Here is a 72,089-nt window from a genome sequence, read left to right as displayed (position 1 = left end):
TCTTTCCAAAGTTTCCTTGAAAACATTTCTTCTGACCAAACAATGCTGGAGCCCTTTCTCTCACATGGGCGCAGAGGATTCCTGAGCTGTGTCCTCATGGACCGGCTCTCCTTCAGGCTCCTCCCCGGGCAGTTAGAGCAGAAGCCCTGCGCTTCCACGGAGACCTGCCTGCTCTGCAGCTCTGCAACCTCTGGCTTTTAAACGCTTTAGCTCTTTAACATTATAATCAGCAGTGAGAGTGTCATTGCATTTAGATCTCCTGAGCGGGTGGGACCACGACTTGGTAATTGGTTCAGTTAAGAGAAAACAAAAGCAAACGAGCAACTAGTGTCTCTCAGATGTTAGCAAAGAGGTGTCTTCAACATACAGAAAGTTTATTTTCTGTAACTCAATTATGAAGGAGCTTCCTTTGTCCAAGTTTAATTCCAGCACGCTTTAACCTCCCCCCCTGAGATGGATGAGAGCCTCAGTGCGTTGCGCGCGCGCACGCACACACACGCGCACACACACACAAACACGCACGCACACACACACACACATACCCGCCAAGGCTAACTGGTGGAGAGGGGAGAGTAGGGTTGAAGGTTAATGCACACCCCAAGAAGGACCACATGCGGGCACGTTTTGCCAGGAGTTCTTCCAATTTTAGTTGAAGGGAACGAGAAGGAAAATCCAGCAGGCAGGTTTGAATGTTTTTATAAAACTCAAGTTAGAAATTATTATTTTTTTTTTTCCGGTACGCGGGCCTCTCACTGTTGTGGCCTCTCCCGTTGCGGAACGCAGGCTCCGGACGCGCAGGCTCAGTGGCCATGGCTCACGGGCCCAGCCGCTCCGCGGCATGTGGGATCTTCCCGGACCGGGGCATGAACCCATGTCCCCTGCATCGGCAGGCGGACTCTCAACCACTGCGCCACCAGAGAAGCCCTCCATATATATTTTGAAGGTAGAATCAGTAGGGTTTCATGAAAGATTCCTGAAAGATTGGATGTGGTGATGAGGGAGAAAAAGGACTCAAGAATGACTTCAATTTTTTTAACCTGACCTAAAGGATACAGTTGAACCAAACGATGAGCTAAAATTGGGAGTGGCCACCGACTGTGGTGGGATTCCACGTCGATGATTATGGCCACTAGCAAAACCTCAGCATATTTGCTGAACTTCAGACTTACCTATGGTCCAAAAACATAGTTTTGAATTATGGCCATTTCAGTGCAGAAGTACTTGGAGGGAAGGAGATTTTGATGTCATTTTTCTTATTCTGAGAAGTCCCATTTTGTTGTGCCATTGTTTGTCACCCGGGTGCCTGGGGCTCAGTAGTGACTATCACAGCAGTCTTCCAGGGGTAATTCTTGGGCATGTGGTTATCAGTTAGAGGACAACTGAATGTGTACTGAGTTTCAGTTGAATACCTAGCACTAAACTGTAGGAACTCTCTGCATGCTGTAGCTAGTAGAAAAACAGAAGTATGTTCAATGGTAATAGCAGTTCTTGAATTTATAGTGCCATATTATAATTTTAAGAGGTAAAGTTATATTTAATTCTGTCTGGATAAGAAAGCAGTACTTTAGCGGTGGATATAACTATGGAAGTGTTTAAGGTAGGGACAAAGCTATTGAATTTCCATAAACTGTTAAAGTGATTCCTGAGTTGTTATTCCGTAAGCCACCAAGAAAATGATAAGGCATTTTACCAACAGTTTAAACTTTGGTACATTATGGTCCTCATTTTTTTTTTCTGTTTAAAACTTACTTGCAATTATTTTTCTCCCTTAGACCATAAAAGTTCCTCCCAACAACACATGGGGAGTTTTCCAGAATTTTCTGCATAGCTTGCCCAGTCCTTGGCCAGTTTTTAAATATCTCTAGATACCAAAGAGTCTCTTTTTGAAGATCACATATACAAAAATGTTCTGCAGGGCAACAAAGATATTCTTATGCAAAATATCAATAATCATTCAGTAAGTTATGATTTATTTATTCACTATACACACACACACACACACTGACCACTTAATATAAAACAGATATTGTGCTTGACTCAAAGGATGTCCCCAATCAGCTAATAAATAAAATGTCAATAAATAAAGTTTGAAAAATCCAATAATAAAAGAATGGCACAATGGTAACCCAGAATAAGGCATGATCAGGTATTTCTGGAAAATTGGGGAAAGTGATCACTGAGGTGGGTCTTCCATGTAGAATAAGGGATTTCCATACATTTCTGCTGGAAGACAGCACATGGAATAAGCACATGGAAACAGAGGGTGGCAGGAGATGCATGGTTTATTTGAAGAATTGAGAAAATTGTATATAATTGAAGGAAAATAAGAGAAGTTCCTAAAAGTATAGAGAGTATTATGGGTTGAACTGTATCCCCTAAAAATTCATATTTTGAACTCCTAACTCCAGTACCTCAGCAGGTGACCTTATTTGGAAATAGGGTCGTTGCAGATGTGATTAGTTAAGATGAAGCCATTAGGGTGGGCCCTAATCCCATAAGACTGGTGTCCTTATAAAAAGGAGAACTTTGGACATAAAGAGAGACATTCACACAGAGAGAATGCCAGGGAGAATGTTCAGGAAACTATAGCAGAACACCGTGGACTGGATGCTTGTAGACAACAAAAATTTATTCCTCGTGGCTCTGAAATCTGGTAAGTCCAAGACAAAGGAGCCCACTACACCATGTCAATAAATATTCTTTTCTACATATATATAAAGCATGTGAGCGCCACGAGTACAGGGCAAGGTGGGAGAAGCCCTGCAGAGAACAGAGATTGCTTAGAATTATGAGTCCCTTTGAAACCCGCAAAGCTAAGGAAACCCAGGCTTCCTTATGTCCTTCTCTAGGCAGAGATTTGAAAGCAGTAGGGGAACCCTAAGACTTCAACCTTGAGCTGCCCTGGGCAGAGACTGAGTCTGTTTCACCTACTCTGTGTCCGTACAGTTCTGGCACATGGTTCAGTGCCCAGCAGACACTTGCTGCAGGAGAAAGGGGATTCCATGAGCTACATGAGGAGCCCCACCTGCTCGTGAAGAGCAGTGGAGATGGATCTCTGAGGACCGGGAATAAGCTGAGAGAGGGTAATATAGCTGTTTTCTGAACAAGGGAGTTCGTGTTCAGTCTCTGAGAGGGTGGAAGAGCTTAAAATGGGATTCAGTTTTCTCTCGAGAACTTTCAGAGACTGAAGGAAGAATTTGATTATGACGATCACTTAAAATGGAAAAATAATACTGAAAGATCACTGACAACGTATTCCTCTGCAGTAGGACAGACAACTGAGAGTGTACCCTATGTCTTAGCTCAAGAATAACTAAATCCTTAGACCCCCCTTTTGCTATGGTTACAAACTAATTAAGAGATTCTTTTACTAGAACTGAAGACAAAAGTAATATCCAGAAAAATTCAATTGTATTTTAATTCCCATGTCTGTTTTCTGCAGTACCGTTGGAAAATATGGTAAGTAGTTATTATGAAAAGGAGAAACGGCCATATTTATTTGACCTACTGCTGTATATACAAAGGATACCCTCTCTCAGGCACAGACTTGGACAGTCTTCCTAATGCTTGTGCAAAGTAGGACAGCAGACTTCTCATTGTGGCATTTTATTTTGATGGACAGAGGGAGAAAGGACTGGGGGATGTGTCCTCATCTGACACAGTTACACAATCCCTGGACAGTTCCTCTAGTCATTCCTTTGTGACAGCCCTGATGGAGTCTGACCCCCACTGCACTCAGAGATGGTTTCCTTCATTTTTTGTTTTATATCCCAGTGTATATCAGAGTGCCTGTCATGTAATGAATGCTTGCTAATGAATGATAAAATAATGCCTAGGGCCTCCCTGGTGGCGCAGTGGTTGAGAGTCCGCCTGCCGATGCAGGGGATACGGGTTCGTGCCCCGGTCTGGGAGGATCCCATATGCCGCGGAGCGGCTGGGCCCGTGAGCCATGGCCGCTGGGCCTGCGCATCCGGAGCCTGTGCTCCGCAACGGGGGAGGCCACAACAGTGAGAGGCCCGCATACCGCAAAAAAAAAAAAAAAAAAAAAAAAAAAAATAATGCCTAAATTCACCAAAAATTCTGGTCCTTTTCTTGAGTTGCAATAATAGCAATGCTCAAAAACCAGTTAGACATATACACATATAGATAAATGCTTCAGATATATAATACCCTATGAGTGTTGACCACAGGTCAGCCAGGTGGTCATGCCAAGTCATTTTAATTATCAAATCCTTAGTTTCCTCAACTAATGGGAGAACTGGACAAAAAGACTGTAACTTACTTAAGCTCCAAAAAGCTCAATGATAACATTCTCTCACTCCAGTTTGGACTTAGATTTGAAAGGATTTTAATCACCCTTCCCTTGTTCCTAATCTCCAGACTATTTTTCAAGAGTCTCCGAGCACTGGTTTAAGGAAAATGATTTTTCTTTTTGAAGCATTTAGTGAAAAACATTGTGTTCCTTTCTAATGGTATGAAGCAAAGTAAAAACAAAACTAAAATGCTCAAAAATATACATATATATTCCTACTAAGGTAAATTAAGCAAATAAAATAAAAACAATGACACAAACTGGAATGTGAGAAGAGTAATAAAAATGTATTGTAGAAAGAACGCAGACTTTGAAGCTAGGCAGAGCTAGGTTTGGATCCCAACACCAGTCACGTAGGAGTGCTTCATCTTTGGCAAGTTACCTGTTTCCTCAAAGGTTTGTGATAAGAATAAAGATACCACATTTAGAGTACCTGGTACTTAGTAAGTACTAAATAAATGAGAATTTTTGATATTATTATGATTCTGGTCAAGATATATCTAAGCCTGAAAATAGAAATGGATTTAGAATTTCTATCCAGGTGGGGCTGGAAGGGAGGATAACAAATTCTAGACCTGTTTAGTGCCTAAACAGCAGTTTAACCTTAGACAAAATTAAGTAATGTTTTTAGGTCTCTCTTTACTCAACAGTAAAATGGTTGTAATGGAAAGGGAAGTGATGTGTTAGATATTCTCAAAAGCCCTCTTTGTTGCTATATAGTATATTTAGACTTACATGTAGCCTAATATGGAAACTGGATAAAGAACACTGGCCCAGGGACTTCCCTGGTGGCATAGTGGTTAAGACTCTGTGTGCTTCCAACGCTGGGGGTCCCGGTTCAATCCCTGGTCAGGGAACTAGATCCCGCATGCCACAACTAAAGATCCCTCATGCTACAACTAAGACCTGGTGCAGCCAAATAATAGAATAAATAAAAATAAATAAATACTTAAAGAACGCTGGCCCAGACGTCAGAGGACCAATGTTGGATGGTGCATTAGTGTTACATCTTCTTGCACATACTACTGCAGTTAACATGCTCTTATGTTTCCCTCAGCATCTGTGGGACCCAGACGAGGCTTTTGCTTTGGCTTATTCCTAGGCCACTGACCTGATAGTTGGGCTGTGTTTGCTACCTGAAAGCTGGAGTGTTGTTGTCTTTGAAACCAGTCGATACAGTTTCAGAACTTTTTTATTGGGCTGGTACCACCTGCCAAGATGGAGAATAGGAGTAGATTTATCATCCTGCCTGAAACAATAAAAATAAAATGGACAAAATATACGAGACAACAGTGTTCAAGGTACTGGCCACCAGGCACTGAAGGAGAGTGCTCCCTACCATGGGAAATGAGCGCAGTGAGCACTAACGAAGCCCAGGTTATGAATGTGAGAGAGCTCACAGGCTCTGACACAGGACAGGGGAGTCAGGTGGAGCCTGACAGATTCTCTGAGTTGAGGAGACGGAGCTGAAAATTTGGGGAGAAAAAGGCAGCGAGAGCTGACAGGACTGAGTACAGAAGAGGAGGGGCCAGTGGAGGGACAGAGAACTCTAGACAGCTCCCTAAGTATTCAACAGAGCACTGATCAACACTCATGCAAGAGGAAAAACCCTGAGGCTGAGGAAAAAACCAGCTGAAAGGATTACAGGGACTAGTAAGTAGCCAGCATCTCCTAGGCATAGGAATAGTGCCTGCCCAGGAATCACACTGGAAAGGCTCATAATTCACAGGATGTTGGGTAAAGTACTTACAGGGTTCTGATTCTGGAGCGGGGAATAATGAGCCCTACACTAAATATTACTCTAGTTTGCCTAACACACTTTTAGACGGTGACTGTTGTTCTCCAGGGAAACACCACAGGAAAAACTGTCGCCTCTCTCATCCCAGCTGCTTCCCTGCAGGAGATGCTGTGGGAGCCTAGACCTCCACCTGCCAGGCTGTAATGAAGCTCCCTCTCCACCAGACTGGGTCAGAGAAACAGAAGACATAAAGATGAACCGTATGGAAATTCTGTTCCTAAAAATTACAACTAAAATGAAAATCTCAAATGGGTGAGTTTGAGGGCAAAATGGAAAGGGATGAAGAGAGAATCAATGAACTGGAGATAAAATAATAAAAATTACCATATATGAACAACAGAAAGAAAATAGATTTTAAAAAAAAGGAACTGAGCCTTTGGGATATGTGGGACTATAACCAAAGATGTTAACATTTCTGTCATCAGAGTCTCAGAATGAGAAAAAAAAGTGGGACTTAAAGTGTACTTGAAGAAATAATGGCTAAAAATGTCCCAAATTTGGCCAAAAAACCCCATAAATTTAGATACTAAAGTAAATTAGTAAACCCTAAAAATATAACGCCCCCAAATCCCATGCCAAGAAACATCAGAGTAAAAATTCTGAAAACTAAAGACAAAACAACAACAAAAATACACAAAAGCAAGATGTGTCATATATAAGGGAAATCAATTTGAATGATGGAATTCTCAGTGAAACCATGGAGCCCAGAGGAAGTAGAATAATATTTTTTCAGTGTTAAAAGAAAAGAACTGTCAACCCAGAACGCTATATCCAGCAAATATCCTTCAAAAATTAAGGGGATTTAAGATATTTTCGGAGGAATTTGTTGCTAGTAGACCCACACTAAAAGAACGGTTGAAGGAATTTCTCTAAAACAGAAATGAAATGATAAAAGAAGGAATATTGAGTCATCAAGAAGGAAGAAAATTTGGAAAAAGTAAAAATAAGAAGAGACTTTTCTTGTTTTGAGTTCTCTAAATTGTGTTTGACAGTTTTAGCAGCAATTATAACACTATCTAATGTAGCTCTCAATATATATACAAGAAATATTTAAGACAATTATATTATAAATGGGGAAGGGACGTAAATAGAGAGAAGGTTTCTATGCTTTATTCAAATAGGTAAAATATCAACACCAAAAAGCTTTGATAAGTTATGAATATATATATAATGTATACCTAGGGAAACCACTAAAAAATCTATTTGAAGAGATGTACTCAGAAGTACTATAGATAAAATGGAATGCTAGAAAAAGTGTTCATGTAACTCAGGAAAAAATGGAAATAAAACAGAGAAAGTACAAACACAGAAGAAACAGAAAATGAAAAGCAAAGCAGCAGGCTTAACTCTTAACATTTCAATAATTACATGAAATAAAAATGGCCTAGATGAACCAATTAAAAGAGAGATATTGTCAGAGTGGATAAGAAGAACATGACCCAACTAAATGCTGTCTATAAGAAAGTCACTTTGAATAGAATTCTATAAATGGGCTGAAAGTAAAAAGATGGAAAAAAGCTTACAATGCAAACACTAATTAAAAAAGAAATCATAATAGCTACATTAATATCACATCACATTTATAGACATCAGAGCAAAGAAAATTACCAAGGATAGAGAGGGACATAGTATAATGATAAAAGTGCCAACCCGGGGCTTCCCTGGTGGCGCAGAGGTTGAGAATCTGCCTGCCAATGCAGGGGACATGGGTTCGAGCCCTGGTCTGGGAAGATCCCACATGCCGCGGAGCAACTAGGCCCGTGAGCCACAATTACTGAGCCTGCGCATCTGGAGCCTGTGCTCTGCAACAAGAGAGGCCGTGATAGTGAGAGGCCCCGCACACTGCAATGAAGAGTGGCCCCCACTTGCCACAACTAGAGAAAGCCCTCGCATAGAAATGAAGACCCAACACAGCCATAAATAAATAAATAAATTAATTAAATTAAAAAAAAAGTGCCAACCCACCAGAGAAACATTGCAACCCCAAAGATATATGCATCCCAACAACAGAACTGCAAGATATGTGAAGCACAAACTGAAAAACTAAAAGGAGAAATAGACAAAACCACAATTACAGAGACCTCAACACCCCTCTCTAAACAACTAAAAGAATAATCAGACATAAATCAGCAAGAGTATAGAACTCAACAACACCATCCAAAAACAGAAGGTAGTCAGCATTTATAGAGCAACAGCATAATACACATTCTTTCAAGGACCCACAGAACATAAACTAAGAAATTAAAAGCTACCAACCTAGAATCTGCTGGTACTCAGCAGAAATATATTTTAAAAGCAAAGTCAAAATAGAGACATTTCAGATCTACAAAATCTGAAAGAAGTCATCACCAGGAAAATTGCACTACAAGAAAGAACTTAATACCAGCAACCCTTCAATACCAGAAGTATTAAAAGAAATATTTCAGGTAGAAGGAAAATAATACCAGATGAGAGGATAAACAGTACAAGGAGTGGCAACTACACTGAGTAACAAATATTTTCTCCTATAATTTCAATCTATTTCAAAGATAATTGTTTAAACAAAAGCAATAATGCATTATGGGGCTTATAACATACATAACAGTAAAATGTAGGACTACAGTAGCACAAAAGCTCAAAAGGAAGAAATAGAAGTACATTCTTGTAAGAGTCTTGTACAATGAAGAGGTATAATATTACTGAAGGGTGACTCTGGTAAAATGTATACCACCAGCTGGTAAACTACATCTCACAGATCAATCTGGCTTACAGCCTGTTTTTGCATGGTCTGTAAGCTAGGAATGATTTTACATTTTTTAAAATTACAGAAAAATGAATATGTAACAAAGACCATATGTGGCCCACAAGTCTAGTAGAAATGCTAATGCAATCACTAAGATAACAATGTGAAGTTGTAACTAATGAAGCAACAAAGGAGAGACAATGGAATCAAGAAGAATACTCAATGTAAAAGAAGTCTTTTAAAAAAAGAAGAGAAAGGGAACAAACAATAAATTGGGACAAATTGAAAACTAATAGTAAGATGATAGTTTTAAACCTAACCATACAGATAATCACATTGACAGTAAATGGTTTAAACACCCTAATTAAAGGACAAAGATTGTCAGATAAGAGGAGACACAACTACAATATATGTTCCCTATTAGAAGTGAAATTTATACATAAAAATACAAAAAGTCAAGATTGGTCTCAACAAGGAGAGGGTTAGAGGGAAAAATACAAAAAGTTAAAATTATGGTATAAGATATACCATGTTAAAATTATTCAAGAAAAGCTGGGGTAACTGTATTAATATCAGACAACATAGATTTCAAACAAACTTACTAGGAAAAATGGGGAAACTTACATATTAATAAAAAGGTCACCTCCTTAGGAGGATATGATAACCTTACATATTTATGCAACTAATAATAGAGCTTCAAAATAAATGAAGCAAAAGCTGACATAACTTTCAGGAGAAATAGGAAAAATCCACAATTATAGTCTGAGATTTTATCACCATTCTCTCAATAATTGATAAAACAAATAAGCACAAAATCAGTAAAAATATAGAAGACTTCAACAATACTTTCAAACAATTGGACTTTACTACTACTTATACAACATTCCATCCCATGACTGCAGAATACACATTCTTTTCAAGTGCACCCAGAACATTTTCCAAGGTAGTTAATTATCTGTGCCATAAAACAAGTGCCAGTACACTTAGAAAGATTCAAGTTATACTAAGTATGTACTCTTTCCAGGATGGGATTAAGTTAGAAATCAGTAACAGAAAGGTTTCTGGAAAATGCCCAAGTACTTGGAAAATAAACAGTTCATTTCTAAATAACATATAGGTCAAAGAAGATATCAAAAGGGAAATTAAAAACTATTTTTGAACTGAATGAAAATGAAAACATAAGATATAAAAATCGGTGGGCAGTGCTAAATAGTAAATGCTCAGTGGGAAACTGGTAATGTTAAAGCCTATAATATAAAAGAAAAAAAAAGATTTCAAATCAATGACCTTAGATTTTGCCTTCAGAAACTAGAAAAAAAAAAAGAGCAGATAATATCCGAAGTAAGCAGAATAGAGGAAATAATAAAGAATAGAGTGGGGATTAAAAAGAAAAAAAAACCCCAGAAAAATAATAGAGAAAATCAATGAAATCAAAAGCTAGTTCTTTGAGATCAATAAAATTCATAAACCTTTACCCAGAAATATCAGGAAAAGAGAGAAGAAAGAAATTACCAATATCATCAATAAAAGAGTTAACATCAATACATATTCTACATTTATTAAAATAAGTAATTATCATGAAGAATTGTATGGCAATCATTTGGATAGATGAAATCGACATGCCCTTAAAAGACACAAATTTGCAAGCTTACTCATACAGAGATAACCTGAATAGTCCTACATCTATTAAAGAAACTGAATGTGGTAAAAGCCTTTCCACAGGAAACCTCGGGGCCCAGATGGCTTTACTGATGAATTCTATCAGACATTTAAGGAAGAAATAATAGATTCCATGTATGGGGTTAATAGATACAAACTATAAAATAGATAAGCAACAAGGATTTACTGTGTAACACAGGGAATTATATTCAATATCTTGTAATAACCCATAATAGAATATCCTCTGAAAAAATATCTATAACTGAATCACTTTGCTATAATCTGAAATTAACACAATATTGTAAATCAACTATAGTTTTCTAAAAAAAGAAAGAATATCAATTTTACATAAACTTTTCCAGACAATTGAAGAGAAGGGAGTACTTACCAATTCATTTTATGTGGCCAGCACTATCCTTATACTAAATCCTGACAAAGACATTATAAGAAAACAACAGACCAATATATTTCATGAATGTAGATGCAAAATTTATAAATGAAATTTTAGTAAATTGAATTCAACAATGTATAAAACAGGTTGGGTTAACATTCTAAAGTATCAGCCAACATAATTCACCATATTAACAAACCTTATGGACCTCTCAATAGATGCAGCAAAAACATTTGAGAGAACCCAGCAGCCATCATGATACAAATTCTCAACCAACTAGGAAGAGAAGGGAACTGCCTCAACCTGATAAAAAAAAATCTACAAAAAAAAAAAATTTACATCTCTACACCTCACAACATACTTAATGGTGAATGACAGAGTGCTATTTCCCTATGATCAGGAATAAAACAGATACTGAAGGGAGGGGAGGGAGCAGGAGAGAATTGAAAAGGAAGGAGGAAGAAACAAAGAAAAGAGAAAGAAAGGAAAGAAGGAAGGCAGGCAAACATCCACATTAGAGAGGAAGAAGTAAAATTATCTTTATTTGAAGATGGCATGGTTGTGTACATAGAAAACGTGATGAAATCTGCAAAAAAGCTCCTAGAACTAATAAGTAGGTTTAGTAAAGTTGAAGGATCCAAGGGCGATATGCCCAGATAAACTGTATTTATATGTACTAAGAATGAACATTTGGACATTGAAAGAAAAAAAATACCACAATATCATGAAATATGAAATGCTTAGTGATAAATCTGACAAAATACGTGCAAGATCTGTACACTTAAAAAACACAGTGTTGCTGAGAGAAACTAAAGAAGACCTAAATAAATGGAGATGCATACCATGTTCACGTACCTGAAGAGTCAGTACTTGTAAGATGTTAGTACTCTCCACATTGATTTGGAGGTTCAGTGCAATCCCAATTAAATATCAGCAGATGTTTTGTAGAAAATAAGCTGAATCTAAAATTGGTAGGGAAGTGGAAAGACCTAGAATAGACAAAATAATTTTGGAAAAAGAACAAATTTGGAAGATCAACACTATCTAAATGTATTATAAACTACAGTAATCAAGACCATGTGGTATTGGCATCAAGGTAGACAAATAGATCAATGGAATAGAACAGGGAGCCCAGAAATAGATCTACACATGTTGACAACTGATTTTTGACCAAAGTGGTAATGCTGCCAAATGCAGAAATGATAACGTTTTCAACAAAGACATCCTCAAGAAAAAAAAAAAAAAACCCGAAATCATACCTCACACCACTTACAAAAATTAACTCAAAATGAACCATAAATCTAAATGTAAACCTAAAGTGATAAATTTCTAGAACAAAATAAAGAAACATCCTTGTGACTTTAGGCTGGGCAAAGATTTCATGGATATAATACCAGAAGCATGCGTCATGAAAGAGTAAGTTGATAAATTGGACGTCATCAAATTTAAGAACTTGTACTCCTCAAAACAAATACTGCTAAGGTAATGGAAAAGCTAGACCAGACTGGGAGAAATCATTTGCAAGTTATAAATGTGATAAAAGATTTATATACAGCATATAGAGAAGAAGTCTAAAACTTCATAGTTCAAAGCAAACAGCCCAATAAAGAAGGGCCAAAATATTTGAACAGATACTTTAACAAAGACGATATACTTCAACAAAGAAGGTTGCAAATGAACACGTGAAAAGATGCTCAATGGTATTAGTCATCAAGGAAAAGCAAACTAAAGCCACAATTAAACACATCACACTTTTATTAGAATGACTAATATGAATAAGTATGGTTGAGGATGTTGAGGAACAAGAACTTTCATACGATGCTGGTAAGATGTACAACCATTTTGGAAAAGAGTTTGGCAGTTTATCAAGCAGTTGAAAATACACATAATCATATGATCCAGGCATTTTACTCCTAGGTTACCCAAGGGAAATGTAAACATATGCCCACACGAAAACTTGTAGAAGAATTTTCATAACAAGTTTATATGTAATAGCCAAAAACTGGAACCAACCCAGATGCCCACTGACAGAGGAATAGATAACCAGATTGTGGCATATCCGTACAATGAAATATTCATTAATACAAGTAATAAACTGTTAATGCATGCAACAACATGAATGAATCTCAAAATCATTATGCTGAGGGTGGAAAAACCAGACAAAGGGTGCTCTGGGAGAGTCAGGGAGGGGTATTATGGGGAGAAATTACAAAAGGCACAAGGAAACTTTTGGGGGGTGATGTGTATACTCATTATATTGACTGTGGCAATAATTCATGACATATATATACACATGTGTGTGTATACATGTGTGTGTATTTATATACACACATGTCAAAACAAATTGTATACTTTAAATATGTGCAATTTATTATATATCAGTTATATCTCATTAAAGTTGTTTTATAAGCATTTTTCAAATAACTTAGTTGTTGAATTTAACTTTATTTTCCTAGCATTCTTGACAAGGTCAGATGAATTCAATAATGCCCATTGAAAGCCTGCAGTGTCTCAGACAAAATAAAATGCAGCAGATATAACCCTCCTCTGGCGGGGGGACCCTATTTCTGAGTATTTCAAACTGTATTTGAATTTTACAAAAAACAATAATAACAGCTTATATGTGTTGAAAAGTCATCATATACTAGGAATAGAAGAATTTTTGAAGAGCTAACTTTTTAAATCCTTGCAATAATCCTATGAAGACGGTCCTTCCATTATCCCCATGTTACCATGAATAAGCTTTCTCAAGGTCACAAATTCTAATGTGAAGACTTAGCTACAAAGCCTGGCTCCGCACATCCAGCAGGACCACTGCTCAGGCTTTTAAGATCCCAAGACTGTGACATCACACCTCACTTCTTGGATCACCTCCCTCTTGCTAAGTGTCTCCTTCCCCTTGTCTCTCTAGAATGTTGTGTTTCATGCTTCTTTGCCTTGTAATGTAGTTTCTTTTTTGTAGGAATAAGGCCTTTTTTATCACTACTGAATCTGAAAAATGTGAAACCATCTTTTGCTTCTAAAAGCTAGGAAACAGTTCTTAAACTGTGATGGAAGCATTTCCATGCCCATAGTTTGATATACAGTAGGAATCTGTGGGCCCTGATGGACAGCTGGGAGGGGCCCACACCATCACAGGTTCTAGCAAGTGCAGCCTAGCATCTATTTTGTCAAGCCTTGTCAAGGAATAAAGAATTCCATAAGGACGGGATACCAAGAAAATGGAGGACTACTTTTCTCAGAGTTCAGAATTTGTTATGTTTCCCCAGGCTCTCATAGCTGGATAATAAGTACAGACAGAATCAGAACCCTGATTTCTTATAGGAAAAAAAAAATTAAAAGAAAAAACCTGTTTGAGTCATATTTGAAACAAAACATAAATGAATAATCTCTTAGGATCCTTCCAGCAATAAGCAAAGGAATGCAGCCCCCAAGATGTGCGTCAGTGTGAGTTGCTATGATCACGCATGGTCTCCCATTTGCTGCAAGAGCAGTTTAATGGCTCTGTTGTTTTACCCCTGCTGTTTTTCACATTAACTAGAAATCTGGTCTTTAGACATTGAACAAGTTGAGGCCATCTAATTTCTTCTATGTTAGTAGAAATTCATGCTTTGGTGAGTCAAGGTTAGCAGAAGAAATGCTTTATGCAAATTGGACATGTGAAAACTTGGATACATTCTTGTTCATTTGAAGGGTTCATTGGAAACATTTCCTAACCCAATGTTCTTACAATAATATTTTTAAAGAATGAATTACATCTTTGATGAAAAGGACAGTGAATATTTTTCTTTACTACTTGCTTAAATTACTTATTAATATTAGACTTTATGAATTTAAATTGTACTTCCTGGTTCTTTATTTCAATAATAATTATTTTGTTAACAAGCATGTTAGCTTCCTGGAGTCATTTAAAATAAGTATTATTAAATATGAGTGTACAGAGGCATGCAGAGGAAATTGCTATACAAAATACAGAGTATTTAATAACTATAAAAACTAATTTCTTATAAATGAATGTGATTTGTGGGCAAAGTAAAAGAAAAATCATTAAAGTACATTTAAAAAATCTACCCTGGTAATTCTGAATCAGATGCAGAAGCTATTACTAACAAATATTAATGCCTATGTACAAACATAAGGAAATTGCAAAATCACTGTATCATTTGAATATGCTTTGGGGTATTCTTGCCTTTGTTTTCTCTACTATTTCAAGTGATAATCATTTGAAAAGGACTGGTTCTTCCCTAAATATAAGTGAAAGTGAAAGGCATCACTTTGTTTTGTAGTTTCAGAAGTTCCATTCACTGTCAACAAAGTTAATGACTTCACATAGAGTATCCTGTACTCATTCATTCTGCTTTATTAACTCTCATTAGAAAGTGACATGGTGAATATGCCAGATGCCTAATAAAATTCCTGAGGCTTGCTAGGCACCCAAATATTTTTATAGTAACTAAATGCATGGTTATGAGTAAACTTTCTTCTTTCATAAAGACCTAAAATATTAAAGACATGAATGGACTTTTACATCTTCTTTACACATTGTGAAGATCCAACTTTATAGTTTTGTGAAAGAATAAATTAACTTTTTAACTAATTTAAGTTTATTGCATTTTAGAAGGTTGCAAAACCTATTTGCCTGGCCAGGGAGGGGCTATTGCAATTTGCAAATCTCTTTCCAAGTCTTAGTAGCAATTAAGAATTTTGTTTTTCATGTGCATGCTGAGATGGGGAAAGACAATGATAAAACTCTTGGATATGCAGTAAAGCAGAGTCTTTGAACAGGAAAGCACACACATAAATGTATATATATATAGACCTTTGTTAACCTGCCAGAAGATCCTGTGCTCTGCTGGCCATGCGTTACCTCTGTATTCATTGATGCTAGATGAAAAAGGACTAGACTAAGAATAAATCTCAAAGAGATAAAGATCTGTCAGTCATTTTTCTTCTTGCTTGTTAGACTTTCCTTGCTTGTGATATAAGCCATACATTTTATTCTAGGGGTGGAAGGATGGTTTAATGTTAGAAAAGCTTGGTTCTTCAACACATTTATAGATTAAAGTTGGAAAACATTTCAATGGATCCAGAAGAAGTATTCGACAACATTCATAATCTATTCATGATTTAAACATCTCTAAGCAAGAAGGAAATATAAGGAAATTTCCTTAATCTGATAAAAGCTATCTACCAGTAAACATTAGTCCCAGTGGTGACAAATTAGAAACACTCCCTTTAAAATTAGGAGCAGGACGATTATGAACTATCACCTCTTACATGGTGCATTGTACTTGAGGTGTTAGCCTGTGCAGTTTTGACTTAGGGATGAACAAACCTAACAATGGAATGGAAATGGGAGCCTAACCCAGGACCTATGCATGTGTGGAAGCTGCGTTTTAATCGAGGGCCTTGTGGATGTTCTACTAAATGGCTCCAGGACAGTTGGTTATTCCATATAGAAAATATTAAATAGAATTTCTACCTTATGGTGTTCACTAAAGTCAAATTCAGATGGATTAAGGGCAAACATAAAAGGTAAAATTGTAAAGCTACTCACTGAAGGGAAGGGAAGGCTTTCCTAATCAAGAAACACAGAAAGTGATAAATTTCACTGAAAAATCACAAATAAACAAGTTGAAATAAAGCCAAAATAAAAAGAACAATGCATACAAACAAGAATTTCACAGAAGTGGAAACTGAAATGGAAAGGAAACCAATAAGAAGATACCCATTCTCATTATCATCAGAGAAATTCAAAATGAAATCACAGGCATTTACATCCAATAGACTGACAAAAATGAAGGCATCTTGTAATACCAAATGTTGGTCAGGAAGTAGAGAAACAGGCACACCATAAACAAGGGTATAAATCGATACAGCCACTTTGGAAAACGGTTTGCCTTGTCAAGCAAAATTGTCTCATCAATTATACTCCTAGAGATGTTCAGGGTGGCACCGACGGTAGTGGTAGTGGGGGGAAGTGGAGAGAGAGAAACACACCGACTCTCTATCACATAATAGAAGAACACGTTTAGAGAATAGAATATTATAAATTGGTGAAATTAAAGAGTAACTTTTTCACAATACAACCTGGATGAACTTTAGAAACACGTTATTCAGAGAAAGGTAATTGATGAAGGAGCACACACAGTGACATCATTTTAGAGAGCTCAAACATAACAACATTAATCAATATATTTTTGGAACATATTATATGCATGTATATATGTATATATAAACACACGAATGTGACAAAATGTTTTTAAAAAGGCAAAGAGACAATAATAAAAAAATGTAAGGTGGTGGTTATTTCTGAAGAGGGTAGACAGGAGAGAAGACAGCCTGATGCAGTGGCACATGATCATCAGGGGAACGCAAATAGCAGTTTTCCAAGCCTCTCCATGGACCACTGAAAATGTCTGGCATGCAGAATGGGGGAAAATATTTGCAAATAATATATTTGATAAGGGATTAATATAAAAAATATAAAGAACTTCTCCAACTCACAAACAAAACACAAACAACCCGATTGAGAAATAGACAAAGGACTATACTTGAATTAAAAAAGAAATAGGCAGCAAAACCAAACAAAGAATGTCCAAACTCCCCCGACACACACACACAAATAATCAAGAGACTTTAATAGACACTTCTCCAAAGCAGATATACAAATGGCCAGTAAACACACGAAAAGATGTTTAACACCACTCATCATCTGGGCAATGCAAATCAAAACCACAATGAGATGCCCGCTCACACTCATTAGGATGGCTACTATCAAAAAAAATAGAAATTAACAAGTGTTGTCAAGGGTGTGGACCAACTGGGACACTTATGCCCTGCTGGTGATTGTGTAAAATGGTGCAGCTGCTACAGAGAACAGTACAACCATTCCTCAAAAACTTAAACCAAGTGTTAACATATGATCTAGAAGTTCCACTTCCAGGTATATACCCAAAAGAACTGAAAGCAGGAACTCAAACAGATATTTCTATACCAACATTTATAGCAGCGTTATTCACAAGAGCCAAAAAGTGGAAACAACCCAAATATCCATTGACAGATGAATGAATAAACGAAGTGTGGCCTATACATACAATAGAATATTATACAGCCTTAAAAAGAAATGAAATTCTGACACGTGACACAACATGGATGAATCCTGAAGATATTATGCTAAAGTGAAATAAGCCAGCTCCCAAAAGAACAGATATTGTGTGATTCCACTTACATGAGGCACACAGAGTAGTCAAAATCATAGAGACAGAAAATAGAATGGTGGTTGCCAGGGGCTGGGAGAAAGGAATCAGGGGTGGGGTTATTGCTTAATGCGTGTAGAGTTTCAGTTTGGGAAGATGAAAAAGTTCTGAAGGTTGATGGTGGTGATGGTTGCACAACAATGTGAATGCACTTAACTCTACTGAACTGTATACCTAAGGGTTGTTAAAATGGTAAATTTTATATTAGGTGTATTTTACTATAATAAAAAATCTTTCGTAGATACAAGTTCCCCAGTGATTTCAATTCACAGCAGTTTTGAGAACTACTGGGTTGGAATAAATGGCCTTTACAGTTCAGAATAAATAAATTTGGCATTTTATGCCATCTGCAGCTACATGAATGGACCTAGAGACTGTCATACTAGGCGAAGTAAGTCAGCAAGGGAAAGACAAATACCATAAGATATTACTTATATGCGGAATCTAAAATATGACACAAATGAACTTATCTACGAAACAGAAACAGACTCACAGACCTAGGGAACAGACTGGTGGTTGCCAAGGTGGGCAGGAGGTGGGGGAGGGATGAACTGGGAGTTTGGGATTAGCAGATGCAAACTAGTATATATAGAATGGATAAACAATGAGGTTGTATTTTATAGCACAGGGAACTATATTCAATATCTTGTGATAAACCATAATGGAAAAGAATATGAAAAAGAATGTATATGTATGTATAACTGAATCACTTTGCTATACAGCAGAAATTAAAACAACATTGTAAATCAACTATACTTCAGTAAAAATAAATACATAAAAATAAATTTCGCATTTTTAGTCTCCTAAAAAGTAGACTTTTATCAGGAAATTTATCTTGAAAATCTTTTGTTAGCTAAAAACAAAACATATTTGTTTTATTGGATGGGATCAGAGACCCTTAGGAAGACATACACATACGAACAGAGGCAAGACAAAAAGGTCTTCAGGACCACACACACAGACACACACAAACACACTCTGTAACTGAGTACTTCTGGACTAACTGCAGGGCATACGTAAGTGATCCTCACTTGTCAATATGGAAACTGATTGTTTCAAATTAGCCAAACAGCTTCTGCAAGGGGCACTTGGCTGAATTCCCAAACATAAGCTTTAGTATCTTAGTCTTAATTTTCTTGAAAATTACATTAGACCCTTCATCATGACTCAGTGTTTTTATAAAAACCTCCTCTTAAACCCTGAAATTCATGTTTCATATAACAGGGAAGATGTGGGTCATGCCTTTTATAAGTTTTCTGCTTCTATGGGAGAAACTAACTCAGCTTGATGTCCTGCATCAGGGGAAAGGCACGTGACTTAGCAGAACATGAACCAGATTGGGAGAAAATAGACATGGGTTCTCCTTCTGAGTCTGCCATCAGCTTCTGGGTAAACCTGGGCCTGTCACTGAAGCTCCCTTGTCCTTAGTTTTCTCATCTGTCCAAAAAAAGGGTGATGCTAGTGGACTATTTCCCAAACTCCAGTTGTCCGAGTCCCGATCACCTTCATGATTTTTGCCAGAGACACATTCTATCTGCAGTATTATTTACTTAAAAACTTTCTTTATATTGATCCACTGTGCATTAGTCTATTTTTAATAAAATTTTAATGGTTTCTATAAATATATAATCAGTATAATATCTTATAAATAGATAGGAACTGCAAAATAAATATTTTCAAGCAGGCAGTGTCAATAAATTCTAGTCAGATTCTCTTGTCTGACAAAAGCTCTGAGCAGAAAACTTTATTTCTTTTTATGAAAAAGAGAAATTACAAATTTCGGAGCTATGTTAAGGACAGGCTAGCACAAGTACATTTTTTCTTTTATCTTAGGAGGATGATTAAATGAGAATTGCAAAGGGAATTATTTTTTTTCTCCCTTTGGGAGTCAAGTAAGTTTAAAATAGCAGTTCATGTTTCATGCTTTGGGGAACACTGTACTGGATGGTGATTAAGGGTTTGTCCAACTCTGATGTTCCATCATCACTCTGTGATGCAGGGTCAGGAGAAAGAAATAAAGAGAATGAAGTATCCTCACAGGACAGGAAGGATCTGCCCTCACCCCATCACCATTACCTATTGTTTATGATTCAAGCAGAGACAACAAGTTTAGTAATTTAGAAAGAGAGAGATTATGTAGCTATGCAAGAGATATGTTAAGTCTCGGACAGAAAAAAGATTCTGAGAAGCAGAAGGCATATTGAGCAGTGGTAAATGGTATATGGATTTAGGCCATCTTCATGGTGGTCTACAGCTGATGCATTGTTCATGAGGCTGGCTGAATTAATACATGTTTTGTGGCTGTCTGAAGTCTCTCTTGTTTAGGAGAAGAGACTTTTTCTTTATTTCACACTCTATTGATCTCTCAAAGGTAAGACATCAAAGTCATTTACACAACTAAATGGGCAGCAGTTGCCATCTTACAATATTCTTCGGAGGTTATAAATGTAATGCACTGGCTATTAAACCTGCCAAATTTCCACTCACCCATCTCTCAGCCCTCTGTCATGGGACTGGAAAAGTCAAGCTTTCTCAGGCTGGTGCTGTTTCGTGTAAAGCCCCTATTCATGCTGTTCTATACTTACTGCCTTCTGGAAACTGCAACCTGTTTGTAGATCTGCATGAAATAACAAGCTGATTTCGTTATCAGGCATCATCTTAAGGAAATCTCATTATTTACCTTATTTAAACCATAAAATGTATATTTGATTTCAACCTGACCTTTCTTATCTATGAGTAAAACTAAGGGGATATCTGTCATGGAAAGTAATTCTGCCTTTATTAAATGACAATAAACATTGCAACTGTTCACTTCTCTCATCTGAGGCTCTGGTCTGGATATTGCTCAGGATGAAAAAAATCAATCATGTATCTTAAAAATTCTGTGGGCAGACCTGCTATTTTCCAGGTATAATATCTATGTTGTTTAGCATTTTCTGGAAATCAAAATGCTCCAAAGGAGATGGATTTTAGAATTATTTGTTTCAACTTAAAATCTGTACTACCAGAGTGATCTTTCTTTTAGACTTGAACATCAGCCTCACCTTATTTTGACTCTCAATAGTTTGTTTTCTCAAATGCTAAGTATGATCTGGTTATGTAAAATTTCAAATAAAAAAGGCACTGAGTGAAAGGGGGTATAAGGAACTGATGGAGAAATATGACCTGGAAAAATTAATAAATGGAAGGAAAATAAAAGAGAAATATATTACCCATGGGGGGAAAATCTTAGAGAAAGATATGACTCTCTCTCTCTATTTATATATATATATATATAATTTATATATATATAATATATATATATAATATATATATAATATTTATATATATATAATATATATATATATATACCTGTTTTCTAAAGGGATTAGTGGCTTTTGCTTGAACCACTATTTTAACTGATCGCCACTCCACGACACAGCTGGGAGAATGAGTAGTAATGGTGAGAAAGGCTAGGCAGAGAGACCAAGTTATCCATGCATAAGGTCAGTGCTGCTTTCTTTTTTGAACCCAACTCATTCAACTGTTGTAACAATCAAATAGTATAATGTGCATGAAAGTATTTTGTAAACTCTAAATATGGTATGATTTCTTCTTTTGTTATTATTCCCCAAATTATGGAATTTGGTTCATCTACTAAGCATGGAAAGGACTCCTTTGGTTGTTGAGAGGTAGGCAACTCGAGCCCTGCAGACAGTCTTAGACCTTAGTTTCTACTTAATTAACAGACCTCCTGTTAAATATGACCCAGGCATCTGCCTTAGATTATCTAGTAAATAGAAAACGTCTGACTCTACCCGTAGCATCCAACAGATGAGACATGGGGATTACCAGGAGACTTAGGAAATCAGGAGCTTGGAAACCACTGGAGTAGGCCATGAAAAGATCTCTAGGAACACAGAAAACAATATTAAGCTGCTATAGCTTAGTTTTACTAACTAGAAAATCAAGAAGCTGGAAACAAGTGAGATGCGTCCTCCTCATAACCTTATTTAAGTGAATCCAAGACATCCATCCCTCAGTGTTTATATCATCTTGATGATGATATACTTATTCATAAGTGTGTTAAATGACATGACCAGTAAATTTCAAATTATCAGAGTAAATGAAAAATGTCCTTTCAGTTATAGTAACTTTGACTCAATTTTCTTTTGTTTTTTTAGATTTACTAATTTATTTTCAAAAATCAGTAAGCATCCCTCACATATCATTGGTATAATTTAAAATTTTAATGAGTAATGTGTTTTCTTTGGGCACATGTAAATAGTCTGCATAATTTCCAATTAGACTTGAATTTATAATGTTTATGGATGTTTGCAGAATGTAAACTAATTAACAGAGTCGCTCAAGTTGTACCAGATTAGAAATGATACCTTCAAAACTTTTTGAGCTTTCATAAAAGTACTCTTTCCTACCTAATTAAAAAAATTACATAGATCTGTAACTTTCTATATTAGATAATGTGATATTAGACAATTGAGATCAATCTTTCCCTGTAAAACCCATTGAAAAATAGGAATAAAATACCTATTTTAAAATTTTCATAGAAACATTGAATATATGATAAAAGAAGGGATTACAAAAGAGAGGGGGGAAAAGAAAGTGGAATAAAATAGAATGCAGAGAGATAAAGGTGCACAAAATCTTTAGCCCTGAGGGCATTTCAAATGGGGGTAGGGATTAGTAGAACATTTACCAGCTTAAAGTATAGCAGGACAGAAAACAGAGTGGACAGGGTAAGAGAAGACTTTCCCTACAGTAATATAAGATCCTAAAGTGTTATTCCCCAGGAGTAAGGTGAACCAGAAGTGGACAGACCACAGGAATTACAGCCAAGGTCAAATCTATCATTCTCAAGCCTTCAGCCTGGTTTATAGTGGACCAAATCTCCAGGCAAAAAGCAAATACAAATCTTTTCTGGAGAAAAAATATCATCATTTGAAAGCTCAAATTGTTTCCATAAATTATATTTCAAATATTCTCTTCAAGGTAACAATAATAAGGCACAAGAGGAAAATCCATGAGTGAGAAAGAGCAGAAACAGAAAAGGACTTGATAATCTTGAAGAACTGAGATTACTAGATTCAGACTGCAAAATACCTATGCTGATTTTGTACAAGGAAACAAAACACAAGCTGCAAGATATTTGCAGAGAAAAGAAAGTGATAAAGAGGAACACGATAGATTAGAAAAAGAATAAAGTGGAACTGTTAGAAAAAATTCAAGGGGAAACTTCAGCTTCTGCTCAAGATGTAGTAACAGAGACTGGATTTACCCTCTTACCTTAAACAACAAGAGATGAAATATATTAAAACATTCAGTGTGGGGTATGTTTAAGAGACTGGACACAGCTGAAGAGAGAGTTAGTGAGATGGAAGGTAAGTGTGAATGAACTCTCCAAGGTTCAATAAGGAGAAATGAAATGATATGACACAGAAAAGAAGGTAAGACATGTATGTAAGAGAAGGATATGTTTACTCAGAATCCCGGAAGGAGAGGAGAGAGAAAATAAATTACAAGAATTCCTTTTACACTTCTGTCAAAATCAGTTGATCATACTTGTGTGGGGCTATTTCTTGTTTCTTTTGTTTCATTGATCCATGTGTCTTTCCCTCCACCTACATTGTCTTAATTACTGTACCTATATATTTGACCTTTAATCAGGGTCTTCCTACTTCACTCATCTTTTTCAAGATTAGCTTTAGCTATTCTAAGACCTGTTCCTTTCATATAAATTTTATGTTAAACTTATCTGTGACTACAAAAAAATCCTTGCTGGATTTTTGAAAGGAATGACACTAAGCCTACAGATCAATTTGAGGAGAATTTACATCTTTACTATGTTGAGTCTTCTTATTCATGAACATAATGTGTCTCTTCATTTGTTTAGATCTGCTTCGATTTCTTTCATCAGTTCTGTGGTTTTCATCACACAAAACAGTGCATCCTATACATGTTTTATCAGATTTACAACAAAGTGTTTCATTTTCTTTGGCGTGATTGTAAATGGTATTATGTTTTAATTTTGGTTTCCACATGTTCATTGTTGTATACAGAAATGCAGTTGCTTTTTGTGTGTTGATCTTAAATCCTGCAAACTTATTAAACTCACTTATCAGTTCTGGAAGTGTTTCTTTAAATGTAGATTCCTTGAAATTTTCTATATAGACAATTGTGCAGTTGGTAAATAGGGTTAGTTTTATTTCTTCCATTCCAATTGGTAGGACTTTATTTTTTTTTTCTTGCCTTACTATAGTGACTAGGATTTCCAGTATTGTTCTGAATAAGAGTGGTGAAAACAGACAACCTTACTTTCTTCTGGCATTAGAGGAAAACATTCACTCTATTATCAAGTGTGATGTTAGCTGTAGGTTTTTTGTAGATGTTCTTTATCAAGTTGATGAAGTGCCCTCTATTCCTTTATTAATGAGTGGTTTTATCATTAATGAAAATCGGATTTTGTCAAATGTTTTTTCTATAATGATATTTTCTATAATGACATTTTTCTATGTCAAATGATACGATCATGTGATTTTTCTTTTTTAGCTTGTTGTTACGGTGTATTACATTGATTGTGGTGTGTAATTCTTTTATGCACTGCTGAATGCAATTTGCTAATATTTGTTGAGGACTTTTATATCTAAATTTATGAGAAATATGGGTCTGTAGTTTCCTTTTTTGGTGTGATCTTTGTCAAGTTTTGGTATTGGGATAATAAATACTAGCCTCTAAAATGAGTTGGGAAGTGTTTCGTCCTTTTCTATTTTCTGCCACTCTATTTGTAAGAGCTTTTGTAAATTTGGTGTTAATTCTTCATGGGATTGCCAACTAGCTATTTTTGACGCTGCTTTTTTCAGTCTCCTGATGATGGATGGATGGATGTGGAGGTCTAACTGAACATATTCCTTGCTTACACCAGGGGTGGGGTGTGGAGGGTACCCTAACTTGCACCACCAAATGCAGGACTGTATGTACCCACAAATGTAGTATCGTACCGAATAGTCTCTCTGCCCTAAACGTCCTCTGTCCCTGCCTATTCTTTGCTCCCTTCCTCCTAACTCCCAGCAGCCAGTGATCTTTTACTGTCTCCATAGTTTTGCCGTTACTAGTCTCTAAGAAATTTAAAGACACAGTCTAAGGACTCAAGAAGTACTGCAAGACTGTCACAAAGGGAGTGGTTTAGCTCTTCTCTAAAGCCAGTAGCATCATAGAAAACAGCCCCAGACCTCCATCTTCATCTGTGAAGGACCATCCATGGACGGGATCGCCATCCACAGGGGTTCAGGCTCTTTCTCCTGCTAAGTGATTCAAACGCCTAGTCTTTTGTTTAATCCCTCTTTTTATTGGATCTCAGAGAAATTGAGTCAGTTAACCAACTCTCTTCTGACACTTGGTGCTCCAAGTCCCCTGAAATGAGATGTTTCATGTCAAAAATGACCTCACAGCCAGCTCTCTCTGAGGCAGGAAGGTTTCAAGGAAAAAGAAAGAGATGTGAGGGAGTCTCAGTTGACTATCTGTTGACTTTCCAGGAGGGTCAGGCTACGTGCTAGGCTTTCCTGTGGTGCAAGCTCTGTACTGGAGTTCCACACACCAAATTTCTGCAATGAGGCTGCATCTTTGCATCCCGCTGGGCTATGCACTAGAGGAAGAAGAGTGAAGCAGCCTCTGTGGTCAGGAGCTGTCCTAACCTTCCCTGCAGGACCCAACTCAGTGTGACCCTTCACAGCCACCCCAAGGCTGCAGGGTGGCTCTCCTTCTCCATCTTGTGCAAACTCCCTTTACATCAGCTGCCTTTGGAAGGGAGGCCTTCTTCCCAGGGATCAAATCTTAGAAGTCTTCTAAAGCCTGGAATTTGAGACTGGCTTCTTTCACTTAGCTTAGTGCTTTTGAGAGTCATCCAAGTTGTGGGGTTCAGTAGTTCACTCCTTTTAATTACTGAGCACTGTTCAATTGTACGGATGTACCACAGTTTGTTTATCCATTCCCCGTTGAAAGACATTTCGGTTGTGTCTGGTTTGAGCAATTATGAATAGAACAGCAATGGACATTCACACACAGTTTTTGTGTGAACCTGTTTGCATCTCTCTAGGGTAGATACCTACCAGTGGGATTGCTGGGTCCTACGGTGTACAGGAAAACTTCACTTCTCCTCCTGTGTTTTTCCTTCACTACTGACACAAAACACTTCACTTCTCAGTCTTCTGGCCACAAAATGTGGGCATGGGGCTTTCCCCACCAAGTAATTCTGAGACACCAGCTGAGCATCCTACAATTTAACTCAGTTCCTACATAACCTGCCTGAAGATAGTGTCAGATGCCAGCGGTTAAGGGCTCAGTCCCACAAGACAGCCTCTTCCCCCATTTCAGGTGCCAACTACAAATCTGGGTTGTTTCCTGTGCTTCTGATCAATGGACTACACATAGGAGGTTCCCAGGGTCCTCTCCTTGGGTTCCATCAATTGGCTAGAGAGGCTCACGGAATTCAGGAAGATTGTTTACTTACTGTTTACTGGTTTATTATGAAAGGATATGATAGAAGGTACAGATAACAGCCAGATGGAAGAGAGGCAGAGGGCAAGGTATATGGGAAGGGGTGTGGAACCTCCAAGCTCACCCTGAGCCCACCATTCTCCCAGCACCTCCACGAGTTCAATCTGGACGCTTCCCAAACCCCATAGGATTGGGACTTTTATGGAGGCTTCATCGCATAGCTATGATCAATTACTAATTCCATTTCCAGCCCCTCTTCCCTCTCTGAAGGATGGGAGGTGGGGCTGAAAATTCCACCCTTCTAATCCTGTCGTGGTCTTTCTGGTGATCATCTCCCATCCAGAAGCCCACCCAGAGTCACCTCATTAGAACAGAAAACACTCCCTTCACTCAGGAGATTACAAGGGTCTTAGGAGCTCCATACAAGAAACTAGGGGCAGGGATCAATATATATATTTTCTATTATGTCACGTAAGATAACTGTGAGGAGAGAGCACAAGGAAGTCCTTTGTGTGATGGAAGTGTTCTGCATCCTGGTCTTGGTGGTGGTTACACAAATACATAACTGTTTTAAAACTCATAGAGCTAAGGGCTTCCCTGGTGGCGCAGTGGTTGAGAGTCCGCCTGCCAATGCAGGGGACACGGGTTCATGCCCCGGTCCGGGAAGATCCCACATGCCGCGGAGCAGCTGGGTCCGTGAGCCATGGCTGCTGAGCTTGCACGTCCGGAGCCTGTGCTCCGCAATGGGAGAGGCCACAACAGTGAGATGCCTGCATACCTCAAAAAAAAAAAAAAAAAACAAACCTCATAGAGCTAGACACAAAAGAATCAACTTAACCGTGTGTAAATCTAAAAATAATAATAAAAGTGTTCCCATATTGGCATTAAAAAAAAAAGCCAGGAATTTAGAGTTTTTGTCTATCTTTTCACTCATACAGAGAGTTTCTGCGTAGAAAGAGTACAAACCATTGATGTAAATGCAAGTGGTCAATCCAGTGCTTCTAAAAGAAGCTCAAAAACTTTCTGCAGAGAAGGTAGGAGGTGTGGCGGACCAGTTCTGGGTGGGAGGGGAAGGATGTGACCATCTTGACTTTTATGCCTTTCCATCAGAGGTTTATGTCAGGGCTGGATTTGCGTGTGCAGTGCCTACATTTTTTATTAAATAGGATCATCACATGTGGGCAGGAGAGATGCACTTCCTTACATGTTTGCAAGAAAAGAACAGCTGGCAGCACAGGGCTCTGCTATTTAATTTAACAAGTATTTCTGACGTGTGCTGCATTAGTTTCCTGTGTCTATTGTAAGAAAGTAGCACAAACTTGTAAATGGAACTTTATTCTCTCACAATTCTGGAGTCCAGCCGTCCAAAATCAGTGTCACTGGGCCACCATCAAGGTGCTGGCAGAACCGTCCGGCCTCCCGAGACTCCAGGGAAGAGTCCAGCATTCCATGGCTTGTGGCTGCATCACTCCAATCTGTTTCATGTCACGTGGCCTTTTCCATTGCAAATCTTTCTCTGCCTCCCCTTTCTTTTCTTTTAATTTTTATTGGAGTATAGTTGCTTTACAATGTTGTGTTAGTTTCTGCTGTACAGCAAAGTGAATCAGGTATACGTGTACATATATCCCCTCCTTTTTGAATTTTCTTCCCATTTAGGTCACCACAGAGCGCTGAGTAGAGTTCCCTGTGCTATACAGTAAGTTCTCATTAGTTATCTATTGATATTTTATACATAGTACTCTGTATATGTCAATACCAATCTCTCAATCCATCCCACCTCTCCTTTCCCCCCTTGGCATCTGTACATTTGTTTTCTATGTCTATGTCTCTATTTCTGGTTTGCAAACAGGTTCATCTGTACCATTTTTCTAGATTCCACATATATGTGTTAATATACGATATTTGTTTTTCTCTTTCTAACTTACTTCACTCTGTATGACACTGTCTAGTTCCATCCATGTCTCTGCAAATGGCATAATTTCATTCCTTTTTATGGCTGAGTAATATTCCACCATCTATATATATATACCACATCTTATTCTTATAAAGATGTATCCCATTTAGGGCCTGTCTGGATAATCCAGGATAATCTCTCCATCTCAAGATCCTCAAGTTAATCGCATCTGCAAAGTCCTTTTTTTTGGCCAGTTTCTCCTCAAAATGCAAGCGTTTATTTTTCACTCCTGCTTCATTGCTATTGGTCTATTAACAATTGAAATGCAGTTTCATGCCATTTTTCAACTTAACTGAAACAGTATTTGAAGTTTCTTAATGTCTTTTCAAAAGCCCCAAGTTAATATAGCTCTTGTATCATTTATTGCATCTGAGAAAGAAAACTCTGCACAGAAAAAGGTCAGGTTTTCTTTTCCCCCTGAGACTGAGCCTTGCTATTAAATCAAATATTTTTCTACATTCAGGACCTGAGCAGAGCCTGCATATATGAGTCACTATCAGAGCTGGAACCATGGGTCACAAGAACACACTGGCAGGGAAATCCATCACCTAAAGAAAGTAATACCGTATGTGGCTGTTAATATATAAACACATATATGAAAGGAAGATAATTAAAGGAGAGTCATTGTTTCCACCGGCAGACAGGCCCCGTCTGTTTCTCCTGCCTTCTGACACAGGCTGCAAGCCCCCTCCTTCCCTTACGCGAGGTTCTTTGAGAGCCAAGCTTGTCAGAAGCCTCTCCTGGCCTCCCACTGCTCTCTGAGCACCTCTCCTGCTTTTTAAGGCAGAGAGAGGCTGGCTGTAAATCCTGAGTCGTCATCTCTAAGGCCGTGTCTGTGAGCTCTCGCCCCTTTTAGTATTCGGCACGATCATTGCCAAGGTCACTATTATTGCGAAACAATCGGGGCTCGCTCATGTCAGGCACGTGCACATAAAATGTGCAGTGTCTCTCCCAACCCTGACGCCCAGAGAAACCGCTTTACAGGACAGGATGGCAAGCAGCTGGGAAGGAGAAGTCTGAGGCCTGGGAGAGCCTATTTCCCTGTGTGGTCTGACCGATGACAAGGTTTCTTCCTTTAGTCACTTCTGTAAACGTCCTCTTTAAAGTCTGATTCATTTCACTTGCATCCAGAAATTACACTGCAGAAGGTATTACTAATTACTCATTCCGTTCATACGTTGAGTGCCTCTGGGAAATTTTTAATATAAATGTTGTCATTATAAAATAGAAAACAGAAACCTTGTAAACAAGCTATGCATTGCCGCCACCTCGCTGGGTGACCCTAGAGTCATTCATCCTCTCTGGGCATTGGATTTCTGGGGATATCTAATTCAATGGTCTCTAATCACCTGCTTCCTGCTCTAAGCACGGGGTTCCACGTCATGCAAGCAAATGTCCTGCCCTTCCTCATACGGTTTTAAGATGCTTACCTTTGTTATCAGATACCACTGAACATAAGAATGTAGCCTCCATCAGGAAAGTCCCGCCGGCCCTCGTTCCCCGGGGTCTCAGCCTGGCAGCCTCCTGAGCCCTCACCTCCCTGCACAGGGCTGTCCTTTTCCGGTGCTTCAGGACCAGCTGGGCATCTTTCCTCTAAGTCTTCTTCTACCCCCAGCCCAGCACACGTGGTCCCACCACGAATGCCCCCTCCGTGTCCTCTGAGGAATTATGGCTGAGTATGTACCTCGCCTGGAAGTTCCCGAGAGCGGGGACCGGACTTTGTTCCTCCTCGTGGGTCCCTGCAGTGCCCAGCACGACGCCGGGCTCACCATAGACTTGTGAACGAAGGGTGAATATCAACGTGTCGCCACACTCCTGCCCTCTCCTGCAGCTGGACACTGCCGTTCTTAGGCAAACCCCTGGACCTTTAGTCACTAGGCAAAACTGCCATAAAATATTTCCTTTAAAAAAAAAATTCTTTGCCCAAAGGCTGGTCCTAATAGCACCAGAGTCCGTTTTCCTTACCTAATTCTCACTGCTGCCCTCTGTGTTATCTGAGATGGTGTGTCTCGAGCTAGGAGAGGTGAGGGATGTCTTGGAGTCTAGAGCTCTAGTGCTCAAGCTTCTGCAAGCGACTCTGACTTCAGAGATGGGAAAGCGCCCACCTAGGAAAGAATCCCTCGCTATTAAGTCAGAGGCATGCTGTCCTCTGCAGCAGCTACTCTCTCCCTTAAGGATAGTGGTCTCTGCCCTGCATCTTGGCACCCATGGGGGAGAGGAATTCCGGTCGCACAGTGAGACGGCTGGTGCCTGGACATGCCCTTACTGTCTCTGAAAGCCGTTCACTCACTCCTGTGGTGTCACATAGGTGACTGGGAGCTGGCCTTATTCTAGGGTTTCAGATACAGCAGGGAGCAAAGCAAGACATCTCTGTCCTCACGGCCCTTACATTCCAGGGAGGAAAAGCCAGGCAGTAAGCAAAATAAATGAGAAAGCATGTAGTCTATTGGGCAGATAAAATGGATGGGGGAAGATGGTCAGGAAGACCCCAGTAGGAAGGCAACGTTTCAGCAGGGGACCAAACTTACTGAGGGAGGGAGAGAGAGCGAGCCAGGAGATTGTCTGGGAAAAGCCTTTCTGGCAGAGGGAGAAGCAGGTGCACATGGCATGACAGAGCATGCCTAGAACAGTCAGGAATAGCAGGGCCCAGAGCGGCTGGAAGGAATGAGGGGCGGGGGGACATGGGCAATGAGGGGCCAGGTCCTGAGGGCCTTTAGGTCAAGGCAGGGACTTTGGCTCTTTTCTAAGTGAACGGGAGCGCTGCTGGAAAGTTTTGAGCCAGCAAGAGTTGCTTCGCGTTTTCATAGGTTAATTTAAACTTGGGTATTAACAACAGACTGCCGACCTTGAAGGCAAAGTGGAAAGACAGGTGAGGAGGCTTCTGGGTAATCGGAGAGAAGCACGGCTTGGAGCAGCGGTGGCAGTGGAGGTGCTGAGACGTTCTTAGGTTCTGGATGGCTGTGGAGGTGGAAGGGAGAGAATTTGTGGATAAATTAGGTACGAGACATGAAGAAAGTCAAAGATTATTCCAAACTTTTAGACCTGAGCAAGCCGAGCGACCATTAACTGAGAGGCCAAGCGTTACCACAGCATCAGGTTCTTGGGGGAGTTACGGGTAGACGACAGGAAGAAGGAAGCAAGATGTGGCCACCCGTCCACTAGGCCATCAGGTGAGCACTTGGATACACAAGTGTGGAATATACCGTACTTCCCTGTCCCGTGGTCAGAACATTCCCGACTCAAGCAGCTGGCAGGGGTGGGCCGCGCCATCCCAATGTGGTCCCAGCAGGGCAGGCAGGAGGCAAGCTGCCATTTTCACAATGACTCTTCCCCTCCAGTGGTGAGCCTCAGCCTTTAAAAGATTAAAGAAATCTTTGCTAAGTTTGCATTAAAATATTCGGAAAAGAAGAATTTGGATGTTGCAGAGAAAGAGACCGTTGAGATCTTGAACGTGACCCCACGTGCACAGGCACCACCTCAGGGAGATTCATCAGCTGAAGGGGATCCGATGGAAGAGTCTTCACTCAATCCCAGAAAACCAAGCAGGCCCGTTCCTGCACAGACCCGAGGCCCGACCTCCCGGTCAGTTTCCTATGCTCTGAGTTTGTAATTTCAACAGACTTTGAAACGTCAATGGATATTTTGCCCTGTTTTGTTGTTGTTTCGCTTCCTGCTTTAAAATGTGCACTTTGGTTTCAAGACAGCATGGATCAGGTTGCTCCGTAATTTCATTTCACACGCATTTTCCATTAGCTTCACGCCAGCTAGCTGCTCTGCTGGAGCAGAGGAAGTTAATGTGATAATATCGTGGACGAGAAGGAGGAAGCCTGGGTAGCCTGAGCTCACCCATAACCTGTGTCCTCGATATATGGTTACATCAGGGAAAGAAGAATGTGCTGGCTTCTGTCTGCTGAGTTATTCCCTTCTGAAGTATGGACAAGGGAGAAGTGGCCTCTGGAACGTTGTGAGTGGGCTGATGGTGGTAGCTCATCTTTAGTAGATATTTCTGAGATTTTTTGGGGGGTGCAGAAGTTTCTCATCATTACTCCATCCTTTAGCATTCTGGGTTTTTTGTTTTTTTTAATTGGAAATTGCTTTTAGGAGATACATGAGTTTTGTATTACTGCCAATACCAAATTAGCAGAAACCGAGTGGCTGAAAACAACTCACATTTATTATCTTACAGATTTGCAGGTCAGAAGTCCATAATGAGGCTCACTGGGCTAAAATCAAGGGATCAGCAGGGCTGTGTTTAGGGAGGCTCTAGGGGAGAATTCCTGTCCTCTGGGTTATGGGTTGATTGTGTACCTCCTGCCCCGCCCCCCGCCAAAAAGAAGAAAATGGTGTGTTGAAGGGCTAACTGCCAGTTCCTCAGAAAGTGACCTTATTTGGGAAGAGAATGTTAGTAGTTGAGGATCCAGTTCCGATGAGGTCATCGGATGGGCCCTAATCCAATATGACTGTGTCCTTATAAAAAGGAAATCTGGATATAGACACACACACAGGGTGAAGCCACGTGAAGACTGGAGTTATGCTTCCCCAAGCCAGGGGACAATCAGAAGCAGTAGAGAGGCCTGGGACAGAGCCTTCCCTAGTGCCGTTGCAGGGACATGGCCCTGCCTGCTTCTTTATCTCAGACTTCTGGCCTCCAGAACATGGAGATAATACATTTCTGTTGTTTAAGACTTCAATTTGTGGTGCTTTGTCATGGCAGCCCTAGCACACTACGCATTTATCTTTGCTGGCTCTAGAGGCTGTCCACAGCCCTTGCTTGTGCCCTTTCCTCTGTCTGCAAAGCCAGAGATGTTGCATCTCTCTGACCTTTTGTCCATAGTCACACCTCTCTCTGCCCACAGCCAGGAAAGCCTCCCCAATTTTGAGTTGTGGGATTCCCTGGCGCCCACCTGGATAACGCAGGGTAATCTCCCCATCTCAAGGTCCTCAACTTAATGCTAGTTGCAAAGACCCTTTTGCCACATAAGTACCATATTCAGAGGTTCTAGGGGTTAGGGCATGGGCATCTTCATACAGGGTGGGGCATTATTCTGACTCCTATGGAAGAATATCAGTTTCTGAAGTATCACAATGAGATAGATTAGAACATATTTTTCTCTGTGGGAGCTTGCTGAAGGTGGAGGTTGAGCATCTGAGGAATGGGCCAGGGGGGTGTGGATTCACAGAGGAAGCTCCAGGAGACATGGCCAGGGCAGAAGGCACAGTGGAAGGAGCACATGTCCAGGTGCGTGGAGAGCTGCAAGGTATATTCAGAGTGAGAACATGAATGTTCTGCCAGGTACAGCTGTGTGACTTTGAGGCTGTCATTTATCCTCTCGGCACCTCAGTTTTCTAGTTTGTAACAAAGGATCTCTACTTTGCAGAGCTGTAGCAAGAAGCCAATGAGATCAGAAGAAATGGACGTTTATGAGGTATGTCTTTATGAGGCATGTGTCAAGTTCAGTAAACTGTAAAGTCCTCCAACAGTGATGGTACCATTGCCTCCTGATCCCCAGGGGAAATGGGAACATCAAAGGAGAGGAGAGATGCTCAGAAAGATACTGACCTCTCCTCTTTCACAAGTTTGCTTAGAGCCAGTTACGGCCTTGAGACCCATTCTAGGATAAAAGGGAGAAGGAGAAAGGGAATTAAACCCTGAACACCCACCATGGGCCATATGGGAACACCTTGCCCTATGGGAACACCTTGCCCCTATGTTCACATACACTCTTGACACCAGCTCTCTGCTCTGGTGGTCTCTGCCCATTTCTTTTGTTTTGTTTTTTTGTTTGTTTGTTTGCGGTACGCGGGCCTCTCACTGCTGTGGCCTCTCCCGTTGCGGAGCACAGGCTCCGGACACGCAGGTTCAGCGGCCATGGCTCACGGGCCCAGCCGCTCCGAGGCATGTGGAATCCTCCCAGACTGGGGCACGAACCCGTGTCCCCTGCATCGACAGGCGGACTCTCAACCACTGTGCCACCAGGGAAGCCCATCTACCCATTTCTAAGTGAGGAGCAAAGGTTGAAGCGCTAAGTGGTAGCACCGGGTTCCCACCCAGCCCACTGGACTCCTAAGCCTCTCCACCTCACCCCATGGACAATGCAGGATAATCTCCCACCTCAAGGGTAGAAGCAAAGTTAGAAGCCAAGGACCCAAAGAACTACCCTGTCCACTAGACACTGACTGTGATCTCATTTCATAGGAGCCAGAGGTGCGTTTGTTGTGATGCTCATTATTGGGTCTTAAGTGTCTAAAAATAGTGTGTAATTCCGTGTAAGTGACAAATTCTCATTTTCAATGTTTCCACAGTGTTCCTACAAGATTAGAGGGCTCAATGTTTTCAGACAGACAAATCTGCCCACAACAAAAAGAACACTCTCTAAAACATTTGCCAAAAACAAAACAAATTTCAAGGATAATGTGCAGAGTCTGATGAACACTTTTTTTCCTATTCCTTTCATAATTAAAAGGAAAATTTTAAGCTCAGGCCAGGCTGTGGAAATGTACCTAATGAAAATTCTGTTGGACCAATTCCATTTTCTTGGTCTGTTGCAAAACAAAGTATTAAATTTAAGTGCCAACAGTACATCTTCCTGGCGATATCGTATCTTGTCTTCCTTGAAAATTAAGGTGATTATTTGCTTATGAAACAGTTTATTTCTGCAGTTGATCAACCATGGTCTGGAAAGCCTTGGACCCTGAACCATCTATTCACCTTTACAAAAGCTTATTTATTTTAGCTGAGACAAGGTTATTCTCAATTACATATTTTTCATGAATGATTCTGGTCTCTAAAGGTTTTGGGACGTCGCCAATGAACAATTTCTTCTTCACTTCTCTGGTTACCGTTGTCTGTGTCCTGAACACCAGCCCAAACGAGCTCTCCTTCTTCTCATTTCATTGCCTGCCTCCCCCCATTCCCCACGTAGAGACACCCCTGCCACCCAGTCTGCTGAAATCACTTCCAAATGCAGGATGTTTTACTCAGTCTCTCTCTTTAGAGTGTCCCCCCTCCCCCCCCCGCCGCCCCGCCGGGGTCCTAATCCCATGGTCACTCATTTTGGAGAGACTCTTCTTTAAAAAGATAATGTTGTCTGTCTCTACTCACATCCAATCCATCACCAGGTTGTCCCAATTTACCATCTAAGTGTTTCTCTAACCCCACCCCGGCTCCATCCCTCCCACCACTGCCATAATTTCTCAGCTGAACAATTGCAATTTCCCCTCATCTGTCTTCTCTTTTGGCATTATGATCTTTTCAAATTCATCTCCACTCCGTTCCCAGGGTTATTGTCCAAAGCAGAAATCGGGCTAATATCATTCGGTTGTTAAGTCTCTTTGGTCTACCTGTCACTCAGAGAGTAATTCTTTAAACTGTTTGAACCTTAATGGATTCTGTGGAGAAACCTCTTGGGATAGTGAAGAATCAGGGTTTGGGGTGGCTCCTGGGGGCTGCTGATGCCCCAGCTTCCATGAAGTCTTTCCTCCTTTAACTTAAAAAGTCCTCTTTTTCTATTTTGTGACTTGGATCTACGATTTCCTTGAAGATAAATGGTTACATGGCTTAAAACAGCTTGAGATCCTGGCCTAAAGCACATACCCTCAGTGGCCCAGAACCTGTCCCAGGCTGACTCACTCACCTGCTTTGCCCACTGGTAACACTCATGAAAGTGGTAAGGATTCCCTGGGCATACTGTGTCGTTTTGTGCCTCTTGGTCTTTGTGCTGGTCCCTAGATCCCTGGCCTTCCCTCCATCTTTCAGTCCTCCCAGAAGCATCAGCTCAGGTACATCCTTTTCAGGCAGGCTTACTAAAAGTCCTAAGCTGTGTAAGTACTGTTGGCGTTTGCTTCTTCATTTCTGCTGGGTAGCATGCTTTGTAATTTTTGATTGGATGCTAGACGTGTATTAAACTTTGTAAATGCTCTGAAATGTGTTTTATTCCTTCTGAAATGGTTAAGTTTTGTTCTGGAAGGTAGATAAAGAGCAAGCAGACTACCTAGTTTTAGGTTTGTTAGGGCTGGTCTATTTCTGTGGCCCTTCTGTGATTTCAGCTGAGAGCCTGAGGTGTTTACCAAGGTTGTTCCATAACCGACAGAACTGCACCACTGTCTTCCAGCACCTTGCAGCTGCTGAAGTATCTGCTCAGTACTTTTTAGTCTCAATTGCTACTTTCTGTAGGATTTCTTGTAGCTTTAAACTGAACAGTTTAGGAGCTGGCTAACACCTTAGAAGAGATTGTACACAGATTTTACAGCTTACTTTCCTGGGGTTCCTTCTTTTCCTGGACTTGGCCCATCAAGACCCAGCTTCTTTGACAGTCCTGAATCCAACCTCTCTCTCCTCAACCTAGTAGGACTGCAAATTCCTGCTGGCATTCTTCCACTGCCCTGTAAATTAACAAGTACCCTCAAGGGGCGGGGGGGGGGGAAACAGGATGAATGGAGCTCACTTCATATTTACCTTCTCTCAGGGACCATGGCATTTTGAGTCCTGGCTACCTTGATGGCTCTTGATGCTTTTAGACAGCAATCATGATTTTATCCATTCTATACAATTTTTGTAATTGTTTCCTGTAGGAAGTCTATCCAATACAGGCTACTTCATCATGATCAGACAAGGAAGTGTGTATGTTTAGTTTTGGCTTGCATATTATTTAATATATTAATTCACATTAGCATATGAGTTGTTATACATTTTACATATCATATTACCTCTGGTTATAGGCATAAAAGCTGCCATTTGAGTGTACAAACAAAAATGTGAGAAAAAGAGCCCAGTTACTAGAATTAGAAGTCAGTGAGTTCAAGGTTTTTAAAATTCCACCTTACACAGAGGAGGATGGACCTCAACACCAATGTGAGGACTGAACCAACAGGTGGAAGAGAAACTACCTCAGGCATTTGAATTCATACCAGACTAACACACACACACACACACCCCACTTCTCCAAGGTAGTGAAACTTCTAATTTGTTTACCACATTTTCATAGTTTATTTGGCCCATTCTTTCTTATTTTCTTATTTTCTTATTTTTTACAATGATGTTTTTCAGACTTTCAATTTCCTTTTTACATTGTGGAAAATGGATTTGTATGTACTATTTTGGAAAGACTCCAAATGCTGAGGAAAATTAAGATAAGTTGTATTTCTTTGCTGTTTGTTTACAAATCTTCACTATTCATCACTCAGGTATATTATAGTATCTTGACAGCATTATGTCTTTATAAAATTAAGTTAATTATCATCCAGATAATTAACCAGATAAATCAAGTTAATTATCAATCCACCTTATATTATTAAAACTCTATATCTAGTTTACTTCCCACGATTCCTTTAGAACCTACTGGACCTTTTGAGTTTTATCATAATTGGTGGCTAAGAAACACAGAAAGATGCCAAGAAGGTCAGTCAGTTCCCAAACCTTGAAGCCCAGGACCCTAGACCCATTCCATTCTGGAAAACAATTATTAATAAAACACACAAAAGAGAAAGTCACACAATGCTTATAACTTGCATTATCCCTGTCTGAGGCACAACTGCTAAATTTCTCAATGAAGAGACAAAACCTCCCTGTCAGTGCCCAAGATAAAGGGGCATCATTTACTGTATGTCTTCCCCTTTTCAGTATTTTTTCGACTGTACCCTGCAAATAAGATCATAATCTGAGCCACAGTTTTATTGTTGTTGGTTTTATTCCAAAAGAAAAGAAGACAAGGATTTTGATGATAAAACAAAGGTTATAGAACAATAGTTTAACTATAATGGATTTTTCTGACAATTATCCAACACATCGTATAAATTGCAAAACTAACAGCTTTCTTGAGGGGGCTGGGAGGAAGGGAAACATGAATCTTAAAAGGTAGAAGAGGTGGTTAAGAATCTGCCTGCCAATGCAGGGGACACGGGTTCGAGCCCTGGTCCGGGAAGATCCCGCATGCTGCTGAGCAATTAAGCCCACGAGCCACAACTACTGAGCCCATGAGCCACAACTACTGAAGCCCGCGTGCCTAGAGCCCGTGTTCCGCAACAAGAGAAGCCACCGCGATGAGAAGCCCGCGCACCGCAACGAAGAGTAGCCCCCGCTTGCTGCAACTAGAGAAAGCCCGCGTGCAGCAACGAAGACCCAATGCAGCCAAAAATAAATAAATAAAATAAATTTATTTTTTAAAAAAGGTAGAAGAAAGTATTGTTTATATGCAAATGAGAGAAACCTCCAGACAGAGAACATCACTGGAGTGATCAGGCTAGGTCCTTCATAATTTAAGATAAAAAACTGTTTAAGAAAATAATTTAAGCAACTTTATATTCTCATTCTTTGGATGCTCTGGTCTTTTACAAACCCAAGACATATTAGAGTTGAAGTCTTTTTTCTAAAAAAAAGGAACAAAAATTTAATCTGTCAGCAGTAGACAATGCCAGTTTAAAAGAAAAAAGAGAGAGAGAGAGAGAGAAAGGAGAACCGGGAAAATTGGATTATGGCAATTATTCACTGTTTGCTTTCATACTGCTGTGCCTTTCTAAAATTATCGCTGCACCCTTGCTTTCCTTTGTGGTGTCAGATGTGCTGGGGCACCCTGGCGTCTGCTGGCTTCCTCTGAGTCCCCAGCCCCAGACACACTTCCTGGCCTCTGAGATAATGAGTATCTTCTTCTTCCACCTGGTTTCCATGCAAAAATGAACCTATTCTCCACCCCTGCATGGTTTCTCACCCACCTTTCCTAATTGCAAAGAATAAGAAAACTCACCTAGGCCCGGGCAACTCTTCGGTTTTCCTTCTCGGTATTCTTCCACATGAAAATTAGAGGATTTGCTTTTTCCAAAAAGATTCTGTAAGAGCGTGTTTTGCATAAAATTTGCCTTAATTTCCAAATACAGTAATAAAATCTTTCAAAATGTGTAACTGTCCTATTGAGGGAAATACGATACGGAACAAAGGTTTTTACTAAAAAGCTTTGGCAGGAAGGATACATCCAGCACATCTAACACAGGGTTTCGCACGTACGATCCCAGGCAGTTGCGAGGCTCAAGAGCCCTAGAGTCTAGCCAGGTTCCATCCGTGGCGCTGTGGTCTTGTGGCCCTGCAGGCGCCCCCATACTCTGGGGACAGTCGTAATGACGCCAAAAGAATGTGCTCGTGAATCTTAATAGTAATAGCAATATCAGGGCTTCCCTGGTGGCGCAGTGGTCGAGAGTCCGCCTGCCGATGCAGGGGACGCGGGTTCGCGCCCCGGTCCGGGAAGATCCCACATGCTGCGGAGCGGCTGGGCCCGTGAGCCATGGCCGCTGAGCCTGTGCGTCCGGAGCCTGTGCTCCGCAACGGGAGAGGCCACAGCAGTGAGAGGCCTGCGTACTGGAAAAAAAAAAAGTAATAGCTATATCCTATATTTCGTTTAAGGCTTTTCAATGTAAAAAAGATTTTTACATATACATGATAGTTTAACTTTCAGAACCAATATACAGTTGCTATCATCATCAGGTATATGATCAAAGGAGCATCACTGGATGCTGGTGGTCCTGATGCTTAGTGTGGGTCAGGCCCTGTATGAAGCACTTCCATGCAGGGGTTCTGCACCCTGGAAGCCCCCCAGGAGGGAGGCTCTGGCGTCACCTCAGCCTGCAGCCAAGGAAGGAGCTCAGGGACACAGTCCAGACTCACTTGAAGTCACACAGGTGGCGAGTGCACGTTTTCCTTCACTTGGTTTCAGTTCCCCAGTGGCGTAGAGGGCAAAGTTGGGGCATCGAATCAGAAAAGTTCTGAAATTGAATTTGAACCTCTGTGTCACAACTGTCGAAGTTTATGGTCCTGAGCAAGTTATGCAAATTCTCTCAACTTCAGTTGTCTGTAAAAATGAAGACGATATAACCTCCTCCCCCTCTTTTTGTGAAGTCTAAGTAAAATTATATCATTCTTTGCATAAATAAATAGGTAAATAAATAAAGTTCTTTGCACAGTGCCTTTTAGACATACTAGTAGCTAACGTTTATGGAGATTCTACTACGTACTTTAAAGTCATCTTGTCTTTTAATCTTCATAATTCCCTCAGGAGGCATTCTATTATTGCTCTGAGTTTACAAATATGACCCGCATTCCCCAGACAAGAACACTGAGACACAGAGAGGAAGTAACTTGCTCACACAGCTTCTACGTGGAGGAGGTAGAGTTTGAATGCTGGTAATTTTCAATGCCCATGGGCTACACCACCTCCGTTCTGCAGGTCTGTGTGCAGGCTGGTCTGGTGGCCAAGCCCAGCTCTGGCTCTCAGGACCTGCAAATCCAAGGGCAAGCTCCCTTGACCAGCTGAAGCTCAGAGTACACCTCTGGAAACAGAAGAAAATGATAGAACCCATCTCAGGGGTCACGGGGAGTTAACTGCAACGATGCACGTAATACACTCTCAGTAAGCGTTAAAGACAATTAGAGAGACTGTCAGTAACAAACATTCAATAAAAGACAGGAATCGTTCTGGCTGTTACTATTCTACATCTCAAAGTTAAGAGATGCTCCTCCAGGTAGCCCTGCACTGTTTGAAAAACAACTGGAGTGAAATGGCATTTTTTACGAATTGGAAACAATCACACATAGTACACAAGTAAACAGTATTCAATAGATTTTTAAGCAGTGGGCACGGTGGTATAATGAAAATTTGCATTAAAAGTTGGCATATATATCTTGAACTCTTTTATTCAAAATGATTCTTAAGATATTTTATATTAATACGTACAAGTAATACGCAAGACATATATATATATATATATATATATATATACTCATAAAATATTCAAACAATATAAAAACACATGGAGTAAAAGGCGACAGTCTCCTTAAGCCGTCTTCTCTTCCACCCTTCCCTAAAGATCAGCACTGTTCATCAGAGAGTATATGATTAAACATAATTTGGGGGAAAGTGGAACACTATTCTTTATAGCTGCAAAAGTTTTGCAGAACTTGAAAAATGATTACTCAAGTGTAGCTAGTTAATTTTTCCAGACACTGTGACATACAGCCTCCTAGTGAGTTAAAGAAACAGCAGAAGCAGTTAGAGATTTCATTTTTCTGAAGGATGTACAAAAAAGTTACATTCAGGTTTCTTATTAAAAGTAATTCCACAAGCATTCAGGAAGGCCTCACTACAGTTCAAACTTAATCAGTGTTGTTTCAAACGAAATCCTTTTCTAAGTTCCCTAAGTTAGGCCATTTCTCTAACACTAGAGCGAAATGTCAAGATAAAATCAGCACGGATCAAGGTTGGAACCATACGTCCTCATGCTTGCCCTCCACACAATCCCATGCGGACGGGCCTCACAGAGTCAGTAGGGGCTACACTCTGAGCAAAGCGCAGACACAGTAAGCATGGTGGGCGCCTTAGAAGTGGGAAGACACAGCGGTGGCAGGAAGGAATTTTCTGTGCCCCTCACCTCTTTTTCTTTCCCTTCTCTAGTGAGAAGGGAGTCTTTGGAATACAGAATGCAGAAGGAGTGGCTTTGTTGGTAAATTAAGCATTGGAGTTATGCTCTGAGAGGTAAACAATCTCAGCAGAAGACAGGCTTCTACTTGTTCATATCTGGGATCTGCCATGCTGGAGAATGTAAAGGATGCACTGAGAATTCATGCAACTATCTCCACAGTCAAAGAGACTTGAGGACTGTCCAGAGCCCTGTGGGGCTGGATCTGAGACCCTGGAGGAGAGGGCTGAGCCATGAAGTGAGGGTAAGCCAATAAATGTGAGTGGAGGAGGAGGAAAGTGGAGAGACAAGGGACCACCCGAGTGATGAGAGGCATCGCGGGACATAGAGAGAAGCCCCCGCTCCATCCTCTGGGCTTGGAGTACTCAGGGTCAGCTCGTCTTCTCTTGGGAGTGGACCTGGCCTGTGCGAGCAGACAAATCTACAGCTGTTTGGATAAATGGTAGCTCTACAAGGATGGTTTATGTTAAAAAAAAAACCTCGATACTCACGGAAAATGAACCGTGTTTAAGGTACAGAACCCAATGCTCAGTAAACGGCAAATGCATGTTCATCACAAATATCACTTAAATAGGAACGGCATCCTAGAGTGTGGACACAAACGCGGTCTTTTTCCTCTTGGGAATAGAGTGAGGGCGTTTACTGAGACCCTGTGTGTGAGGACGAGTTAACCTAGCAAGCCTGCCCACGATCCTTTGAAAGGCCCACTGGCAAAGCTGGTCCTTGCCTGGCGTCTGGGACCCTGGGTATCAGGAGTGTTGTCATCATTCCCTAAATGACAACAGGAGAGGCTCAGTGAGAACCACTGAACTGTTTACCCGAAAACATTGTTTACGCTGAACACTCACTTTCCTTCTGGGAGTCCTGATTTGGGTGTATTCTAAGCAGGGGAGAATCCATGACGCCAGCCCCTGATAAAAGCCCTGGGCCTGAGTCTCTGATGAGCCTCCCTGGTTGGCAGTGTTTCACACAAGCTGTCACACCTCATTTCTGATTGCAGCGCACGTAGAGCAGCCTGTGTGACGCCGCTGGGAGAGGAAGCTGCACCTGGTCTCCCCCTGACTCAACCCAGGTGCATTTCCCTTTGATGGTGTTGCTTTGTATTCTTCCACTGGAATCAGTCTCAGTCATGATACAACTGTCTGCCGAGTCCCATGGGCACCGCCTCATCAATAGTCAAACCGGGGACGTGGTCCTGGGGCCCTTGCCCCACAGTGACATCAGCATCCTTGGGAGCTAGTATTACCTCCTGCAAGAAGTGGCATTTCATATAAGAGAAAAACGTTTCCTGAGGCAGATTGGCCTTGCCACCTCACCCCCTTCCTCCTAAGAGGATGCATCTCCAGCTGTAACAGGCCCTATAAAGACCGTTTCCATAGGCGTGACTGGACTAAAGGTGAACATCTGACCCTAGCTGCGATCATCAGATTTCCTTCCTCCAAATTTGCATGACAGCGGTCAGAGACAGACTCAGCTACTGAAGGATATCCCAGGATCCTAAGGACCGTTTTCTTTCTGCCTACCTTTCCTCTGCCTGATCAACTCATTCAGTTTGTGTCTTTTCCTCAGGAAGGTCTTAAGTTCCCCTGCTTCACAGACCATCTCACCCTGTATTTTCCCTTCTTTATTATTGCTCTCATATCACTGAACTTGCCTTATCAAAATCTCTCTGTCCTCTTGACTGGAAGACAGAAAGAGTCCAGGTCCAGGTTGTTTGCCCTGTACCTTTAGGTCACATTAGGAGCTAAGTAAATATTTGTGAAACAGATTATTGAATAATGCCTGTCCTCTGGGCCGGTCCTCAGTGAAACACTTGCAAGGTCTTTTTTGTTACAAGTAAAAATCCCAAGATTGATTCACCTCCGTAGTGAATCTCTTACATCTGTGCATTTTGGTGTACAGGGATTTTTTTTTTTAAAGGTCAGACTGAAAGTGTAAGTTGTTTTTTCAGAAAAAAAGTGAGCCGCGATCTGGCTCCATGTAGCTTGTAAAATATTTTAGCTGACACTCTAGGTAAAGCCAGCATAAAATATTTTAGCTGACACTCTAGGTAAACCCAACATTGGGGATTTTCAACTTTGTGAAGTATAGCTAATAACTTTTGAAAAGTGTGGAAAAATCATATTAGAGAATGAATAGGTCTAACATTTAAAGTGAGAGAGTTAGCTTTCAGTAGGTTTAAGTTCATAAACTAAAGAATCTGGAGTTCTCTTACATGCCTCTGATGATTGCAGTGGAATGGCAATCAACTGGGTCCAATGAGCCAGGCTCCATCTTGAAATTTATCATAAAAATGGGTCTAAGTATTTTACTCATAAATATGAGTGTAGTGTGGTGTCAAGGGCTGGAGACCAGGCAATGCAGGAGCATGCTTTGACATCAGGGCCTCACTTATTCCCATTAGATGAGTCGTACTTTCAATCTCTTGGAAATCCAAAGCCTGGGCTTCCAACTCATCACTCAGAGGAGTGGACCAATTTTATGATCTAAGAGTTTCATTATAAACCTTTAAGCTGTAATTCTGTTTGTACCCCTGTTAGATTGATTATTTTAGCTCCCTTTCACAGCTTCATTTTTTTCACTGGACAACATTTATTTCTGTTATGACCAGGTGCTTCTCTGGACACTGGAAACACAGCCATAAACAAGACGAATACTTTCTGAACATGATGAGGCTCACTCTCTAGTAGAAAAGACAGGAGCAGAAACAGGAGAAGAAGGATGAATTTATAACAAAAATAAAATAGTGTGACATGAACAAGTTAGGACTTCTAAGATCACAGTTGACAAAACACCAACTCCGTCCTATGTGTAAAGAATTGCAGCAGTGGAGCCAAGGTCCATCTCAGTGTTGCTGTGTCCACCTCTTAATATGATATTTCTAATGTGGTTTTATGGCTTTTACAGTAATGGAGAACAGCAAATTATGCTTCAACCACAGGCAAAATTAAGTTAACTCATGCTGTGATTGTTCATCTTAAGCAGTTGCTTAAATATTAATTGATGGCAAGGGATCAGGGAGCAGCGTCATGTTGCCAGACTTCAGGGAGAACGGCCAGTAACTCAGTAGCAATTTGCCATCTAATGTAATTAAGTTTGATTTTCTATTCTAGAACTCTCACCCAGTAATGCCTTCCTTTGCCGCACTTAATGATTTGTGTCTGAGAAACCCTGTATATCATTTTGGGGAGCTTACTGTGTTATTATTTCATTAAGTTTATTGACATAAACTTTCCCCAATAATGAATGCAATCAGTTATAATTATGTAGAATTGTTTCCTATAGAATTTCAAAATTTTAGCTCGCATTAATTTACACAATCAGCATGTCAACGATTAGATCATACAATGCTTTATTTTCTCTGAAATAAAATTTTCATAAGAATGAAAGGAAGAGACTGACCTAAGTTAGTTTTTTCTTTATTATAGAGTTGTTTCAAAAATGCCTTCCCAGATTCAAAATTCTTATTTTATTTTCCTTACTATATCATGGGAGTAAGAATAAGAAACAGTACGGATCATTTTAGCTCCCATCCTTCACTTTATGCCGGTAAACCTCCCCTTACATGGCTTGACTTGGTCATAATCTTTATAACAGAAGAGTGAAAAAGAGGTGACCCCCCCATTTCTTAATTATATTTGTCTCCTATAACAGTTACCAACCTTGTAACTTGTATCAACACCATTTTCTGCTCAAATCCACCCTACTGTTCCAGTGCCCTTTGGAACTTGGAAGTATTTGGGGTACATTTTTCAGAAATTCTTTCCCTAGAGTAAGAACAGAATTCCCATCTTCCGGGTGGAAATATTGGAACTCTCTTTGATTCCTCCCCTCCTTTGCTCTTTAGTCGCCATGTCTTATTTCGTCCAGAGCTTTTCTCAGGTGCTTTCTCCCTCTGCTCTCAGTGTCCCCACTGCTCCCGCAGCCTACCCCACACCGCCACTGTCTCCTTAGGTACATGTTGCTTCCAAGCCCCTCATCCTGCCTTCAGTCTGTGTCTCTCCTCTTCACATCAACCTGCACGATTGGAGGGAAAGGGAGTGAGGCGGGTAGCAGAGTACGCCCTTCCTCAGACAGAAAATGTTGAGAACTTAGAGGCAGTTCTTTGAACTGAAATGAAACAATAGATGATCCCTTCATATGTTTATGACTGTGTGGCCAATGAAGTGGCCATCGATGTCCCATTTCAGTCCTTAGTGTCATCCTCACTCTTAGGATGCAAAGTTTCAGCAAAACCTAAGACACTGAAGTCTGAAGCACAAAAAGATCCTGCCAAAAGCTCAAGCTGCTATTGCCGGGGACAATAAAAAGAAAGCTTGAGAGACCCTTACAGACTCAAGAGGAGAGCAATGCGACGTCATTCATTCTAATTCAGGTTGAGCCAAACTCAACATTCTCATTAAAATTCCTTCTACACCTTTACAGTATTAGAGAGAAGTGTGCCTATAATTAATTCTCAAACAACAAGGGGCTGATTATGATCTTTATGGTTTTTCAGACCAATTTTTCAACCTGTTTTTGTCCATGTCACTATTCGTGCTCATCTCACACAAAGAGCTGAAGCAGGGAAATGGATGTACATCCCTGAAAGTTTTAATACGGACAGATATGGAAATCTATTGCTAAATTAATATTTGGAAGAATCTGCAGTTCTAGTTACTCATGTCTCATTAGTTGTTTCCATTACTACTGGTAATTAAGCATTGGTTATATTGGTTTAAATCATAGAATGGTGCTGAAGTAATCACATCATCCTTCTTGACTAGCAGTGTGGTTCTGTGTAACTCATTTTCCACCCACTATTTTCCTGACATTTTGAGAAGAAAATTAATCTCATTCATTTGGACCCTCTTTCATGGATTTAAATATCTAGAAGATGCTAAAATGGAATTTGGGCAATCCAACTCTACAGACTTTTCTAGAATGACAATGTAGGGGGTATAAAAGGAGCTGTCTCAAAGAGAGGATGGGTTTTATCTCTTTTTATCTCTTTTTCAATGATAGAGGGAAATCTCAGTTTGGTGTAGTTAAATAACATAAGACTGCATGAGGGAACTTTCCCTTTATACCACCACCGACACCACTTGATGGGGAGCCCAGAGCTCCTCCCTCCACGTGAAGGAAGTTTATTTGTGTCCTTTGCCATTGAAGCTGGAGCTCCTGGAGTGAAATGATTTAGGATGGGCTGAGCCTGGTGTGCAGGCAGAGGCAGGCAGTCAGGGCAGGTGCAGGCCAGTGCAGGTGGCATGTCCTCTCCAGGGGGCTGTGAAGCACGTTCCTGGCAGAGGTCAAGGGCAGGCAACATGTGGAACCACTGAAACAGCTATTGTTATGGGCTGAATGTGTGTGTCCCCCAAATTCACATGTTGAAGTCCTAACCTTCAGTGTGACTATATTTGGAGATGGGGCCTAGAAGGAGGTAATTAAGGTTAAATGATGTTATAAGGATGAGACTCTGTATTAGTCAGCTCAGGTTGCTATAACAAATACCACAGACTGGGTGGCTTAGACACCAGACATTTATTTCTCACTGTTCTGGAGTCCGGGAAGTCCAAAGTCAAGGTGCTGGCTGATATAGTTTCTGGTGACACTCTCTTCCTGGCTCATAAGACAGCTGTCTTCTTCTCTCTATGTCCTCACATGTCAGAAAGAGAGAGAGAATGAGAGAGAGAGAGAGAGAGAGGGCAATCTGGCATCTTCTACTCTTCTTATGGGGACACCAGCCCAATTGGATTAAATACAGTCCCACTGTATGGGGGGAGGTTTAGGGGCTTCAACATATGTATTTTGGAGGGAACACAATTCAATCCATAGCAGGCCTTGATCCAGTAAGATTAGTATCCTTTTAAGAAGAGAAACCAGAGGGCTTGCTCCCCAGCCCCGTCCCCCCATTGACGTGCCCTGTGTGAGGACTTAGTGAGAAAGAAACCATCTACAAGCAGGAAGAGAGCTCTCACCGAGGATTGAATTGGCTGGGAACTTGATCTTGGAATTCTAGCCTCCAGAACTGTGAGATATAAATGTCTGTAGCTTAAGACACTCAGTCTGTGGTAACTTTTTTTGACAGCTCAAGCAGACTAAGAGAAGATATGGCTGTTTTTGTGTGTGTGTGTCGCCCTAGTGTTCACACCGGGTGCTGGCCTCAGATGATGTCACTTGCGCAGAGCTGTGAAGTGTCTCCTACCAGAATCCCTCTTGGTCCACGAGTCCCTGGGCCTCTCTCCTCTTGTCTCTTTCATTCCCCCTGCCCTTCCAAACGTGCCAGCCCTAACCCCCTCCTCCAGAATCGTCTGGGTCTCTATTTATTCTCTTTACAGTCATCTGTTTCTGTCTGTGTGTTACACCTGCTTCTTTGGGGCATTATCTTTTGATTAACATGAACACTTACCCTCCTTTTCCCTAAAAGGAAGCTCTCTTGTAATTTCAAATATCTCTGATATATATTGTATTTGACACAGCTATTGACCTTTCTTTTTGCATTTCTGCTATAACAACCCTGTTCCTTCTCAAAGAAGTCTATTTTATCTGGATTTCTACTTGGAAACAGCCTTTTAGTTACTGTATGTATACTGCTTACACTTGAGAATTTAAAGAAAGCTCTTTATTTATGCAAAACATTCTTATTCAGGCATTTCATTAACCCAAATTTAAAACAAGGTAAATTTTACTGCATGTAAGTTATAAAATAAAATTTCAAAACCCATAAAAATGAAAATTCAAAACTCATCACTGCTAGATATTTCATTGTGTATAAATGCCAATGTGTTAAAATTATTAATTACCCACGTTTGGTGTTGTGCCTTCAGTGATAACACAGCTATTTTTCCTTATCATCAGCCAGATGGTTCTAGATTTAGTGCCCTCCTATGCCCCCAACACTGACCTATTTTTTAAGAGAGAATTTAGAATCCCTGCTGCTCAAGATAATGAGGTGGAAATGCCTCGCCTCTCAGGGTTCGAGCCTGGACCTCCAGCAAGCCTGCCTTTGGACTCCAGCAATGACACGATAACCTCAAGGGCTACAATTTTCCACTCGGGCACAGATTGTATCTGTGATTGTTACCACTGGTGAAGGCTGGTGATTAACATGCAAAGAGTAACACAAAAGTAATTGATTAAAGGAGAGTTTTTCTCAGTATAATCTAAATAAGAAGATGGTTAGACTCCTCAAGCACATAGGGTATAAAACTCCCTTTGGAGTCTTGACATTGTTAATTTTGAAGTTCCCAGAGTCTCTTTGCCATGGCACAGAGAGCGGATGCTGATTTTGATGGGGATTTGACCTCTTCCTGGGAAAACAGAAGTTAAGGGTTACCTATGTGTCGTATTCTGCCCCTGTATGTTGTCCTGTGTCATCCCCATCATCCTTCCCTGCTGGGCTCGCCAGGCAGAGTTCTTCCATAAATCAGCCTGTGACTTTTGCCAACATGTGGTTGAGTCACGCCTAGGCTTCTGTCCTGACTCATCATGGAACGCTCTATCATGAAGTTGAAACAGCAAGAACAACAAAACACAGCGAATAAGAAGACCTGTGTCTTGTCCCAACTCAGCTACTGACTGGTTACAGTTCTTGGGATGAATCCCTAAATTTCTGTGAATCTCATTGCCTTCTCATTAAAAATCGAGGGAAATAATCATTGTTGTGTTTCCTCAAAATGTTTTTGAAAGTATATCAAAATAAGTAAACACCATACAAGGGTCAGTTTTTGTTGCTCTATCAAAGGGGATCAAGAATGGGGATCCCAATGGTAAAGTGAGAAGAATCAGATGAAGAAGGCAATTTTTCTCTCCATTTCTTAGACTTGACATTAAGAGTCCAAACAATTGACCACACTTGCAATGCTCCATTTTCCTTCCTCCTTCCAGTTCTGACTCCCTGTACTCAGATTCAAGCTCAGGACGGCATCCCTGAGCTACTGCAGTAGCACTAGCCTTCCCAGGGGATCTCCCGGACCCTGAAATCACCAAGTTGAAAGCCTGACATTCATCATCCTCCTGACCTTCTGCTGCTTAGAAACCTGCTCGAATTTCACTTTTCCCAGGATGACGTCCAAACCTTATCCTAAGTCATTTCATAACATCAAACACACTGGGCTTCCCTGTGGTGCAGTGGTTAAGAATCTGCCTGCCAATGCAGGGCACACAGGTTTGAGCCCTGGTCCGGGAAGATCCCACATGCCGCGGAGCAACTAAGCCCGTGCGCCACAACTACTGAGCCTGTGTGCCACAACTACTGAAGCCTGCACGCCTGGAGCCCGTGCTCCACAACAAGAGAAGCCACTTCAATAAGAAGCCTGTGCACCGCAATGAAGAGTAGCCCCCGCTCGCCGCAACTAGAAAAAGCCTGCGCACAGCAATGAAGACTCAACGCAGCCAAAAATAAACAAATAAATAAAGTAAAAAGAAAAAAAATACGAGCACACTAACCTGAAACTATAACAACACTGTTAATCGGCTGCACTTCAATATAAAATAAAAAGTTAAAAAAAAATCAAGCACAATAAACCCAGTAAAGCTTGTCCTTATTTCCTCTCATATGACAGATTTGCCAAGAATCAGAACCCTCTCTGACTCTCAGGGTTTCAAGAATTTTTAAAATACACAACATACATAAAATTAACATGAATTTCAGCAGTGTTTCAGCCCAGTCTCAAGACTTTGGATTTCATATCCATGACCTGTCTTCCAGGAGCCCTTTATAGAAACATTTGCTCTGAAGAAAATCACAGGACTGATTTAATATATCTTAAGCACTTCTTCGCCCAAGTAATTTCTCATAGTAGTCACCAAATTCAAGATGAAGCATCAATTTTGTAGTCCTAACTAGGACAACTGGGCACTTTTTCTTGTCGTGAAGAAACTGAGAGAGCTTTTAAGGCAGCAGTTCTTTTTAACTGCCAAATGATGTGCTGCTTTTCTAAAAAATTAAGGTTTAGTAGACAACAAAAGTAAATTGCATCATTAGACCCTAACCAAGAAAGCTAGCCTTTTTTGCAACTGCCCTTAGGAAAATGTCTTTCCTAAAATAACAGTTTAGGGGAGACTTTCTTTTTTCTGGGTGTTTGAAGTGCATCTTTTTTTTTAAAATTAATTAATTTATATTTTGGCTGTGCTGGGTCTTCGTTGCTGTGCATAGGCTTCCTCCAGTTGCAGCAAGAGGGGGCTACTCTTCATTGCAGTACTTGGGCTTCTTATTGCAGTGGCTTCTCTTGTTGCAGAGCATGGGTTCTAGGCGCACAGGCTTCAGTAGTTGTGGCATATGGGCTCAGTAGTTGTGGCTCGCAGGCTCTAGAGTGCAAGTTCAGTAGATGTGGTGCACAGGCTTAGTTGCTCCGTGGCATGTGGGATCTTCCCGGACCATGGCTCAAACCTGTGTCCCCTACATTGGCAGGTGGATTCTTAACCACTGTGCCACCAGGGAAGCCTCTTTTTCTGGATGTTTATTTCTCAAAGCAATTTTCTGGACAAAATGAAGTTGAGAACCCACCCCCCCAACCTTTGACAGTTACATTAACCAGAAATGACAGTGTTTATTAATCCTCTGACCTCTCTTGGGCTGTCTTTTCTGAATCAGTTGTTGTGATTTACGAGTAGGATGCCATCCTGATTTTCCCCTTTTCCCTGATTATTCTTTCAACCGTTGTGAAAGCCTTGCTTAGTGGGAGATAACACTGCCTCGAGAGTTACCCAAACTGAGATCACTCTGAATTAATATCATGACATATAGCCCCAACTTCTTCTCCTGTCCACCAGAAATAAAAGATTATAAACACAAAAGTAGATGTCCTTCAAGGCTCTGCTTTCCTAGACTTAGGTTACATCTTGTTAATAACTTTATTTACAGACTAGAGAAAATAATTTTCCTTTTAACAGCATTTTGAAATTTTAAAATAGGTCAATTTCTAATTACACGTGAGTTGGCTTATCAAAGTACAACCAGCCTTCTGATGAATTTGGCTTTTGGAGTTTTGTTTGTCTTTTTCTTAAATTTATTTTATTGGAGTATAGTTGATTTACAATGTTGTATTAATTTCTACTGAACAGCAAAGTGATTCCGTTATACATATCTATCTATCTATATCTATCTATCTATATATATATATACATATTCTTTTTCATATTCTTCTCCATTATGGTTCATCACAGGATATTGAATACAGTTCCCTGTGCTCTACAGTAGGACTTTGTTGTTTATCCATTCAATATATAATAGTTTACATCTGCTAACCCCAAACTCCCAACCCATCCCTCCCTCACCCCCCTCCCCCTGTTTGTTTGTCTTCAACTGATTTCCATCCAAGTGCATGGGATTCCTTTCTAGTAGGCTTTGTTTCTTGCTATGCTAGAACTGATTTTACAAGTGTTTTCGCGAGTAAAGACAAAATGCAGTGTGTCAGCTCAGGTCCTCCGAGAAAGACACAAAGGCAAAGTTAGACAGACACACAGGCTACGGGGGAGAGCCTGTGAAGGGGAGAGAGGAACGGAGCAGGGAGGGAGGGTGACGTGGGTCTGACACCCATAAAAGGAGAGGGAGAAGGAAGCAGAGTTGGAGAAGCATCAGATGCAGTGCTCCCTGAGAAGGTCCCAGCAGGGCTGATGGGGGTCGGTCCCTGGGTGAAGGATGCTGGTCAGGGTGTAACAGGGAAGGGCCAGATCTGACTCCATGTTGGATCTGTTCCTTTTTCTTTAACCTTTGCTTTCCCCTGCTGCTTTGGTTCACTCAAAGGATACTGTCTATACAGAATGGCCTGCCTCGGGCACCCTGCCCCTCTGCCTGAATGTTAAAGCGAAGTGCCTTTGCTCAGGGAAACACCGGGACCCTGTCCACCTATGGATGGCTACAAGGAAGAAGAAATGAACACATCCCCTCCCCGAGGCTGGCCATTGCAGGTGATATTTACAAAACGTACGGCCTTTTTACTTTACTTCCTCACCTCCTCCCCACCTCTGTGCTATAAGAGAAACTGGCATCCAAAGCCCCATAAGATGGTTCTTTTGAGACACTAATCTGCCATCTTCTGGGTCTGCTGGCTTTCCAAATAAAGTCGTATTTCCTGCCTCAACATCTCATCTCCCATGCATGGGCCTGTCGTGCAGCGAGCAGAGCGAACTTGGACTCGGTAAAAGGAGGGGTCCCGAGTCGCAGGAAGAGCCATTGGACTCACTCCCCACAGTGCTCAGGCTCTTGCTGGGGGCAGGCAGGGGAGTGTGGCTTTGACACAAGCCCCACAGAGGATCTGGAGGTACGACAGCCAACAGGGAGCCTCGCAGCAGGTCCTCTTGGAGGGATATCTGGGTGGCATGTCTCCATGGCTATCACATGTGCCCAGAAAGGTCACACTTTCTGCTCTCAACGTGGAGTAGTGCAAGGTGTCTGAGTAATATTCTTCTTTCATTCGTTGAACGTGTCCTCCATTTAAAGGCTCTAAGGAACCAACTTCAGGGAAACCATGTCATAACTGGCTCAGAACAAATCGTTTTTGTTGAAAGAGTTAAGTCATGATTCAATAAAAACGAAATTCCAAGCTGAGCAGACAGATCCATGGGCTTGAAGCGCGCTGACTCTTTAAACATGAACTAAAATCCACCACATTTATTGAACACGCTTTATGTTCAAGTGTGTGTGCATGTACTTAATGATAGTATATAATACTTGTTTTATTATGTCAGTCTCTCACATGGGGAGTTCAGTTCTTGGTGGACACTCAATCATCGTGTTTTGGGTCATTCAGCTACTTAGGATGGATCAGGAATAAAAAAGCTGAGGGAACTGTGATAAATGGAAGCTGACTTGCTGGGGTGGGGAAGTGGGTTGTGAAAGGAAGGAAAAGCCAGGTCACACACTAGGGTCAGTGAGAGACCCGAGGACAGACTCATTTGCTACAACTGAGGACACAGCATTGTTGGGTCACAGGACAAGGCTACTGTGATTCAGAGGTTGAGAACGTGTGCTGTTACGTCTCTCCAAGTCAGATCCATCTCAGAGTCTGTACAGGTGGGGACTGGGGTCCCTTCTCTGGGAGTCAGAGGAAAGGGGGGATGGGAAGAAGGGGGCCCCTGGATCACTGCATACCTGAACAGAGCTGTCCACCAGCTGGGGCAAAAAGCAAAGACAAAAACAAAGCAGTGTAAGTGTATCCTAGAATATGGCTTATTCATTCTCAACGTAAGCCTTTATTTTTCAGAAGGCATTATAAATAATTTGACAAGTGAAAGTCTCTACTCATCATACACACTTTAGCTTATTTCACTGTTGTTGAACACTCTTCCAACTGTCACAGAAATGAGTACTATGTAATATGTATGAGTTCTATGCCTGGTAAGAAGGCCAAATACACAGTGTGGGAGGGACTGTGTGGGGAGTTTCATCACAGTCCCTTTCTCAGGCATCCACAGATAGGAGAGAAAAGGCTCTACCTAACAAGAGCTGCCAGAAGAGGCTGGCTGTGTAGAGTCCTCAGGAAAATCTGCAGAGGTGAAAGGATGCAGCCAAAGTAACCTCTGATAAGATTCGGGGACTGGACATGGGGATTCAACTAGTAGTTTTCCTCTTAAAGCATGGACTTCTTCTTGGAAATTTAAGCTTCTCTTTGATTCTACCCTGGCCTAAGATTTTAGTACAATGGGAGTCAAGTCAGAGTCTTTAGAACCAAGCAATTAAAGTTAACAGATCCATCCAAGTACTAACCAGGCCTGACCCTGCTTAGCTTCTGAGATCAGACGAGATTGGGTGCATTCAGATTGGACATGGAAGCAACCTAAATGTCCATCAACAGAGGAGTGGATAAAGAAGATGTGGTACATAAATACAATGGAATATTACTCAGCCATAAAGAGAATGAAATAATGCCATTTGCAGCAACATGGACGGACCTAGAGATTGTCATACTGAGTGAAGTAAGTCAGACAGAGAAAGACAAATATCATATGATATCGCTTATATGAGGAATTTTTAAAAAATGGTACAAATGAACCTATTTACAAAACAGAAATAGAGCCACAGATGTAGGAAACAAACTTATGCTTACCAAGGGGAAAAGGGGGTGGGGGAGGGATAAGTTGGGAGAGTGGGACTGGCATAGATGCACAACTACATTTGAAATAGATAATTAATAAGGACCTACTGTATAGCACAGGGAACTCTACTCAATACTCTGTAATGACCTATATGGGAATAGAATCTAAAAAAGAGTGGATATATGTATATGTGTAACTGATTCACTTTGCTGTACAGCAGAAACGAATGCAACATTGTAAATCAACTATACGGCATCAAAAATTAATTAAAAAACAAAATATAGATTAAAAAATAAATTTAACAGATCCAAATAAAAACACAGGAGTTGAATTTACCCCCAAAAGTGGCATAACTGAAAGGATTCCACTTATTTTCTGAGTATTTTGTACAGAAAAAAGAAAGAGAACGTCTCAGTGATAAAGGCATAAAGTAAGTCTATTAAGGAAATAACAAGGACAACAAAATTATACCTGGTAGCTAATTTTACAAAAGAACATAAGAAGATCTATGTAGAACATTAATGCTTTAATAAAGTTAAAGCACAACTATAGTGAATCTTGATCTATTTAATCCCAACATATTATGGTAAAACCAATACGAAACGGAACAGAGAAGCAAATCACTTAATAGAAGAAAAACCCCTACCAGATATTTATCAGCCTTTATTATAAACTAGGGATGAAACCCAAAGACACAATTGTTTTGAATAATAAGGGGATTGTCACATCTGTTGCTTTAATATTGCAGCACTGCACAATATTTTATAAATATAACAATTTATGCATTATAAATGATAATAATATACATTTCATTAAAAAATTATATTAACTCAAATCAATTTAGCCTAAAATGTTTTAGTTTTCATTAAATTAGAAAGAAAATAAAATATTAATGAGAAGAAATTTATGGTGCTACAAACCAAGGATATGAATTCCTGCGGTAAAAGATGAGAAAGCCACTTGAAATGAAATATAAATGATGACATTATGGCCTTAGGTTAAAATTTAGCTCCTCCCATTATTCTGTTGTGTTCTGTGTCCCATGTGTATCATGGCCTGTGCAACAGAATTTGTTTCATTTAATATAGTAGCGTCCTTTGGCGTGTTACTAGAAAAACCTCAATATCAAAAGAGCTTAAATGTGAATTAAACTGAGTAATAATGAATAGCTGTGAGACATTTCATTTTTCTAATACAAGCATTAGGAATCTTCCAAAAGGAATGGTTTAAAACTCTGAGTGGGTGATGAAGAATTTAGTTCCAGTTGCTTCAGATGAAGCAAACAAGGGGCAGTGCCTACTTGGGCCCAGGTGAAGCAATTGGGGGTGTGAGAGGTGAAGCAATGGGGATGTGAGAGGCTGCATGAGTTAGTTTTCCAGACAGGACTCCTTTGCTGGTTAGAGGTGCCACTGTCCATTTCAAGCGTCATTTGAAAAGGCCCACTTTTACCAATTTTCCTATCATTACTTCAGTATTTCTGCCCAAAGGAGAAAAAGAATAGGAAAAAAAAGCTTGAAGAGAGGTATTTTAGATGCATAAACCTCCACTGCCTAGTGGAGATTTTTGGTAGTATCAGAAGAAATTTGTCTCTCAGCTGAAAGAAAAAAATATAGTTTGATTAGCAAAAAAAAAAAAAAAAAAAAAAAAAAAAAAGGCTTATAAGGTTTTGTGCTACCTCAGAATGTCAGGAACAGGAAGTGTGGTGGAGAGAATCAAACCATTTTCTTACCTTGATACTAGCCCCATGATTTGGGTAAACTACTTGGCCCGATGCGTGGTATTCTCTCTCTCTCTCTCTCCCTCACCTCTCTCTTTTGCCCTAAAAGACAAGAAAGTGTGGAGGGCTGCAGAGCTGTCCACTGAGAGATGGAGTCCTTTCAGAGATACAGGCAAATTTTCCTTCAATTTTATTATCCCTGGAATTTCTGTATTTATCCTTTTAAAACAGGGGTCTTCAAGTTTTGTGCTCTAAGAAACACATGGGGAGTCTATTACAATGCAGATCCCCAGACCCTACTCTCTCGGGGCTTCTGCATTAAAGACCACCTAGGGTTTGTCCTATAATCTAAAACTCTGGGTGGTCATATATACCTGTCCTGGAACTGAAATTCTGCTCACATTTCAGTCCTCACTATACTTCCTCAGGCTTGCCCTGAGCCCTAATACCAGGCTGCAAAGTGGAAAAGTAGAGGGAAATACTCAGATTATCTGAGAAGATAATGAGAGGATTGTTCGGATTTCCAATTTCCAGGCTCAAATAAATTATGTTGAGGATATTGTAAGAGATGGCAGCTGTGACATTAGAGTCACCCTGGGGAATTATTTGAAAAGCTTGAATGCTTGGGGAGATTCCAGGACTGGAAGAAAGCACATGTCTTCATTTTTAAGGGGAAAAGCATCGAAATGGAAAGTATAGGTTGATGACGTTAGCACACAACGTTTAAAATGATAATCAGGAGACGCAAAAGGGAGGGGATATGGAAACATATGTATATGTATAACTGATTAAATTTGTTATAAAGCAAAAAAATAAAAAAAATAAAAAAAAAAGAATAAAAAGATCTAGAGAGCAGATGAAAAAAAAAAAAAAAAAAAAAAAAAAACCATACGCTGAGCAAGTGAAGCCAGATCAAAAGGGCACCTACTGTATTATTCAAATTACATGAAATTCTAAACTGGGCAAAATTCATCTCTAAAGATAAAAACCAGATCCATCGTTGCCTTGGGGTGGGAGATGGGGATACTTTTGCAAAAGCCTAGGAGGAAACTTTCTAGGGTTGTAGAATTGTTACCGATCTTTATGGGGGTGGTAGTTATACAAATGTACACATTAATTAAAAGTCACTGAACCGTTGACTAAAAAAAAAAAAAAAAAAAAAAAAAAATGATAATCAAACAAAACTGTGTGAGCAGTTAAAGAGAATGTGGAATCAACAGGAATTCATTAAGAAAATTATGCCAAATAATCAATTCCTTTTTCTTTTCTAAGTAAAAAGAAGGAGGTGGGGAGTAACTTCTATTTCTGGCAGTATGGCAGAGTAGATGGACAGAAAAACTCTTCCTAGGATAAAATGCCTAAAAATGCTTAATTTAACTAAAATTTAAAAAATATTATCCTTTTAAAACTTGGTAGAGCTGAGGGTAAAGGAAGACAAACAATATAAGCCAGAGGCAGGACTGCACATGGCTAGGTAGGGTGGGAACTGTGTTCGTCCGAGGACATCTGCCTGAGTTTGGTGGTCCAACCTGGTCTGTAAGAAGCATCCATGGGTGGGCACCCAGACAAAGCCCAGGACGTCTGATCAGATCTGCCACGTGCTGCCTTGGGACTCTGGGGAGAGGTGGAGAAGTCTTTTAATCACAAGCCAGCAGGTGCACAATTTGCAACCAGAATCCCAACTACCTGTGTAACCTGAAAGCCCCCAAACTGAAAATCTACTGTAAAGTGGCCCCAGGTTGGTAGTGGCCCCATGTGCTGGCAGGACACATTTCTCACTGGGAGCAATTCTAAACATAAAAGCACAGGAATGCTCAGAGATGGCGATCTAAGAACACTTAGAAAATGCAACATTGAAAAAGATACCGTTTAAAACAGGGGTCCCCAACCCCCCGGCCGTGGACTGGGCTGCACAGCAGGAGGTGAGCAGCGGGTGAGCAAGCAAAGCTTCTTCTGCAGCTCCCCATCACCCGCGGCTCCCCGTCATCCGCCGCTCCCCATCACCCGTGGCTCCCCATCACCCATGGCTCCCCGTCGCCCGCACAACCACCTGAACCACCCCCCACCCCCACCCCCATCCGCTGAAAAATTGTCTTCCACAAAACCGGTCCCTGGTGCCAAAAAGTTGGGGACTGCTGGCTTAAAGATCATCGAAAGATTCATATCTGGGAATAAGTCCAGCAAAAGATGTTCAAGTCCTTTATGAAAATAAAGTATATACCTTTCTTGAAAGACATTTGAAGACATTTCATTGTCACAGATGGGAAGACTCAATATTGTAAAGATGTTAATTCTCCCCAAAATGATAAACTGAATCAAGGAAATTTCCAAGCATAATCTCAGTAGGATTTTGCATGAAACTTGATAAGCTGATTTTATTTTACGGAAAAGCAGGGACCTCAAATAGCCAACCTATTCTTTCATGGGACATATAAGGTGGTAGCTGGGGTAGAAAGATTTGGCCTTCTAGAAATCGATAACTAGTAATCAAGACAGTGCGATGCCGGTGCATGGATATATAAAGCCAACAGAAGAGCAGAGAAAGCCCAGAAATAGATGTGCACAGATGTTGAACTCTGATATCTGCAGAGCTGTTGTCACGGTTCAGTTAAGAAAGGAAATAATATTCATTAAATGGTACTGAGGCACTCGGTTATTTATTAAGAGAAAAATTTAAGAGAATCTCTTTATAACTTAGATCTTAGAGGTTTTCAAGAACCTCTTAAAGGAATTAAGATGTGAATTAATTAAATCTTAATTAATTAAATGTGAATCTTTTATGAAGATTTAAATGTGATTTAAGAATTCTTAAGATTTAAGAATTAAATATGATCTTAATTAAATGTGAATTAAGATCTCTGTTTATTAAAAAAGACATTGCTACAAGAACAGCACGCTACAACAAGGCACAAACTGGAAAAAATGGTATTTTTAAGTCTTATGATTGTCAAAATATCAATATCCAGAATGTATGAACTCTAAAAATTAATAAGAAAACAATAAACAACCCAACTGAAAACTTAGAAAAGCACATTAACAGGCATTTCCCAAAATGTTCATCAACAAAATCTCAGTCTCATTAGTAACCAAATTAAAACCACCCTGAAATACCATTTTACTTCAGCCACATGGCATAAATTTAAAATAACAAAGTTTGGCTAGGTTGTAGGGTAACAGGAACTTTTAAGCTCTGCTATCAGAGTGTAAATTGATGCAATCATTTTGAAAATCCTCTGATATGACTTAGTAAATTTGAACATGAAAGCATGCGATAACCAGCAACTCTACCCCCAGTTATGTTCCTTAAAGAAACCCTTGCACTTGTCTAATAGAACACATATGGAAGAATGGTCCTAGTATTAGGCATCACAGAAAAAAACTGGATGCAAGGAAAAAGTTATATTAATATTAAAAAAATCGAATGTGATAATGAACCAGTAGTAGCCATAAACATACATGTGATGGATCTAAAAATATTATGCTGAGGAAAAGAGAGTAATTCACATAAAAACACATAGGGTATTAAGATCCCATTTATATAAATTTTCAAAAATTCAACTATTGTCTCTGATGCATATATACATATACATATGTGGTAAAAATGTAAAACAAGGAAAGTTAATGATAAACAAAATTTGAGACAGCAATTACTTTTGAGAAAAGTTAGGAAATAATTATAAAACAGTGCTCAAGGAACATTATTATAAAGTACTGGCACTGTTCTGTTTATTAAATTTGGGGGTAGATATATGTGTCCTTTATTACTATCTTTCAAACAGTACCTATATGTTAGAATATCTCACATGTGATATTGTGAGATAATAAGAAATAAGTATTTCGGTCTTCATCCCCACCTCCTGGCCAGAGCTCCTAAAACCCTTGTCGTTTCCTAAGTGGTAACAGAGACAGGTACATCTTTAGTTTTGATATTTGGTTTTCGTCCACAGTTTCTGAAATAGTTCTGGAATGGGGCAATGACGTTGACAAACATCTTATGTTATCCACAGCAAGCCCCTTCAACCGCACTTGAGTTTATGTTAATAAACTTGTGCAAAGCCCCTAAGGATGGAAGATGGTTGCCAAGGGAACCAACCTCCGGATTAGGGGGTTGGAACTTTCAGCCCCACCCCTCCTCCACTTCCTCTGAGGAGGGGAGAGGGACTGGAGATTGAGCTCAATCCCCATTGGCCAATGACTTAATCAATCATGTCTACGTAATGGAACCTCCATAAAAACTCTCATGGAAGGGGTTCAGAGAGCTTCCAGGTTGGCAAACAAGAACCATTTCAGGGAGGCAGAATTTTGCTCATCATGAGAAATAACTTTGCAAAACTTTGAATTATTCAACTAAAACTGAAGTTGAGGTGACAAGCTCTCTAACAGGTATGTTTCATTCCTGCTGACAGCCCCACTGCCCTTAGTTTTAAACCGGACTTTTATACTGTCTCTTATTTCATAGACTGGGATTTTTCTTGAGTAGAAAAGCAGAGTCCTGTTTATTTGTCATTGTATTTCCATAAGTTATCCTAGATACTCTGAATTAAGCAGAGCTGATGGAAGTGAGTTAAGTTGACCTAAGATGCTGAACTGCTTTGCTCCAGGAAACAATATCAGTTCTTCCCCTTTTTGTGGCAGCACTTATCTTTGGCTTATATCAATTTTATTCTCATTTCCATTCTGTCTCGATATTTTCTGATTACAATCTGGAATTGATATTGAAGATTGATTCAGAACCATGTCTGCTTCATCAACAGAGGTGGTGAAAGTAGATTAGGATTGACAGAAAGACAGATGCTGCAGAGGTTGGACAAAAGCAAACGCAGTTGCTAAGAAAGGAGGATGGTAGTTTCCAAAAGTCATGACGCCATTTCAAATATATATATTTATAAAGTCTTTATTGAATTTGTTACAATATTGCTTCTGTTTTATGTTTTGCTTTTGTGGGATCTTAGCTCCCAGATCAGGGATCGAACTCATACCCCCTGAATTGGAAGGCGAAGTCTTAAACACTGGACCGCCAGGGAAGTCACCATTTCAAATATTAATGTGACCTGTAACTTGTATAAATGACTTTGCCAGCTCAGGGTACTATGATGCCATCACCTCGTACTCCCCCAGCTTATTGTTCAAATCCCCTAAATTGTTAGTAGAAAATGGAGAATCCTTTTTGAGACCTTTTCTACCCTAAGACCACACCCAAATTGTAAGAAAGAAACAAGCAAGCAGAAAAAAAATTCCGGGGGTTCACACCTTGCTAGCTGCAGGTGAGGAGGAACAGATGCAATCCTGTCTCTAACACAGGCTTCTGATTCTCTGCAGCTTCTTGCTGCCACAGGGTGTTGCTGTTTTCAACTCTTCCTGTGCAGTCTTGCAAAAGCTCGCCCCTGCCCTGATGCCCTGTGTGGTCGAGAATAGTGACCCTCACTTGGATCTTTGTCCACACTCAGGTGCTCAGCATTGTTTCCCCAAACGACTGTACCACACCAGGGTAGCTAGACCCTCGGAACATAAGACTCAGTGGCATCCTAACTGAAGCCAGCCCTCACCCTCAAAGCCTTAAGGCCTGATCCTGAGCCAGGATCTTCAGCTTAGTTTTCCTCTGCCCTCTTGGTGTCTGTTACTACAGGACCTTCCTGGTGACCCCAGTATGGTTCCCTGACTTCAGATCTCAGGGAACAGCAGTTAGGGCAGATCCCTTCCTTTTCAGAAAGCACTTCCTTCCCTTTGCATCTCATGGAATAGTATCATCTGGGGCATCTTCTTCCAAAGATGCAAAGGCTTCCATTTTGTCTTTCCCTGGGGCCAAGAGGCCTCTTCACCCTACAGTTCCATATCCTAGGGGTCCCAAGAAGCAGTTCTTCAGGCAACATATTCATCACCCTCAACATGATGTTCGGACCCTGCCTGGTCTGGAACATAACTCCTGGTCCAGGTGCCCCAGTAAGTATGCACCTTGCTTTTGGTAGACAGCTCAGTGTGGCCACAACCCAAATGAACTAGAGCCTTTTAGAGTTACGCTGCTCTTGCTTTAACACCAATGGCTGCTCTGAAAAGAAACTCCATATACTCAACTCCAAAAACATTGAAGAGTCAAGCAGGAGGTGACTGCAGCTCTCTTGAGCAGTGTTAGCCCTCACAGCATTCCACACAACTCTAAAATTTCTTTTTTTTTCTAGCCCAAATCTTCTCATTTAATTTTCTTCCAGCTTTAATTTTGAAAATTCCATCCTACAGAAATTTCAGCATGATGTGAACTAAGATACCCATCATCTAGGTTCACTAATATCTCTTTGTCTCCCTGATCATTTGCTCCAGACATTGCAATAGTTCACATCTAAGTACTTCAGCCTGTATCCTAAGAACAAGGATATCTTCCTGTGTAACAGCAGGAAACTTGTCTCCCTCAGGAAATTAACATTGATGCATTCGAAGTCAGGGAACCATACTGGGGTCACCAGGAAGGCCCTGTAGTAATAGACACATTAATACATTTTACAGCTGTGTTGGTAGATATGCTAATATAATCAGTCTGTGTTTATTAGTGTGTATTACAGTAATTACTTTTCTATTTATTCTTTTCTTCTGATTTAAAGGAAATTAGAATTACAGCATTCGGTGAGCCCATAAGCATACACAGGCCTGAAGCTCTCTTTCTCCCTCTCCCCAAGTGTGCGCTTCCCCTCTCATCGCATCTCCAGGCCTACCAGCTCTCCGCTTGAATCCCCCTCCCCTCCCTGGACAGCTCTCCATGCATCTCCCCAGCCTCTAATATCTTCTTGCAATAGAGACCCTCCTCCTCAGAAAGGGGCCATGGGATGGAGCCTGGAGTTTTCTCTGCCGTGAATTTATCATCTGAAATATGACCCCACAGTCTCTGACATAGTTTTCTTGCTATTGTCCTTTTCTGTAAATTTCATTTTCTTCAACATTGAAGATTTCATAAGAGGAAGTCAGCTTACTCACAGCAGAAAAGACTCCGTTTTGCCGCATAGAATATTTCAGTTGAGCCTGCGAATCTGCAAACTATGCTAATTGAGTACTGAGTTTGTTGACTGACCCTGTGAGTGTTCCTTCTTTGCAATGTATAGATGCCCAAGAATATTATGTTTGTTTTTTTTTTGTTTGTTTGTTTTTTGCCACGCAGCTTGTGGGATCTTAGTTCCCCAACCAGGGATTGAACCCAGGCCAAGGCAGTGAAAGTGTGGAGTCCTAGCCACTGGACTGCCAGGGAATTCCCTCAAGATGACTCTTTCATTTGTTTGTTTGTTTATTTATTTATTTATGGCTGCGTTGGGTCTTCGTTGCGGTGTGCGGGCTTCTCATTGTGGTGGCTTCTCTTATTGTGGAGCACGGGATCTAGGCGCGCGGGCTTCAGTAGCTGTGGCTCGTGGGCTCAGTAGTTGCGGCTTGCGGGCTCTAGAGTGCAGGCTCAGTAGTTGTGGCGCACGGGCTTAGCTGTTCCATGGCATGTGGGATCTTCCTGGACTAGAGCTCGAACCCATGTCCCTTGCGTTGGCAGGCGGATCCTTAACCACTGTGTCACCAAGGAAGTGCCCCCAAGATGATTCTTTACTGACATCCAGGGACAGCCTGGGGTTTCTTCCAAACTCATCTCGGCTGCCATTTGTTTCGTCCATATTATGTCCCAGGCCCCCTGCAAAGCACTGTACATCATTTCTTTTAATCTCCACAAAAGCTCCTATCAGAGGGGTACTGTTAACCCCACTGTACAGAGAGAGCGGCTGAGGCTTTCAGATGTTTAAGTGACTTGCCCAAGCTCTGCTGTCATAAGAGGGGGGCAGGATTCAGACAGAATCCCTCCCACTCCTGTGTTCCAGGGTGGACTTTACTCTCACCTGTGGGTTTGGAGATGAGATAGTAAATGAGGGAAGAGGGCAGGGAAACTGGAGGCTCTACTGGGGGCTCCCTCCCCTCCTGCAGAGGGAAGCACAGTGGAGCCTGTACTTTAATCCATTTCTTCATCTCAGATGCTTTATATATATAAGCAAAAGCAAAAAAGTTTTGCTCAGCCTAATTCTACCTAAACACAATCATTCCGCACTTAATCTTAGGCTCTCTGCCTGGGAAACCGTGTGCTCTGACTCACATAACAGACATTTACAGAGTAAGTTTTGAGGGCCTAATGAATGTCTCTGATTGTCAGCACTAAATATAATCTTTTAGAATGTGGCAACATTCTAAAGTTCAAGTTATAAAATGAAAACCTCTTAGATGGGGGGAAAAAAAGAAAAAGAAAAAACCCTGAAATACAAACAAACCTATGTCCTTTCAATTATTAAAAAACAGCAACAACAACTCATTTCAAATTTTTCCCATGTGTAGTTGAAGCCTTCAGCCATTATTTGACAAACTAGTGTTTCCTTGGAGAACAGATATATTTCTGGATTTGTGGGACTATATTTGTCAAATTCCCTGTTACCTCTGGAATAAAAGCTAAGGATACGATGCTTCATTTCTCAATAAAAAGGACAGCAAGGGGGCTGATTCTTTATTAGGCATGTGTCCAGGAGCACTTAGGAAACAGAAATAAGAGCAGAGAGCATTTCCCTGAGGAACACAGCTCTGGACAGCCGCACGGCTGCAAGTAATAAAAGCACCGCTATACGGGCTAGCGGCACGCAGTGTCTGGGGAGAGGCTGTGACTGAGTCCCCTCTCACCGATGGATCACTGGGCCCACTGGGGACCCCTGTGTGTACACTACGGCTCCCATACTCACTTCAGGGCACTGTGTGCTCTGTCCAGCAGACAGGGTTGAGTCTTAGGCCTCTTAAACTAAGTTCGCGTGTGACCCAAAGTCTGAAACAAATATACATGATCCAAACTGATATAAAGAAATGAATAAACAAATAATTGGGAGAGAGGAGACAGCTCTTCCTTATAGAAAAATTCCAAATACCACTCACCCCTCCAGGAGATGGAGCTTCATTCTCTCCCTCCCTCCTTCTGCGGGACCGCTAGACATCATGCCCTGTTTCCAAATAATAGAGTAGCGAAGGGAAAAAGAGTAACTTTGCAGTAAGAGAACTGCAGACACTCAGCCAAGTGAGGAAGGGTCCCATCACCAGAGATGCCACCTGGATGTCATGTACCTCCTAGTAAAAGTGACAAGAACGGGACTTCACCTCTACGGTATTTGTTCCAAAACCCATAATCCCAGTCTCACCATGAAGAAAACATCAGATGAACCAGATTGGAGACACAGCCATCCCCCTCACGGCGGTCGAGGTCATGAAAGACTGAGAAAATATCACAGCCCAGCTTAAACTAAGCAGATGTGTGAACAAAATGTGGTGTCGTCCCCCAAGTGGGATCCTGGAAAATCAGGTGAAACTCTGCAGTTTACTTAATACCTAAGTTCCAATATCAGGTTCTTAGTTTTGTGAAAGTACCATGGCAGCGTTAGATGTTGACAGAGGGAGAAAAACCAGGTGAGGGGGACACAGAAAGTCTGTACTATCTTTGCAACCTTTCTGCAAATCCAAAATTATTCCAAAATAATGTTGTTTAAAAAAATTATTTGGTGTTCACTTCAGCAGCACATATACTAAAATTGGAACGATACAAAGATTATCATGGCCCCTGCACAAGGATGACTCATAAATTCATGAAGCAGTCCATATTTTTACCCCCCGCCCAAAAAAAAGAAAAAAAATTTTTTTCTCCCTAAGAGAAGAGTAGGTAATTAGGGCTATGTTTTTTGGTATATTCAGTAATCTAATTCAAAATTAGATTCCCCTTCCCCATACTTGACTCATTTTGCAACATGGCATTTTGATGTCTAGAGTTTTCATTCTTTGTATGCCTTTTAAAGTCAAAATGCTTGTTCAAGCAAATAGCTGTTGATCATCTTCAAGCAGCTAAGGTATGCCCAGGCATGAGACTGGAGGGCAAACCTAAAGAGCTGAAGGAACTTTTGATTTTAAAACATTTTCATGCATTCTAGTTATGAATAGCTCTCTCCCCAGGGCGACAGCACTGCTGATAAAGGCTAGCGGTCAGAAGACAAGAGCAGAACCCGTTCTGGCCAGAGGACTCCCGCCATCCTTCCAGAGACCCTCACAGGACAAAAGTAGGCTGGAATGACAGGAAGGAGAAGGAAGGAGGGATGGCAAACTGGGATGCTCCAGCAAGGATCTCAGTCCTGTCCTGATATGCCTCCCAGCTCACCTTCGCCAATGTCTTGACTCTAATTCCCTGGAGGTACATGTCCACTGTGCACATGGCCCAGCCTCTTCCCTTGAGAGCCACTACTGATGTCCTAGAGGTAGAGAGAGCCAGGGGTTCAGCTTCTGCTCCCACAGAGGCTACTGGACAGGATGTGATTCTGCAGCTGGAACTAGAGAAACTCTTTCTCTAGAAACAGCTGCAAATTTAGCTTCCTGGGCACCTTAACATAGCATTACACATTCTCACACATTAACAAAGTAATCTATGTAGGTTTAGGAAAATAAGCACCATTTGATTGCACTATTTCTCTCTGCAAGTGCATCTCAAATCCTGAACCATCCATTTATAACAGGTGATTTGGAACATTTAGAAGTTGGGAATTGCTTGCTCAAATGAAATTATGGGCCTGAGACATTGAAAGGTGAAAGATATAGGCCTTGATCAGAAAATGAAAAATAACTCAGTTTCATAGAGGGAGGATTTAAGATGAAAAGAGAAAGGAAAATTGAATCAAAATTGGGTGATCCTCGTGAGATTAGCTCTTTGTAATGGTAAATTCTGCAGCAATGCCAGGCAGTGGTTGAGTTTCATGACATTTCAAGGTAAAGAAGTCATCGGGCAGAGCATGTATTTTTCATAATGCAGGACTAAGACATGGAATAATTTGGTAGTTGCTTACCATGGTGCCCTCTTTCAAAATGGAAATGTCTATCTTCATTTTCCCTCACACTTTGCAAAAATGCATTTACATTTTTCATGAAACTTGAATAGGTATAAGATAAATATCTTCCTAGGGTGAAAGTAGAAGAATTTGAATTACATTGAGTTTTTTTCTATAGGCAACTACTGTAAAAGAGAGAGTCACATTCACAATCCGATGGCATTCATATATATTTGGGAGTGTCAACAATCTTTATTTCACTTTGCCACAAGAAAGCAACTCACAACTTAGGAAACTTTCTTCATCCACCAGGCAACTCCTTTTAAATACATATTGAGTTTTATGCTCCTGAAGTCTTCTTAACATCATCAACTGATTAGTACTCTCCGATAAGCTATAGGATCAAAATATATCAGTGTATTACCCAGAGGGGAAATTAAAGGGCAGCTTTGATTTCCTGCAAAGAAAATAGATAACAGCTCTTATCTAGGGACTAGGACATACGTCAGAAAGCCTCCCTTCTCACCACTTCTGTTTCAGAGCTGCTTTGGAATTGGGCAATGATTAAAAAATGGAAAGTCGTGAGGAGGATGATTTTCTGATCTGCCGTTTCCCCCGAGGTGCAATCACTGCCTTCTGTACTGGAAAACCATTGTGTTTGCTTTGCTGCCCACAGGCTATCAGAGGTCTATAATGCAGTTATCCCATCAGTGCACCATGGTTGGACCAACATACATAAGAGATAAAGCCTTGCATCTTCTTTTCGCATATGGGAAGAAACAAAATTCTCAAAAATCTTAAATTAATCTCAGATGCGCACTTTAATGTGAGTTTCTTATAACATCATCTCCAATAGGATTAGGAAATCGGATGAAAAAAGTCCCTTGTATGTGTCTCTGGCCAGAATCTTCTGATCCACCAGGTAAGCTGTTGACCAATGGATTCTCCTGATATAGGAGTTCCCTTAGCATCTGCTCAGCAAGTCTTTGAGATCTAGGGTGAAGGAATAAAGTCAGAAGCCTGTTTGGATAGAAGAATCTAATCAGAATTTTCTGACATCATGATGCCTGCTGACATGCATTTGGGGATTGAAATGCCTCAAAATCAGCTCACAATCAAGCTTATGCAAAATTTTGTATAATCCAAGCTCTCTCCACAATGAATAGATATCCAATTCCCTCTCTTATTTCTTACGAGACCACAAACAATCCGCTTCATACAATCGCAACACGGACTACTGACAGGAAAATAAACGGAGAGGACATTTTTGACCTTTACCTTGGTGTTTAGTTTGGGGATTGTTTCTTCCTCTGGGGACACTGAATATATGATCATATGCATATGCATATAATTATTATTTCATTTCTCAGCGTCAAGGATTCTGGGAATCCTCTGTCAAATTGTGTGTAAATAAACGTCTTTCTACACACAAGTTCCCATCATTCACCAGATTTTCAAAGGGTCCTTTTATCAAAGATCAAGGATTATTTTTATTATAAGGCACACCTCTAATAGTAATCTGTTTTGTGTTTCTGTAATATTTGGGGCACACACTCACACACATACGTACATATCTTCATAGGACACGTTAGCGCACATATGCCTTAAGTTTAACTGTCAAAGAAAACTGCACAGGTTCAGTTCTCCAGTACTGGTTTCATTCCCGGTAATTCTCTTATTTTCCCCTCTGAAACTTTAGATTTGAAGATTCATTTCAGGTCTGATTAGGGAGCCATAATCCATAGCCATCCCTCAGGAGACACATACAGGGTAAATCAGACAAGAGTCCTCAGGTGTTTGCAATCAGCTAGCTCCCTGTGAAATCTGGGGCGCAGTGCCTGCACTGGGAAGTTGTGGGGAATCAGAAGGTCATACCCCAGGCTGGGCTGAGACCATATAATCAGGAAGAGCAGGGGGGGAGGAAACAGGCAGTTACTGACATGGGAGCGGTGACTTTGGTCAGGAAGTGCAGCCTGGCCTCCTTCTGTGGTCACTGGCAAGCGTCCCAGCTCTGCCTGTCTTGTTAAGGATGTTGCCTGTCTTTCGATAAATCCACGTGAACCCCAGCAGGCCCCCACTGGGTGTCTCGAGAGAGTACCTTCTTTGTGGCTCAGAGAACAAGCCTTCTTACACCACCTCTAAACTACGTGTGCGACAGGAGAAGTCATTGATGGGGCATTGTCAAGAAGACAAAATATAACTGAATAAAAAGTATTATTTTACAGGTATTACTGACTTGACATGAACAAATTTTACTGGACCTTGCCTATTTTTCTTAGTCTACGATTCCTTGTCTTAGTTGCATTTATGGGAATGAGCATTTTCTACAAAGAATTGAGGAGAAGCCTACTACATGTATATAAAATGGAATAACAGTAAAATTAACTTGTAAATAAATTCAAAATCAGGCCACATAAGTATATAAAAATATAGAACTAATCTGTGATGATTTTATCAAACCTTCGAAACTAAACTTACAGGACTTTGGATATTCACAATTGAAGCCAACTGTACATGGCATATATAGATATAATTAATGCCACTTAAAAGAACACAGTTCAAATGTATAGACTCCAATGTAGCAGATCATCCTTTCTAAAACATGCTTCGATATCATTTTTCAGCTTGTTGAAAACTTCCTTAATTTACCATGCATTATTCATAAGTTACATTCAGGATCATTGATCCAAAGCCTACCCTAAAAGGAAGTCTTAATAAGGAATTAATAATTTAAATGATTTTGAGTACATCAGACATAATGTTGAGGTCAATTATTCTTGTGCAGAAGGGCATTGATTGTAGTCAAAATACCTTTGAGGAAAAAATGTTCTTTGCCCAATACTAAACATGTAAGAGCTACTCTGATTATGTTTAATATTTTGGCATAGTGTCAAATTCCTGTGGTATTAAACATTGTACTGGGAAAGTCTTTTGTCAAAGTGGTTTCTAAAACAAATAAAGCTGACATGCACATACGGCTGTAACTTGATGTGGGGAACGAGTCTTCTCCATTCAGGGAAGAAGATAATGAGCACTGTCCCAGCTCAACTCCCTGGGACCGATCAGTAAAAGAGCCAAGGGATACAACCACAGGACACTTGGTACTCAAAGGATGCTGCAAAATCAAGTGTGATGTAGGTAACTGTGGGCCCCAGGAGATGGAAAACTTATGTGGCTCCCCAGCAGCAGAAAATCCTGCTGTTCGCAGCACTCAAGAATCACCTATTGGGCTTCCTTGGTGGCGCAGCGGTTGAGAGTCCGCCTGCCGATGCAGGGGACGCGGGTTCGTGCCCCAGACTGGGAGGATTCCACATGCCGTGGAGCGGCTGGGCCCGTGAGCCATGGCCGCTGAGCCTGCGCATCTGCAGCCTGTGCTCCGCAACGGGAGAGGCCACAGCACTGAGAGGCCTGCGTACCGCAAAAAAAAAAAAAATAATAATAATAATAATCACCTATTAACCTGTTGATTGAGCCATTCACTCATTCATTCAGCAGATGTCATTTGGAAGCCTACCACTTGCCAGACTTTCTGCTGGGTGCTGGGAAACGCTGCCTGGGGGATAGAACCATACCGTCTTTGGAAGATTTCAGTCTAATGGGAGAGAAAATGAGCCATTATAACTTAGTGTGATGAGCACTATGATAAATAAATTGGTTCAAATTAAGGCATGGAGACCAAGACAGAAGTCTTCTCACAAGCCTGGCCGACCACAGATCAGGGGACAGACCATGAAAAGCCACCCTGTGGAGACCTAGTCATACTCACACTCATGTCTGATCGTCAGCCAGACCATTCATACCCAGACTATTGGCAGCAACATAGTAGCCCTGTGATCTTAACCCTTAACTCTGAGCCCAACGAAGTCATTTTCTACAGATACAATAAGAATAGTGATAATCACTAGTTATGGAATTGCCAACCACAATGATTGTTAATTATTAAGCCCTAGTTATATATCAGGAGTTAGGTTACATGCTCTAAAAGCACTATTTTACCTCATGGTTAGACACTATGCTAGGAATTTATCATGTATTATTTCTAAAACTTAGGACACCCTGTGAGATTATTATCATTGGCCCTATTTTCTAGATGAGAAAACATAAATGAGGTTTAATAACTTGTTCAAGCTTGCACATGGCAGATGAAGGATTCACCCTTGGGCTTACAAATCCTAAATTAGTATAAAATCCCCTCATTAGGCTGCACAGTATGTCAAATATTTCTGTTTCAAGCATGATGGCATCAGGACCTGGAGCTATAAAGCCAGCGGCACGCAAGCATCTCTGACTAACAGTAAATGTTAATGACAAAAGCAATAATAATAACAATGCTCATTTGATGGACTTGTACTGGGTACCAGTCATAGGTGATGGGAACTGTTCACATTACCAGCATCTATTCCCCTTTTTGTTCTGATAACAAAACCTCAGAACCCCTTACCTTCTTCATTCTATTTATTTC

The sequence above is a fragment of the Mesoplodon mirus genome (genome assembly GCF_964341445.2).
Source record: "Mesoplodon mirus genome assembly, chromosome: 16".
In the NCBI taxonomy this organism is placed as follows: Eukaryota; Metazoa; Chordata; class Mammalia; order Artiodactyla; family Ziphiidae; genus Mesoplodon; species Mesoplodon mirus.
This window is presented reverse-complemented; position numbering follows the sequence as displayed.